This window comes from Schistocerca nitens, chromosome 6 (genome assembly GCF_023898315.1).
Source record: "Schistocerca nitens isolate TAMUIC-IGC-003100 chromosome 6, iqSchNite1.1, whole genome shotgun sequence".
In the NCBI taxonomy this organism is placed as follows: domain Eukaryota; kingdom Metazoa; phylum Arthropoda; class Insecta; order Orthoptera; family Acrididae; genus Schistocerca; species Schistocerca nitens.
Window position 1 is genome coordinate 553,100,812 of NC_064619.1, and position 56,984 is coordinate 553,157,795.

Genomic DNA, 56,984 nt, shown 5'->3' on the forward strand with positions numbered 1-56,984 from the left:
ACAATCAATGGAGTGGCATCATGCAAATTCACGCAAGAAAGAAATTCAAAAGCACATGTTCTGCTGGAAATCTTATGGCTACAGTGTTCTTCGATTCCGAAGGACTCTTGATTGTGGACAGCATGCCAAGTGGAACCACCATAAATTCTGATGCATATGACACTGAAGAAACTACAAGCTCGACTGAGTCGTGTTCGACCAGATCGGCAAAAGCAGGATGTTTTGCTGTTGCACGACAATGCACGGCCACACGTCAGTCAAAAAACCATGGAAGCGATCACAAAACTCGGAGTGAAAACACTGAAACACCTGCCATACAGTCCTCACCTGGCTCCATGTGACCATCATCTCTTTGGCCTACTGAGGACTCTCTTCGTGGAACAAGGTTTGAAGATGATGACTCCCTTGTGCACGCTACCAAACAGTGGCTTCAACAGAATTTTACCGTGCGGGTATTCAGGCGCTGGTTCCAAGATGGCGTAAGGCAGTTGAGAGGGATGGAAATTATGTGGAGAAATTAAAATATTGTTCGTAAAGGATGTATCTACAGACTGTATAACTTTCAAACATGCAGAATAAAAGATGGATTAAAAATAATAGTGTGCATTTCTTTCGGAGTGACCCTCGTAACAATTCCCGGAACACATTTATTATGATAACATTCTAATAATATACATTTTACTAACAATGAAACAGTTCCTCGTTTATTCCATGCTGTGTATTAAATGAAGAAAAACAGCATTTTCTTACACTAGGCACACACTATAAAAGAAAAATTCATGCATTCATGCACTTCACGCTAATTACAACTTGTATTTGGACAGAATTGGAATTGAGTAAGACATGGTCATGGTCGTATGCTGCGTATCAGCAGCAGAAATAATTGAAGTCTAACAACAGTCTTCCGCTGATGAACCTGAATTTACAAAGAGTTATCGGAAATTATAATTGAGAAAAATGCTTTACGCTGTTGAAATTACGTTTTATCGAGATGCTGGATCACGGTATTTCTTCCGCGTGGAATCCGAATTTCTTTTCGTCCTCCTCCTAAAGACAGGGCTGTCATTATGTCTAGGTTGACAGTCCATGAAAAGCAACGAATTAATTGCAGAAGACGTTTTGGATGTAGCATTGAAAATTATTTTTTCCCGTTTTTGCTTGGTCGATTACGAAGTTCTTACAAATAAAAACTGTTGATCTTTTAAATTTTTGGTCCTAATTATGCTTGATGTTCCTGGAAACAGATATAAAGCTGTGGAAAAAGTGATTCAATAATGTCTATCACTGGCATTGTTTTATAAGAATGTGTCAGAGCATTCGATTGAAATGATAAAGTGCGGTTTGCACTCAGTTCTTGCCGGAAACCTGACTGATTGGAGTTATACACAACGTTTGAGGGGATAATATCAGCTACGAATTACTTCATAGTGTTACTTATTAATAGCATCTTGTCTATACATTTACATCAGATAAGCTTCGTAACTTTCTTTTTTGCATAATTTCTAGAATCCCTTTAACCAGGTTGAAGAATAATTTAAATCAGTAATGTAGAAACTACCTCATTAATTATTTTTATTAAACACTGACCTAGAGAATTTTCCCTGACAAAGACAACTCAGACGTAATCTACCCATGTATTATCCACAGTATACAAGCCCAACGCAATCTGACTGCTATACATTGACAACATGACTTCCAATAATTAACAAAAAAGAATGGCCCTCAACTGCAAGAAATCCTAACAATAATACAAATCCAAAATATATAAATTTAAAGAAATATGAAATTACCTCCATCTCTGTTAACTACCTATACTCATTTCAGTCACGAACCCTAACAGTGCAAACCCCATTCTTTTTCATAAGTCACTTACCTCACAGAAAATCTTCAGAGTCTCCACTAAGAATTTCATGTCCCTACACTTCTCTATCCATTCGCTAACTGCTAGTCCGTTCAACCACAAAATCTCTCGCCGAGGGCGCAGAGTGCCGCCAGCGATATTAACACAGTCCATAGCGCTGCCAACATACAAACAGGCTACTTACAATGTTCGTATCACTTTAGTGCGCCAAAAGTCCAGCAGATCTCAACTGGTATTAGTGCACCAACTCTAACAAGCGATTCTAAATCTTTAAAGGAGTGTTTCTTCCACGCTTTTTCGAGGTTCATTTTCGCGCATATTTCGCACTTCATATAAATCTTTCTCTGAATCTTCCAGTTAATGTTTACATTTTACGAAACGAAAGCGGCTATGCACACTGCTTAAGTTTAAGTAGTTTGTCCCCCCTTCGTTTAACCAAAATATTTGCAGCCTTTTCTTCGTTACTGAGAACTATATCTGTACATGTTTCCTTTTAGCTTGGACTGTACTCCAATTTTTCATCTTAACTTCAATTAGCAGATCACCGTTTGAACCACATCTCACAGAATTGTGTGAGAAGCTTCTTGTTACTTTTAATGTTGCCTCAGTCTCTGACGAAATGTTGACATCATTCGAGTGAATGTTGAAAAAATTAACAGAAAAATAACACAAATGTTGGACGTCAGGATAAGCAAGTGATTTGATCCCATACCATAATCTTCATATTTCATCTTTGTAAGGTTGAAAACGTTAATTGGATCCCACATTACGGTGAAACTCTGGAACTTGCACAAAGACAGATGCTCTTACCAAGCATATAAGAAGAAATCACAAAGAAAATTAATTCACTTTTATCTCCATTGTTAACACTTAATGATACTGCAAAGGCATGTGCTAATTATTATGAAATTTAAATGGGTTGCAAAATCGAGGGGGTGGTAAAGTTGAACAATTTATTGTGGCAAAGAAACCGTCAACGGAAACTGAAATATGCGTTCCCAATTATGATTGCGTTTTGCCATCTTATCTCTTTACCGAGGCGCCGATTATCAAGGATACATTCCCTGCGTGTTATGCGTGCTCTGTCTGCTACAACTGAAGCAGTGGTGTAAGACTTCTCCAGCTACCTGGTGAGCTACGAATTCGGCAGTTTTCTACAATTTTAAAACATATTTGAAGTAAAATGGAAATGAGCGTTTGGTGTTATGGGCCGGGAGGCCCCTTGCGGGGCAGGTCCGGCCACCTCGGTTTGGGTCTTATTGCATTCGACGCCACATTGGGCGACCTGCGCGCCGGATGGGGCTGAAATGATGATGAAGACAGCACAACCCCCAGTCCCTGAGTGGAAAAAGATCTCCGAACCAGTCTAGAATCGAATCCGTGCCCATAGGACGGCAACCTCTCACGCTGACCACATAGCTATCGTGGCTGGCAATATTTGAAGTATGTCTTAACATCTAAATTTTGACATTATGTTTCTTTCAGCGTATTTTTCACTTAAGTTTCAGGGCAGATTTCGTCTAGTCGGATGGCACCATTCCATTGTAAGGAACAATATTTAATAGCAGAATGAACAAAAGCAGCAGGTCTCAAAAGGAAAAGTAGTGTTTTAGTTTTATTTAAAAAAATTCTTGTATGAATATGTATTTTCCAACACCTGTGTATGAAACTACAGCTGCTGCTCACATAATTTCGGAAATAATGTCAGTAGTCATAATGCAGTACAAACAGTGCTCCGATTATGATCCTAGTTATTCTCACACTTGAAGTTTTTGTTAGGACCAGTTCTTCACATCAAACATATACTAATAGTAACAAAGAAATCATTTTCCATGCAAAGACTGAATAAAGACATGCCATTCTAAAGTATTTTTAGATGGGTCGGATACAGACATACGTCACAGATATTCTATTGTTCTTCAGAACAGCAGAGAAGTCGAAGATACTGTAGCATGTACATAAGTACGGAAAATATTGAAAAATTGTCAATGAGGAAGTTAGTCGCTTGTTAACACATGGAGAGTTGGTTCAAATCAGCTTCTCACCGTCTCTTGTGTACCACCTAAAATTAAGGTCTCTACGTTAATTGGGTTCACTAACCTCCATCCCATTTTTGAGACAACTAAACCTAAAGTTGTAGCGCGCAATCGACTCATAATTGATGGGATCAATAGTTAAATGAAAACAGAGCACTGATTATATATAGCCTCCGCAAATACAAATTTTCCGAAAAATTAAGATAAAAAGCTTTTTGACTGCCATTTTTCACCCATAAAGTTATCACTTTTTGAGGGAAGCTCCTTTGGCCGAGAGGCCAAAGTCAGTTGGCAGCGGCGACATGTTTTCGATTCCTATTTACGTTGTGTAGTATTTTTTCCCCAAATGTACCTTTCACCTAATCAAAATTGGTGGGAAAAGGTGATTTAATACGCTAAATAGATCATTAAGGAATAACAACAGATTATTGATATTACACTATTACAAGGTATCGTTCTGTAGACAGAAGCTAGTCTGTAGTGTTCAAAATATCCGAGGCTGTATCCGCGTCAGTCACACAGTTTCATGGAATAAAGCATTGCTTTGTTATTCAATGTGCTAAATTTTATAACTTTGGTATTGTTTCATGTATTTCTCCAGATACATAAGGAGAGGTGAAGGAGTCTGTGAATTCACTACTTTTCATTTCACTGTAAACCATCAACACACAGAAACTACTCGCTTTCCCAAGGAAATATAAGTCGTGGAATATAAGGGCGTGTCTTTTCTGGTAACTATCTTGTCAAGAAATGCTGAGTGAATGTTTCGAGAAGTAAAAAGTGACAGATGACGACACGATATCGCAGAAATACTGATGTCAGAAAAAGACAGTGTCCCCAATCTATGTGTCGTTTATGAGCCCTCAGATGTAACCTGATTAAGTTGACATGTTGTGGCGGAATGTCTCGTACTGAACAGCATTAACGATATCGATATAACAATGGTAAAAAAAATGCGATATATGTAGACTCCTCTCCGTTGCAGCTAGTGTTATCAACATTTGTCATTACGGTTCGAATACTAAACGGTAATTGCTACAGGATTATACATCAGACGACGTCCATCAGAGAGGACGAGTAACGTACACCACCGCCGTTGTAAGTGAATCGCACTACGAAATATCAACAGACTACAGGCAACTTTGACCCGTCTGGACAAAACAGGAAGCGAAATTATGGAAATCTGTGTTGTTCGAATGTTGCCATGGAGCTTATCAGTCCGCAGCTTTTTGATGTTCGCCGAAGCTTTTAAGGAGAGAAGTGTGTTTCCTGCTATCTCATAGTAAAGACTTTAATCACTTTCTGCTGTTATCAGTACTCATTGTATAAACCCTACGTCACTGTTATTTCCAGACCTGTTAGCAACAGGGTCAGTCGTTCTACTGCAAGGAAATGTGCATGCGTCACTGGAAAACAGTCAGATGAATTAATATTCCGCTACTTGATCCAGGGTAGGCGGAAATCCATTTGCTATATGGGTATCGCACTTTTTAAGAATGATGTTCAGAATGTGCGCTGCAGGATTTGCGTAGTTATGGTTTTAGCGTCATAACTTGCCGCTAGGCGCCGGTACTGGCACGGCGACGTAAGACTAAAACACAAGTACCAGTATGCACTAAGGTAGCAGACATTCAACATGGCACTGGCCAAGGTGAACAGGACATGACTCGTAAAGTCGCTGCTTTGCGAGAGTATCGACGCATTCCCTGTAACGTCACTCGGCTACTCCGTAACAAATTAGGAGAAAATAGAGTCATTGGTCGATTATTGTAAACTGTGTGTCGAGCAAGGTCACTCGTGCGATTTCTGGCTGTGGGGTTATCTGAAGGACAAGATGTGTCAACGAGGCACTAACACACGTTGGAGGTTGAAGCTGATCATATCGAAGGAGATTGCCAAAATTCTACCTTATACGTTTGAAACAGCATTAGAGCAATCTCTAGCGCGGTTCCAGACTGTCGTGGATGTAGATGGTCACATTGAGCAACGTTTGGAACCTGGAACGGAAGTATGGTGCGTAATTAACAAATGTTATACTCTCCTCTGGAAATTATTATGTGTTTATTTCAGTGATTTATTCGTTATTTCAGTCCACTGCTCGTGGTCAAGCGGTAGCGTTCTCGCTTCCCGCGCCCGGGTTCCCGGGTTCGATTCCCGGCGGGCTCAGGGATTTTCTCTGCCTCGTGATGACTGGGTGTTGTGTGATGTCCTTAGGTTAGTTAGGTTTAAGTAGTTCTAAGTTCTAGGGGACTGATGACCATAGATGTTAAGTCCCATAGTGCTCAGAGTCATTTGAACCATTTTTATTCGTTATTTCTCTTTCATGTGTTCTTACAAAAGTTTCTATCAAGTTTAATTGTCCTATGATCACTTGTTTCTGATTCTGGCCTGTCAGTCACCGAATGTTTAATTATTACCGCCCTGATTAGCTGGCCTGTGCATTAGTGTAGCTTCTAAAGCTATGCTGTCCAAGAAGACCATGTGCTCCAACGTTCGTTCCCATCATGCTCACTGTCAAGGAGCACAGGTCGCACCTCCAACCTTATAAACAATTAACTGAGCATATGTCGAATACAGTAACAGCATAGCGTTTGCGGAGAATGTAATACTGTCAATTTCTGTGTCCCAGACGGATTAGAACTTTATGATATGAACTTTTCTAGAGGACATCTGCAAGGAATGAATTACCCATGTCAGTAGAGATAAAATCTTGGAAACTTATATCGTGGGATTCACAGAAAGTGGCTGTGTACAGGGAACCCTGATAATATAAAGCATCAGGAGTGAACGACTGGAAGTTACAAACCCCACTTGTATTTTTTGATTCCATCCATGTATCATGAAACCTTTTTCATATCTTCAACCTTAGTGTTTACCAAACCTCTATTCAGCTAGATAGCTGCTACCTGCATTCCACATATTTAATTAGATGGTTGAGTGAAGTCTCTGAAAGGTAAGCTGCCAGATCAACAAAAACCATCAGTCACCAAAACCATCCCAAAGCAACACAACAGGTTGGGAAACCGTAACCACCAGGTTTCCCAATGAATTCATCTTTGCTGGACATGCACTCTGCCTGACATCCCTGCAGTAACTACCCGTATTATAACATTCAACAGAGTTGGTTAAATCTAGTTATAACATTTTCAAGGACGAACAGTTTCCTGAGTTCTTAAGCACCAGAAGTATCTACTAATTAAAATATAATTTAACGTTACTAAAATTGTGATTAGCCCATTGGAAACAACCAGGAAATTAATGAAATTACAAATTTTACCTTATAGAGGACGCACAAGTTCTCTGAAGTCCTAAACACAGAACAGGTCTCAGCTAATGAAAAAAAAAATTAAATGATCATATGGCGTCAGGGGTAGGGAGCTCCTAGGTGGGAAGTTCCTCCGCCAAGTGCAAGTCTTATTGAGTGCGACGCCACACTGGGTGACTTGCGCGTTGACAATGGGGATGAAATGATGATGACAGCAAAACACCGAGTCCCTGAGGGGAGAAACCCCAAGCCGGGAATCGAACCCGGGCCCCCGTGCGTGGCATTCCAACGCGCTGACCGTTCAGCTATTGGGGCGGATTCAGTTAATCCAATCCAGAGGCCTCTAATATATTCAGAAGCAAAGGCGACCAGACCTCTAATATAATATCAGAAACCATCGTCACAGCAGTTGATGAACATTGTCAGCCCAAAAAAGGAATTGGCCAGCATGAGTGTCAACAGGTTCTTATTGCGGCTAGCAGTAGTTACGGAAGCTAGTGTTCAGAATCATACGTAGCAAATTTGATTCCCTGTTGCTGGTGACGGCAGCGGACAAATGAGATGCAGGCAGTAGTAGCGACCTCCTCAGTCCGTCCACACTGCATCTCACTAGCTGGTGCTAGGGGAGTAACATTTATTTTCGCAGAATAGAGCCCTGCCAGCACACGAGCTTCCCCTTAAGGGTCTGCAGAGTCCCGCTGGGTGCCCCTCAGCAGGCGCTGTCTTGCCCATCCGCTCAGGTCCGAACAACAAAATAGAATCAATCCAAGCCTCCGTGCAAGTCTTGTAAAGCTCTCGCAGGCCGACAGATCACTCCATCTCATGGAGCATAGCAAACTCAATGCTTGATAACTGCTACAGTGGACAACCGTTATCGATACGAACCAGCAAAACTCAGGCTTTAAATCACTGCTCAAAAAGAAACATTTAACTAAAACTAACATATTGCTTTTCATCAACGGAAAACACAGGGCGAAACGTGCTAGGTTTGTGTTTACAAAATCTTTGCAACGGGAAGCTCAATCGCATCTCATTACAATTCATGAGCAAGATTAAGAACTAATTGTGGAAGAATGGCTGAAAACTTTTGTCCGATCATGGTAGTGCCATATGTCTAATTAGGTAAAATTATTTTTCCTGATTCGCAGATCGTGTTTATAGATCATTCTAAAATTATGTGTTCAATAAGCAAGTTGTAAGCAAAATTTGTTACATGTTAAAACCCCTACTTGATCCGTGTGCCGATCGATCTTTAGTGACTAAACAACAGGATCATCAGGCGCTCAAGAGCTCTTTCTGCTGATGGTAATAGCATCCACCAGGAATGTAGCTGTTTAAGCACTTGAAAATAAGGTGCAGCTTAAAAGGAGGCAAACTGCCTGAATGCAGTTAAAACACAGGAAAGGGGGGCGGAGATAACAGAGGCAGCAGACAAAGGTGGCAGGTCCGAAGGTCCATCTGACCTAGCAAGTTGCAGAACACGGCCCTTAACCCCAAGCAGCCTACAGGCACTTCGAAGATGGTGTAAAACGCTACGTGAGAGAATAAGGACCACTGCCATGGTTAAAACGAAGAAACAGTTCAGTTGTCTGTGAGTTGTCCACCAACATGGGACTTAAATCATTTGAAAAATTATGCTGAACAGGGAGAGTGAAGGGGCAATCCTCCAGGACAAGTGAAACTATCAGGCTCCAAATCTACAATGGCGGGGGTGGTGGGAGGGAGTGGCTCGTTACGTAAGAATTTATCGGTCAATCTGGTATGACTGATGTGGAGGCGACATACAATGGTGATTGCTACCGTGAAGAACGGAAGGAAGAGCGTCATGCAGCAGTAGTCTCCTTGATAGCGCAGAAGTTTTAGAGGAGGAATAGCCCACCACATGTTGTTGTGTTTCTGAGTGAGCAGAGGCATTAGTTGCACCTGCAAATGTGCACCTGGGATAGTCAAAGCAAACGGTGGGCCAGTTATCGTGACTCCAGCCATTCGGTCAGCCACATTGGTCCCTGTGATGCGGACATGGGTCAATGTCTTGGAGACTGCTTATTAAGTCACTACATATTAAACCGCGGTCAATGAAACTGAGATCTCTGGTAGTGACCATCAACTCCGCCATAAAAGCACTACGTTTCCCTGACATTGAAAGGTATACCTGACCGTGATGTCCAATTCATGGTTTTGGAGCTGTCAGTGTGAAAAACTGTAGTGCCCTCATTGAGTGAAGAATAAAAAAGAATCTCATGTGGGCGACTGAGATTTTATTTCCTTAAAGGAGATCGGTCCTAATTCATGGCCCACGTACAGAACAGGTGGCATGTGTAATAGGACGCAGAATGTGGATCCTAAGGAGGATAGGTAGAGATCCTGGCAGATGACTGCGAGTGTTTCTCAAAGTGGTAATCCCACCTGAAGGCAAGTGTCAGGTGATCGATGCCCTGATATCAAAAAATGTTTGGATATTCAAAATGGTGACGAAATTGCCGAATGGCGATAGCAAAGGGGAGCAAGATTTGATACCATCGGATCTGAAGTGGGAAGATCCCCAGTTCGGCAAGGGGATGGCCTATAGGGCTAGTCTGGAAGTCACTGGTGGCTATCGAACTACACAATGGTGAGCTCGGTTTTACAGTACCAAAGCTGAAGGTGCCACCTAGCCATAAATCAGGCTCTCACAGTCCAAGCGGTCTGGGCCTGAGCCTCGTAGATGTGGGGAGCAGCGCGATCTGCACACCAAGAGATTCTGCAAAGACGAACAGAGCGTTATGATTTCACATGCAGTTAGTCTTTTAGCCAAGTCAGCTTCTCGTCAGTGACCAGTCCAATAATCGGGACTGTGCAACGACTTCCAAATGGTGTGTATCCAAATTGACTTCTGGGTCAGGACGCTCCACATGATATGACGTGAAAAATGCACGACTTGTTTTGTTCCTGGAGAGAACGGGGATCCATGGGAAAGGATCCATATGGAGGCCTGTCGGATGGTGCCTTGGAACTGGCGTAGAGCCAAGGCTACTGTCTGGGACTGTGCCAAATGTAAAACACATTGACATACATTGCAGCATTGAGATGTGGCCTGATAGAGAACCCTGGCCCATTGGTGACAATGAAGAAAAGTGCTCAGCACTGAGCGCTGCAAGGTGCCATTCTTTTTGGAGCGCTATATGAAGCACAAACTGTAAGCCGGCACAACCAGTGGGTTAAAAATTGGTGAGTAAAGACTGGTAGATAGTGTCGAAAGCTCCAGTCATGGAAGGTAATTAAAATATGATGTCACCAGGCAGTGCCGTTTGCCTTATGAGGGTCAAACAAGGCTACTGTTAAATGCTGCAATTTAGGAAAAAACCCCTCGAATTGCCGATTCCAATCAATTCAGGTGGTTGTTAGTGTTGTGGCCTGTCAAGACATCCAAACCACTATGAGGAAGCCGAAAGGCACGCGTTTAAGCTCACGCAGGCTGGCGTGAGGTCTAGAACAGGACAAGGACTTTATAGTAGCAAAGAACGTACGTAGCTGCTGGAATACTTAACTTTAATCCACAATTGGTGAACATCGCTCTTGACGGTACATGTTTTACAGCATCAATAGTAACTGGTAATGGCGCCTTGCTAGGTCGTAGCAAATGACGTAGCTGAAGGCTATGCTAACTATCGTCTAGGCAAATGAGAGCGTAATTTGTCAGTGAACCATCGCTAGCAAAGTCGGCTGTACAACTGGGGCGAGTGCTAGGAAGTCTCTCTAGACCTACCATGTGGCGGCGCTCGGTCTGCAATCACTGATTGTGGCGACACGAGAGTCCGGCGTATGCTAACGGACCGCGGCCGATTTAAAGGCTACCACCTAGCAAGTGTGGTGTCTGGCGGTGACACCACATTTAGTCAATCATTCCTTCCGGAAACCACACTCATTGTGGGACAAAATGCCCCCAGATACGAGGATGCAACCAACCTTTCAAGTAGTTTGCAGAATCTGTTGGTGAAGCAAACTTTTGGCCGGATGCTAGGATTTTACCAGGCATGAAGACTGTAATGATGATGCTGTCTCGTCGTTGCGAGGGGAAGACACCATCGAGCCAAGTGCAGTCGAAGATGCAGAGGAGATGGAGCTGTTGATTGACGGTCAAATGTTGCTTCATCTGATTGAGAGTGCTATCAGGGCCTGGGGACATAGCATGAGGTGAAACAAAGGCCTCAAGCAATTTCAGGTGAGTAAGGGTTCATTATATAATTCGGTTTGCTGAGGGCATTCAGTTTCTGATAAGAGTCCGCAGCTCGTGGTCGTGCGGTAGCGTTCTTGCTTCCCACGCGCGGGTTCGATTCCCGGCGGGGTAAGGAATTTTGTCTGCCTCGTGATGACTGGGTGTTGTGTGATGTCCTTAGGTTAGTTAGGTTTAAGTAGTTCTAAGTTCTAGAGGACTGATGACCATAGATGTTAAGTCCCATAGTGCTCAGAGCCATTTGAACCATTTTTTTCTCATAAGTCGATACTGTATTTACAATACCGAGTTGTCATCGCCTGTCACAAATTATGAATGTGTACTTGTACACAGACCTCTTAAAGTACCAAGTGCAGATTTTTTTTTTACTAAAGAGCTCATACATCCAAAGAAAGTGCTCAGAGACAATGCATATTCTATCCAGCAAGTTAACAGGGAAAACCAAAGAACCAAATGTGGATAAAGAAGAGAACACACCGGCAATACCTCTAGCTTTCCTTCCTGTGTTGGCAATATTTCGTATGATATGACTAGAATAATCCATTTGTTTCAGATCTGCTGGGGTCTGTGAAGGACAATATATTATTGTGGAAGGCTGGAATATACATAATCATAATACCAGACCAAGCACACCTAGAACGCTACACCGAACGACAACGTTGCATTTCCCTTTTGCAACCTAGCATATCCGCACTTGCTGAACTATTGCATCCCCGTTACCCTTTCAGTGGACTTTAAGAAAACACTAATTCCGAAAATAGCAATGTCTTTTTGGGACTCCAGCAATCTTTGGAAATGTGATGGCAGAAAACCTGACGAACCGTGACAATGGCTAGTAGCCTTATAGTGGTTGGAGTTCTGTCATCTCTACGATTTGTTCAAATTTAGGACGATGGAGTGCGCAGACGACTGTGACGAGTGGCAACACCGACAATAGCTGAATTTTCTAGTTTACGATCAGGGGTACTGCCACTGGGTGTGGTCCACCTGTCAACTTCAGCAGAATACTCACAACGCTTTATATATTGGAGAACAGAGGAAGTCCTCGGTAGTCTTCGAGGGCTGACCTGAACATGACTAGCAAGTGCCCAGTCGACATATCGTGCGGTGTAATTCGTAAAGTCCAATCGAAGACATCAGGTAGCAAGACAGACATTTCTTCAGACACTATTCACAGTAACATTTTTGAAATTCACAACAGGTCTCTCTGTTTCAGCTCAGTCATAGCGCATGGTTTCTGTCAAAGTTAGTGACTTATTTCACGATTCTCCGTACTCTCATTGCTATCATCTCCAGTCCTACATAGCACCTCATCTTGGTCAAACCTCATTCAGCTCAAAATAGTACACAAGTAGTTCATAAACTGAACACAATAGGTAGACATTTCCTTTTAATCCTCCCATTGCACTTTACATCATGTTGTGCAACACTGCGAGAGACGACAAGTCACTGTGTTACTTATCTTCATATTCAAGGCTATTCTATGTTGTTATTTCACCCGAGAAATCATTTTCTGTGAGACAATAAGGAGGTTATCAACATTAGCAGGCCTTGCTGGTAGCATGTACATTGTAAATACATGCGGGAACTTTACGGCAGCTCTACTTCAAAACGTATTCTCTGGAGTTGAGAACAAGAAGGCGGTTTGGTTATTTAACAGCAAACCTTGAAGTGGACATTTGAGGCTCGGAAGCTACGTACAGCTGTTAGGGAGAGGAACATCCCAAAGCCCTTATTGTGGACAGAATGCTACTTCTAAGAATTTCTGGCACCTGTGTGTAGGCAATGCTTTTGGCTGTAGAATCGAAAAACTGCACACTTGGATCTACATATAACGCATTACTGGCCACTGATTGGGCAGGGGCGCAGGAGAGAAAGAAGCTGCCCAGTCATAACGTTTCGACAGTGTTATAATCGCCTTTTGTGTTCAGAGGTGGCATCAATTAAAGTAAGCAAGTTTCCATGTTCGCCTTGGACTGGATGCTACAGGCAGAACCATCAGGTCGTGTCGTCCCTCATCCTTTCGAGTTCTTTGAGAAGCCTCAGGCCTTAAGAAGCGTATTAGAATGGAACACAACATTTAAGGTGACTCTGAAATGATCGATGTTAGGACATAAAAGCACTTCTCTTAGTTCAGCTGAGGTCTCTGGTCGGACATTCTGTAATGTTAGGCTTATCAAGATAATCATCTATTTTATAAATGTGTTGTTCACCCTAGACCTAAATGAAAATTCTCAAAACATGCTACCTAAATAGGCCACGGGAAACACAATTCGTGAGCATAGCGTCTTCTCTTCCCTACACGGAAATGTATAATTCTGAGATTTGCTGCTTCTCCACCAGAAAGAAGGTTATTGGTAATTTTGGTTAGGAATGACTGGGAAGAGTGGGGGGGGGGGGGAGGCAAACGAGTTAGAGAGGAGGTATGGGAATTGTGCAGTCTTGTGATTGGCACAAAATCCATGTATGGGCAGTTGCAATGGCCCAGTTTTCTAGTTTCTGGAATTTTGATGCAGGTGGCAAGCAGGAAAATTTCAGCTTCTGATTCAGACTCCAGTCTTGAGAGGAGTTTCCAGTCTTGGCTCTGATTATGAGTGGGTTGTACTTGTGGCACTCTTCCCGAGCATGACTTCAGGCAGACTTTTGACGGGAAAGCCTACGGTGAAGTGTTAACTGTGGCGACAGTCTGGACCTCAATTATCACAGACATATAGTTTTACCAAGGACAGATCACCTGTCCATGACTTTGTATATTTCGTGCCCACGGCACAATATTACAGGCGCTACTAATAGCTGCTCCGCAGAGTTTTGCAGCATGACTGTTACCTTATACAGTGCTAGACATCGAGAAAGGGGTAAGTACTGCTGTCCTGTCATGTTAGGGGAATCACAATCTCGCCGCTTGTTATCAACTGCACCAATGTAGCGTAAGTTCTGAGCAGAATAAGTCTATCAAAGCGTATTCAGTATTAGATAGTTTCAGATTGTGTTATCCACTTTTTAGATTAAATAGATTAAACAGAGAAAGCTTAGTCTTTGCCAACCAAACGCCACCCAATGGAATGCCAATTATTTGTTGCTTCAATTTGTGTTGCGAATCGTTCATGATTTATTTTTCATCCCTCTTAGTTTGTGTTTTGTCCTATTTTATCAATAAACTGTTGCCATTATTTTAAATAAAGGATCAGTCCTGTTTTGATGTATTTATCATACATCACTAATTGGCCTCAGCAATCAAATTTTAGTTAAGATTTTTCAAAGGTTATAACCTCCAATACACGCTCTCAAAAACAATCACTGTCAGAGTGCAAAATTAATCTAACAGTCGCATTAACAGACATACAAATGCAAGTCTTACTAGTTAAAGCGATTGCTTTCAGGGTGTAAACTTACAGTCACCTGTTGTCTCTCAAATCAACCGCAAGACCAGAGTACCCTTGCAATTTATATCATATTTTCACTAAATGTACATATTATGCCAGTAAGGATTCATAAAGGAATCACGCTCAAAGATTGTTGAATTCAATTCAGGAATTCATAACGTAAGAACATCACTGGATACAACGATTAAGATTACTCAGGTGTCTAAATAGAATTTATACGCATGTCAGTGCCAATTTTTTTCTTAATTATTAGGAATACGCATCGAAAAATCATATAAGGATACTCAGTCATCTCACATTCATATCAGTTTAGTGTAATCAACTATCTTATTTGCTGCATCCAACAAACTGAAATTATCGTCACTACGTACTACAAGCAAGAAACTACAATTATCCCCTAATCCTGTTAAGTTACAGTGTCCTCAGTTACAGGTGACGTAAAACTCTGTACAAGACAGTTGACTCAGACATAAACTGATTGTCTTATGCAACTTGGCACACAACATGTATCACAATAATTCAAATAAGAGATGAAAAAATATATTTTATAGTAATATTTACCGTAAGAAGTTAACACTTTATATCAGCAATAGATTATTTTGAACGATGTTGTTGCCTCATAATACGTTTCTTTCATAAGCCACACTACAGACCGATGTACAATCTTTCAATCTTCTCCACTGATAATCACATTTCTCTTATGACTGCTCTCATAACTTCACTGGTAGACAAATTGATTTTCTTCACATGTAGGACCAACTGTAAACAGCGGACGATGGCCTGAAACTTGATTATATTTTATTCTCTAACATACAAAATCATTCAAGATAATCCAAACGTTTAGACTATACAAAATATCTTCACTACATTGCCCTATATAGTTACACATGCAAGAGCCTGACACTGGAAATATAAGACACTCCCTTTGACCTTCACTTTCTGTGTCTCCAATTAAATAGCATTTGGATTTACCACACTAGATACCAGATATGGATCAACATAGATTAGAGAGACGATTTTTGTCAATTGATGTCGTGAGAGGGACAGTCTGTGCTATTTTGGTAAGACATTCGGCCTTATCATGAATGAGTATGTTGATCTTCTCTGTATTTCATATTGTTGACCCTTCTCTGCACCCATTTTAATGTTTTGAAATACCGGTTGATTAAAAAAGAATACCACAACTTTAGGAATTTAAAACTCTGCAACGACAAAAGGCAGAGCTAAGCACTATCTGTCGGCGAATTAAGGGAGCTATAAAGTTTCATTTAGTTGTACATTTGTTCGCTTGAGGCGCTGTTGACTAGGCGTCAGCGTCAGTTGATGCTAAGATGGCGATCGCTCAACAGAAAGCTTTTTGTGTTATTGAGTACGGCAGAACTGAATCGACGACAGTTGTTCAGCGTGCATTTCGAACGAAGTATGGTGTTAAACCTCCTGATAGGTGGTGTATTAAACGTTGGTATAAACAGTTTACAGGGAATGGGTGTTTGTGCAAAGGGAAAAGTTCTGGACGGCCGAGAACGAGTGATGAAAATGTAGCACGCATCCAGCAAGCATTTGTTCGCAGCCCAGGAAAATCGACTCTCAGAGCTAGCAGAGAGCTGCAAATTCCACAATCAACTGTATGGAGAGTCCTACGAAAAAGGTTAGTTATGAAACCTGAACGTCAACTACCCGAGGCGATGGATCGGCCGCCAGGCAGCCCGTGACAGCACTTCTTCACTGGCCTCCAAGAAGCCCTGACCTTACCCCTGCGATTTTTTCTTATGGGGGTATGTTAAGGATATGGTGTTTCGGCCACCTCTCCCAGCCCCATTGATGATTTGAAACGAGAAATAACAGCAGCTATCCAAACTGTTACGCCTGATATGCTACAGAGAGTGTGGAACGAGTTGGAGTATCGGGTTGATATTGCTCGTGTGTCTGGAGGGGGCCATATTGAACATCTCTGAACTTGTTTTTGAGTGAAAAACACCTTTTTAAATACTCTTTGTAATGATGTATAACAGAAGGTTATATTATGTTTCTTTCATTAAATACACATTTTTAAAGTTGTGGTATTCTTTTTGAATCACCCTGTACTAGTTTCATCACATAGCTGTAACTCAATTTAGTGGTCGCGCCAAATGGTACATTTTCATTTACCTTTTCTGATGGAAACTGGTTGCACAGCCCTGAGCCTGAGGGCCAGGGTGTCAAATCATTTGTCAGCTCAGTGACCACGTCCTCAAATGTGTGCAAATATGGACCACTATTTCTGTGATTACACTGATAGTAAAGCCTACACAATCTCCCAAGCTTCTTCATAACACAATAATAGGGACTGAGTGATATGTGGTAAGAAGAGATATTAATTGTCTGTATCTACCTATTGTGCGAAGTACATTTACAAACCACCTAAATTGCGAACCATAACCACATATCATTTTGTCTACGTAACGGACTGTAATAGAATAAGATGATGCAATGCTTGTGCAACTGATCAGCTTGTCTCACTCCGTGATGGTGTGAGCGTAGTGAATTTTGAAGGTAAGTCAATGACATAAAAAAATGAGACTATCCTTGAACATTTTTTTAAAGACTACTGAATAGATCAACAGTCACCAGTTCTCTTAATCTTGACGAAATATTTAGAAATAAAAGAGCAAGTTTGGAGACTGTGAGTAGCGCCACCCTTTAACGGTTTACACGTAGTCAAAACTTTGCGAATGTGCTTCTCCCCACTGAGATAAGTAACATATTTAACAAAGTTTGCGAAAAAATGTTCGTGCATCAAAGTTCACATAAATCTGTGTGTCAGATTAATTTGTTGACTATCTCCTCAAGAGTAGAAATAGCCTATTGTGAACCCTTGTCACTACCCTTCATAAACAAAATATCGTCTTTCACCAATTAGAACTGTCTGATAGCAATGCTGCCCTGTCTCTCCACTTTTCCTCAACCTTCTTCCATACTGAATCTCTGTCTTTTTCCTTACCAATAATTACTAATTCAACAGCAACTTAAATATTGAAAGCAACATACCTTAAGTAAGTGTCATCGAAATTGTTCTCCTTCAGATAATCTTCAGTCCCATTATTCAACTCTTGAAAGAGCACCACCGCTAATGTCGTCCTTTCCCACAATGTAGAAATTCATCTGTTGGAGATACAAATCCAACTTGGATAGAAGACCGTGAGTAAACTTGGTGCTCATCAAATATTCCAATGCACTATTATATGTAAAAATTAATGTCTGCCGGCCAAATACCACTGAATTTTATGAAAAAACTTAGTGCCTCAAACTCTGTAAATGGATAATTGTGTTAACACTTAATGAGCACCCAGCTTACAAAACCGAAAGCATCACATTTCTTTATTCCAGTCGCTTCAAATTCTGCCACCAAAACCCATTTTAGAACTATCGATACCAACACAATATACCTTCAGTTAGGTCCTGGTGAGACAAAAGAGGTGCTCTCGAAAGAGCCAGCTTTACACACTCAAACTGTCTGGAATAACTCAACGCCTGTACGCATCTTAGAATCATCCATGCTTACACAAATATTTTCTGTTAGATACACATGACACAAAGATGGGCGATCAGAAGAGCCTGCTTGACACACTCAAACTCTGCCTGTATTTAGGTGCCCCTTCCTAAAAGTTGCCTTCCCCATCATTGTACATAACTATCACGTATCCAATATATTTGTATCTACACTCCTGGAAATTGAAATAAGAACACCGTGAATTCATTGTCCCAGGAAGGGGAAACTTTATTGACACATTCCTGGGGTCAGATACATCACATGATCACACTGACAGAACCACAGGCACATAGACACAGGCAACAGAGCATGCACAATGTCGGCACTAGTACAGTGTATATCCACATTTCGCAGCAATGCAGGCTGCTATTCTCCCATGGAGACGATCGTAGAGATGCTGGATGTAGTCCTGTGGAACGGCTTGCCATGCCATTTCCACCTGGCGCCTCAGTTGGACCAGCGTTCGTGCTGGACGTGCAGACCGCGTGAGACGACGCTTCATCCAGTCCCAAACATGCTCAATGGGGGACAGATCCGGAGATCTTGCTGGCCAGGGTAGTTGACTTACACCTTCTAGAGCACGTTGGGTGGCACGGGATACATGCGGACGTGCATTGTCCTGTTGGAACAGCAAGTTCCCTTGCCGGTCTAGGAATGGTAGAACGATGGGTTCGATGACGGTTTGGATGTACCGTGCACTATTCAGTGTCCCCTCGACGATCACCAGTGGTGTACGGCCAGTGTAGGAGATCGCTCCCCACACCATGATGCCGGGTGTTGGCCCTGTGTGCCTCGGTCGTATGCAGTCCTGATTGTGGCGCTCACCTGCACGGCGCCAAACACACATACGACCATCATTGGCACCAAGGCAGAAGCGACTCTCATCGCTGAAGACGACACGTCTCCATTCGTCCCTCCATTCACGCCTGTCGCGACACCACTGGAGGCGGGCTGCACGATGTTGGGGCGTGAGCGGAAGACGGCCTAACGGTGTGCGGGACCGTAGCCCAGCTTCATGGAGACGGTTGCGAATGGTCCTCGCCGATACCCCAGGAGCAACAGTGTCCCTAATTTGCTGGGAAGTGGCGGTGCGGTCCCCTACGGCACTGCGTAGGATCCTACGGTCTTGGCGTGCATCCGTGCGTCGCTGCGGTCCGGTCCCAGGTCGACGGGCACGTGCACCTTCCGCCGACCACTGGCGACAACATCGATGTACTGTGGAGACCTCACGCCCCACGTGTTGAGCAATTCGGCGGTACGTCCACCCGGCCTCCCGCATGCCCACTATACGCCCTCGCTCAAAGTCCGTCAACTGCACATACGGTTCACGTCCACGCTGTCGCGGCATGCTACCAGTGTTAAAGGTTGCGATGGAGCTCCGTATGCCACGGCAAACTGGCTGACACTGACGGCGGCGGTGCACAAATGCTGCGCAGCTAGCGCCATTCGACGGCCAACACCGCGGTGCCTGGTGTGTCCGCTGTGCCGTGCGTGTGATCATTGCTTGTACAGCCCTCTCGCAGTGTCCGGAGCAAGTATGGTGGGTCTGACACACCGGTGTCAATGTCTTCTTTTTTCCATTTCCAGGAGTGTATAATCCCTTTGTAAACATTAACTAAACCAAGATACGCTTTCCCCCGTTTTTTCAACTTAGAAACAGGAAGTTCTCTAATCACTTCAGTCTTTTCAGGATCAGGTACAGTTTTCAAAGGCACTTTTTTAGCTGCAATTTAAACTTTATAATTTTATAGAAAGTCACTGCGTACTGCAGGGCGCATACTCGCGCATACTAGTAGTTATATAAGGAAATTTCCACTGCGCACGGACGCGATACCGACGTGCCGATAATCAACATATCACTAGGGATTAATATTGTATTCCCAATGTAAGTAGCATAGTGCACTTCAGTAATTATAGTTGTGATTTCATTATTTCTTTAATCCATGATCCTAAAATTACAACATTACATATAAACTGTATTTTCAGTATTTATTTCATTTTAGCTCAGAAATAACGTGGCCCACAAACCTCCTTCTTACGGCGACGAAATTCTCAATGTCCAATGCCGACTTATCATGGTTTAAATACATTCACTGATTTTTAAATATTTCCATCCATCTCAATTCAGTTCAACAAAAATTATAAAAAAAACAAATAATATAAATAATCATACTTACATATAATTTTTTATTTAATTATTTACATTGGTGACCGTAACATGACAGATTGTCTAGTGATCTTTTGCCTTGCAACTTTGGGGGCGGTTTAAAGGCACATTTTTAGCCATAGCATGGAAATCTATTTTTTCTTAATCAGAGAACCCTGTTTAATAAAGCATGAAAGCCAATGCAAATTATCTTGTGTGCTGTCGCATGTGACCGCTGGTGAGACACAGAAAGGATGTCTAGTCTTTTGTTAATTACTTCTTTTGTTATCTGTTCTGGAATGGAGTCAAGGGAGAGCCTCGCGCGTTAGACTGGCCCCTCCAATTTAAACTCTCTAATTTTATAAAACGTCACTGCATATTGCAGGGCGCATACTCGCGCAGACTAGAAATTATATAAGGAAATTTCCACTGCGCACGGACGCGATACCGACGTGCCAATAATCAACATATCACTAGTGATCAATATTTATTCCCAATGTAAGTAGCATAGTGCACTTCAGTAATTATAATTATGATTAACGCTATTGTAATTTCATTATTTGTTTAATCCATGATCCTAAAATTTCAACATTAAATGTAAACTGTATTTTCAGTATTTATCTCATTTTAGCTCAGAAATAACGTGGCCCACGAACCTCCATCTTACGGCGACGAAATTCTCAAAGTATATGTCCAATGCCTCCTTATCATGGTTTAAATATATTCACTGATTTTTAAATATTTCCATCCATCTCAATTCAGTTCAACAAAAATTATAAGAAAACAAAGTAATATTAATAATCATATTTACATACAGATATATATATATATATATATATATATATATATATATATATATATATATATACACATAATTAGTTACTAGTTCCTGATGCTGTCACAATATGTCAAAGAAATTTCTCCTCGCATCTTGATATTTCTACATTAACACAGACGCCATAACAAAGGAAAATGATCAACATTGATCCAAGACTTCACTATGTGGCTCTCAACACACCTTTGGTATCAACATATCATCAATACGTATACATAATTTTTTATCAATTAACCATCAAGAATGCTGTTAAACCTCTGATAAATGCACCTGATCTGACATTCATGCCACAGGATCACCTGCGAAATTGATAACAGAAGCAATAACATTGGATGCTGTGAATTTATGATGTAAAGGAAGCATCTCAATCTGTTGATGACATACTCATAAATAAGTAAAAGGCAGGACTATAATACTATGAAATTTTTTCAACAACTCATCTAGTGTCCATGGTCTGAGAGTTTGAATAATCGTTCTGTATTTTCTGAAATGCAACAACAATCGAATGCTATTGTAATTATACTGCTAGATTTCCAGCATAGCGTTTGTAGCTAGGAAGAAGTTTGGAATCAGCCTGACTGTGATTAGGTGGCAGATGAGATAGCGAGAGAGAATTTGTTTGGTATACTGTAAAGACATTATTTGGGATTGCCCCCTTCTGGGGCACCACTAACAACCTGTTATTATGATAACACACATCAGTTTCATTCACCACATATTTTCGTATTCGGCCTCAAAACTTCTTTTATAAATCGCTGGGATAGGATGTGGCCTGTAAAGAAAAATTTCTGTTCCTTAACATTAAACAAATAAGAAAATCTATCATTGTATCAGGATCTTCAGAAAATAGCAAATAATGTTATTGCAGTACACCAAATAAATTCCCTCTCACTATCCTATCCGCCTCCTCATCACAGTCAACGTGATTCCATTTCTCTTGGAAGTTGCAAAGACTGTGCTGTCAAAATAGTAATAGAACTATGTTGACATTACTATCACGCACGATGGATTTTGACTCAAAGAGCGATGTAGATCTGGTAACAAACTTACAACAATGATCTTAACTTTTCACCCTTAATTTACGCTCATCAAATATGATGTCATCATAGACTAATTACTTTTCAGTGACATTCACAACACCCAAATGCTTAGTACTTTAAGAAAAAACCAGTCATTAAAACAGCGTCAGTCACCAACCTTGGCGCTACCGCCAGATTCGTAGACAACCTCCCACACCCACTTGTCGTTTTATTTCTACACTTTTTGCAACAATTGTTCCCTTCACCATAGTGTACTGGAAAGAACGATTAGGTCATTAAACTGCTTCAAATGGTTGAAATGCTACCACACTAAACATAGACACTTGTGTAAAAACTACAAGACGAAATGACTGCACTAACATCTATTTAAAACACATGACTCACTAACAAAATTACATTTTACTGTGTCTCATTCAGCTTATTTAATTGTTCATAGTATTCGTCATCAGCAAGTGATTCTGCTAGAAACTGCAGTTGTCAATCAGATGGTGGTGATCTCTCTGCACACATGTTACTCCAAGGATGAGCTGATCATCCATCCAGCATGTGCAGACCAAATTCTGTATTTTTCCAGTGCCTGTCTCTAACGTTCCCTGCGATGCAATGATAATTACGAAATCATCTAACATTCCAGCCATATTTAGCTGTCGTATAATCAGCATTTTCATTGTGATTAAGTCCCTCATCCCGATGCCTCAATTTACCATTACCAGATCTGTTACATCATGTGTCATACTACTCATAGTCATAAATTCTGTAGTTTCTACCACATCAAGTATCATCATTATTGTCAAATTCTAATTGCTGTAGTAGGCACTAGGAACCTTCCAAGTCAACCTACACTCCGACTGGGAAGAATAACTTAACATATATTTGCTACAAGATTCATAAAACAAATGCATATCAACGCAGCAGGACTGTGAAGTATATGTAAGAATTGATTTTTCAATAATGTGTATGTCAAGAATCATGTAGAATTGATAAAAACGTAATTGTTAAAATATTTGTTATCAAATAACCTTCCTTAACTCTGTCTCATACAGTTTCAGACCAATGAGCAGACAAGAAGAAATGCACAAAAATAGTCATAACAATCACTTTCTGATCAAAGCTTGGATACATCAAGTTTTTCTTATGACGTACATGCCCAGTAGGTGGAAGCCAAAAATGAAGTAGCTCTTGAAGCTGCGTCCGACTTGCACCCATTCCTCTTTCTAGTTTTTGACAATTATGCTCTGCATGTGTAGCTTTAACATTCTAATTAATTTCTGACTATGGCACATTACTAGAATTTTGCTAACTTTGTAGCCACTATGTGGCATTTGCTTATGACTTACGACAAAAACTATATCATTCAGTTAGTTTTATTCTTCACATTCTTAACAATTGTACTTATTAACTACTAATTACGGCATGTTACTGGAATCCTGCTAAATATGAAGCCACTAAACACTTATGGCCAAAACTTTATGGTTTTATTCTGCACAGATTTATTCCAGCTACTTGTTTTTTATTCAGTAGTTTTTATCACCTATTAGTTTAGTTTCCTAATTTAAGATATTCATTAATGCTTTGAAATACGTCTTATTATATTTTTCTACGCTCCTTTGACGTCGTTTACATCACTTTATAATATTTTGTCTCCTTTGGTATGTTGAAAATGGTCAGTTTGGATGTTAATCGCCAGGCTAGTAGATTTCACGCCTTTCACTTGCATTATAAATAATTGAAAATATGACAGTTAGCCCTGCCAGTTGACATGTTGTCTACCGTGACTAGAAAATCAGTTGCGAAAATGTTCTTCCTGTTACACTCCAGTAGTGTCTGTGATCCAAGAGCGGAGTTCTCCAACGTTGGTGAATACGGCGCCATGGTCCTCGCATGTGGGTCCTCCCCTGGAGACGATGCCCACCTGTGTGGAACCACTGACGAGTGGACCTCCGGAGTCTCCGTTGCAGACAGACTCGCCCTTATCGCCAGCGCACACCATACGCTTCGTTACTGTGTTGATACCAATGAAGTTATCCTGGCAAGTAGAGCGGTCGACGATATTAATGTCCGCCTTGATCAGCACTGTTGGGAAGATGCCACCGGAGGCTGTCTGACCCCAACCCGTCACAGTAACGGCGAGGCCTCTCGGAGAGTCATAGCCAGCTTCTGGAAGGCCCACGGGCTGCACTTCATAGCCCAGTGGGAATGACTCACTAGGCTGTGAAAGTAGACACCACACATTAGTCGACTTAAGTCGTTTCACATCAAGAATACGGGTGAAGTCACTTTTAACACAACTTCACGATAATTCACTACTGGTTTCAAGCTCCATACTCATAATCATTAGTTGGCGAGACTAGCACGTGAACCACTTGGAAACTTGTGACTTTAAAATCTCTGCTGTGCTGCATGTGTATGAAACGATATCGCACACACAGCAGAGATGAGCTCGAAGGTTCGGAGGCAACGTAGACATTCTAGGATAGAGTAATGAAAACTTGGAAAGCCTGGTGAATTAAATGTAGGGTATAAGTGGATCACAATTTGGGTTAAGGCAAATAAGCCCAAGCCGCAAGGGATGAAACGTAGCAGAATTTTGAAAGGTAGGTTACTTAACATCAGTTTGGGGAAACAATTTATTAAAATAAAGAATCCTCCTCTACAGGAAGGACAACGGAAAAAGTACACCAATAGTACGTAAGTAAATTGGAGGAACTTTCTCTTCAGTAGTAGAGCTATAGTGCCCAGACATTGACATTGAATGAAACACTAAACAATCAAGCTCAAAGCACAACGTTGTTATGAAAAGAGGTTAATCATAACATAATCAGAGAAAACAAAACTAACATAATCTGAAACACAGAACTCTTGTAGAAGACTGTGTGATAATAAATTAAAATGTAAATTACGAAATGACGAGATACTAGAAGATCGGGTTATGCAAATTATGTACGGACTTCTTATCACAAGAAAGGGCAGATTGCTGATGCAAAATTTAAATTTTCTTCTGGAAGGAGCACTGGGAGTGAGAAACCTAATGAACAGAAGTATGTTAACGAGTGATATGTGTGGATTTCGTATAATAGTAATGGGTGTTTCAAAAAGAACACCGGTTTTGGAGAGACCGTTATTTTCATTTCTTGGTCTTGGCAACGTTGTTTTTGCGTGTTTTTTTGGAAAGTTATTGTACGGAATAGCCAATGTTGATTGTGAAAAGACACTACAGGAATGCCGAAAGTTTCATGGAAACTGCGTGGAAACACTGTATCATTCTTGGATACAACAGTGCTCCAAATTAATCCCCTGTTCGTGGATCGGTCAAGGAATTCGAATTAACCACTTAAACAGAAGACGTCAAAAGCCCTGGACGCCTTCGAAGTGCCCGGAAAGAGGCCAATGTCGCTGTACTTGATTCTGTACCTGTGAGTCAGGGAAAATCGCGTCGCCATCTGGCTCAAGAAAATGTGCATATATCCAGCAACAATTCATAGAATCTTAACAAAAGATTTGCATTTAACACCCGTACAGAGTTCGGTTAACGCAGAAACATAAACAGCGGATCATGGAAATGATAGGCAGATTGTGCAATGGGTCCTGGGAGAGGAACGGGAGAGCCATGGTTACACAAACCGCATCATCTTCTTAGATGAAGCTCATTTCCATTTAAACAACTTAGTGAAGAGCCTAACTGTCGAATATGCGGATCAGAGAACCCAAGAGTCATTAAGAGAGAGGCATACACCCCCAGCAAGTTGGTTTGATGTGGAATTTCGAGTGGGAGCTCAATCTGTCCTTAGTTTCTTGAAGATGAACAAGGAAGTGGTGTCATGTTCGCTACGGTGTGTTTTATTTGCTTCTTTCGATTTATAACATCTTCAAATATGGCATTCTTTTTGCGACACCCTTTATGTGAAGGTAGAGGGATTGGCACATATTAAGAAGGGTCGGTGGATGGCATCAAATGATTCGAAATGACTGATGGACTTCCATTTTTTCTACACGTTCATGCAGAAGGAGACGAATATTTAATTTAGACATTCGTCGGTTCTAAAATGATTTCAGGCAGACAGATGCGGGCGTAGACTACATCGGCCATTACAGAATGTATAGACGGCGAGAGCGTAAGATCTGAAACATGAAATAGGCTGCCCAAGGTACTACCAAAGATATCTCAGAAATCGATACGGAAATAACCAACAAACATGAAAATAAAATGATGTGCAGTAGACCAGTCACCTGCGTCAAAAAGCAATTTAAGTTTGAAGCATATTAAAGCACGTTTTCCGCGTATGTTAATAGATTATTCGGGTGATACTTGGGAATGACGGAATTCTGAAGCTATAAAGGGCATTAAAAATAAAATCAGAATAATCATATCAACAATTTGCGCAAAAAATCAGAATAAACATATGAACAGTTTGCGACTGTCTCGAGACCAAATCATCTTTTACGAACTTCAAAAATGCTTCTTCAGTTGAGAATAGAGCGTACAATGAAAATACCAAAACAAAATAAAACGTTCGTGTTTTCCCGGATGAGTTCATGCGGTTACAAAGAATACGTGTGTCGATAATCAGTCGACAGGAACAGTTTCACAGTGACACAATCTCAGATGCGAAGTATCCTTGAAAAAATGGAAGACAAACGGAGAAATACAGATTTGGAGGAACGCCTCATGCGTAGTCTAAATCCTCAAATTATTAATATGGAGTGAAGTAAAGCAAGAATTCGTGGAGAACAGATGATAACAGATTAAGTAAATGATGAACGAGAATGTGAGGGGACCACGTACCAAGTTAATCAATGATTGAAGTTGGGACAAGCAACGTAGAACAACAGAAAAAGATTTCTCTTCTATTCTTCTGTTCGTGTACAGTTGCTCATTTCTGGCTGTAATTGCCTTAGGCGTCAGACCTAAGATTTTACTACAATAATATACTTGACAACCTGTGTACTGTGAGACGAACGTCAAGTAGAACATCGAGAACAACTTGTAATAGTCACTGTCATTAATACAGGGATTCATTATATGCCACTGAGATTGGGGTTTACACAGGAATACGGGATAAGCTAATAATCATTTTTAGTGCTACTCATGGTGTTAGCAATTATCCTTCAAAAAGTTTCGCAAGTATAGCGACCAAAATATTTCCTTTGTGGCTGTGAGGTAACTACGTGATACGAACTGTTCCAGTACCTAGCGTAATTTGTCTACGACATGAACGGCAACGGCGAATCTTCTTTAGAACTCGATATTTATAAACAAAAGCATTACATAATTACTCGTAGTTAGCGTATGTCAAGATACGTTCATCATTAAGTGTTATTTAGTTATAAAAGAGGTTGTTTCTCGGGCGTGTAGATCACGAATGGGTTGTCATTATGATCTGTTCCAGTGCAACTGCCATCAAATTTTGTGACGTGTACTAGTAGTAAAGCAACCTTCTTCACATCATCAAAATTAGGGGTATAGGTTCTTTCTACTTTTCTGTTATTAGTTCATTTTTAGGTTTATATAGACTAGCGTCGATCATTTCTTGCTTAATGGAATACAAAAGACCGACCTCACCTGCACCACTGCAATGTCATAGTCGGCAGCTGGGCTATAGTACAGTCTGTTCTTGATAGCCTGTGCAACATCGAGCACAGTCCCGCCACTGTTTCTGTACGAGGAGCCAGCACGCACGGTCAGCAGTGATGCCGAGACGCCGTCGATGCAGTGGGCAGCCGTCAGCGCCCAGATGGAGCTAATAATGAAAGCTCCGCACCTGTGGGACACTCCAAATAGGAGAGACAGCTGCCAGGGATACTCCTTTATGGCGGTTTCGCTACCCCCGATTATACGGCCCTGTCTCCTGGACCACAGCCTGGGAGAATTCGGAGCCGCACAACCTGCAGCCAGCAGGCAAAACAAAACGGCTGCAAATCGCATCATGTCAGAAGCACTGTATCACAACCGCTGTGTGCCAGCATCTATTTATACAGTTTCCGCTGTGAGGTAATTACGTCATACGAAGTGTTCCAGTAATCTCTCGAGTTACTTCAATAAATGGTTCAAATGGCTCTGAGCACTATGGGACTTAACATCTGAGGTCATCAGTCCCCTAGAACTTAGAACTACTTAAACCTAATCATCCTAAGGACATCACACACACCCATGCCCGAGGCAGGATTCGAACCTGCAACCGTAGCGGTCGCGCGGTTCCAGACTGTTGCGCCTAGAATCGCTCGGTCACCCCGGCCGGCGAGTTACTTCACATTTGGTGTATGTACTACGTCAGTAACCTCTGGGTTATTCCTCAAGGACACATCTGACGCAAGCAACGGCTTCAAATGATTGAGATGATGAAGCAAGGCGAGCGGGGGTCATGGAATGGGGGTAATTTTCCATATAAAGTAGTGTATTACTTTTATCTATATGACAAGTTATATCGTTTCGGAGATCCATTTTCTTTAAATAGTGTATTTGACGACATATCCCTAATGGATCATTTTTTAATCGTTATAAAGCGTCAAAAAGATTTTCCAGCCTACAAATTTTAAGGACGTCAGAGACATTATCAAGTAATCACGAGAGACTACATCAGATAATGTCATTTTCTGCAATCAAGACAAAGATAAGCAACCTTCTGTTATTGTTTACTTTCAAGAAAGCCTTTGGCAGCCGACGTATTCGAGCAATAAATCTTTAATTGTATAAAGAGAGGCTACTGAAGTTGTAAGGCTGTATCGGATACATGGGGACGACAAAAATAATTACTTATTCAACGGTAATCCGTAACACCCAAATAATCTCTCGGACAACTTCATTCCTAGAAGACAGTTTCTATAATTTGAATGAAATCATTTTAGTTGTTACGTCGCATAGTTCTTTTTGTTTTGCAGAAATTTCAGTCTTTCTTTGGTTTGATTCGGTCCGCGAAAAATTCCTCTCCTGTGGCGACCTCTCCATCTCAGAGGAGCACTTGCAATCTAGACCCTCAATTATTTGCTGGATGTATTCTAGTGTCTTCCTCCATGTACAATATTTACTCTCTACAGCTCCCTCTATTACCACAGAAGTTGTTTCCTTACGTCGTAACTGATGTATTAATATCCTGTCCCTTCTTCTTGTTAGTGTTTACCACAAATTCCTTTTTCCCTCTTATTCTGTGCAGGACCTCCTTATTCCTTACGTACGTTCGTCTGTAGTGCCACATCTCAAATGCTTCGATTCTCGCCGCTTCCGGTTTTTTTCACAGTCCCTATTTCACAATCATACAATTCTGTGCACCAAACGTACTTTCTTAGAAATTTATTCCTCAAACTAAGGCCTATTTGGACAGAAATGCCTTCTTTGCCAGTGCTAGTCAGTTTTTGATGTCCTCCTTGCTCCGCCCGTCATTGGTTATTTTGCTTCCTAAGTTGTTAACTTCATCCAACCGACGTTAAGATTCTCACTGTTCTCATTTATGCCAGTTCTAATTACTTTCGTCTTTCTTCCCTTTACTCTCAGTCCATATTCTGCACTCATTAGACTGTTCACTCCATTCAGCAGATCACGTAATTCTTCTTCACTTTCATTGAGAATAGCGATGTCATCAGAGAATCATATCATTCATATCGTTTTATCTTGAATTTTCATTCCACTCCTGACCTTTTCTTTTAGTTCTCTCATTGCTTCTTCGATGTGTAGACCAAACAGTAGGGGCGAAAGTTACATCTCTGTCTTACACCGTTTTTAATGTGAGCACATATTTCTTGGTCTTTCACTTTTATTACTCCCTCTTGGTTCTTGTACATGATGCAATTACCCGCTGCTTCCTATAGTTTAGCCTATTTTCCGCAGAATTTCGAACGTCTTGCACCATCTGATATCTTCGAACGCTTTTTTCAGGTCGACAAATCCTATGATCACGATACACTAAACGCTAGACTATACCACCGAAGTTTCGACAGTTGTTACAGACTTTCCATTCAATTGGAGTCGCGAACGACGGTGGTTGAGTTTAGACGGTCTGCGCACCTACGTCACCTAGTCTCCGACAGCCAACGAGCGCTCAGCAGTGACCTCAGCGCTGTGCTCAGCCAGTACGAGCGAGTTATTCAGTAAATATTTACTCCAATGGTCGCTCGTTGCCATCGCTGGTGGTTGGGGTAAGCGACAATTTCCGCAAGAGCAAGCAAGAGACATGATTGGGGTATACACGCTTCCTTGAAGTGCAAAGCACGTCTGTGCTTGTAACACAATTTTCCCATGGAACCGGCAACAAGTCAATTTCCATCCGTGCCTCAACATGAGTAAACCGCCATCATTAGTGAATCGGGCTATAGCTGCTAAATTCTGAGAATTGTCTTACCAATATACCGTCTTATTTCTGTAGTCACGTCACTACCGACGTCACATTCTGGGACGCCAATTGTCAGTTCGATGCAAAAATACCTATGGATGAAAGGGTTGTAGGAATGAGTTTTGTCTGTGCTAATCTGACAAGTGACTAGCACGCAGTTCGTATCCAGCGGTACTGTTTTACTGCGGCTAGGTATTCATGGCGCACGACAATTTTCTTGTGGCCACTTGTTGATACTGCTGAATCGGGGTCATGTGTGGAGCTGCTGGCTGAGGAAAGCACGTGGCCCATTGGACTTTGATCGCTGGAAAACAGGCCTTCAGTAGCGTGCATGCATGTACAAGCAACTTTCAATTAAAATGTTTCCCTGTACGGGAATGTACACAATGGATGTACGAGTGCAAGTTGCGGACACATGGTTGGCGATATAAGGAAGTTTAGGTCTGGCTGTGAACAGTGGCGCATGCAATTGGACGCGGGGTGTGTCCCCCCCCCCCCTTGCGGGGACAAACGGATTGACACACACCTCCCTCCAGCCAGTCAGCTGCACGCTATTCATTCGATTCTTTCATCATTCGACTCGACTGAATCGAGTTATCGAGTAGTTGTACTTTCTTACGTAGCGCACGCGCCCGCGTCATCATATTTTATACGTTTCTGTCTGGGACATAGATAGCTAACACGTACTTATTGGAAAAGCCGTGGCCATTCTAATGATCTCGATACGTTATTCTGTCTGGCACTTGTACGTGAAAAGTCGCGAATGTTCTACTCTTTTCTTGTACAGAAAACCTTCGAAACGTAGCGTTATAAATATGGACTATTCGCCGAATAGCAAGCTAGTTTACATTCAAAGCAGAAATATTAAGACTGAAGAATAAGTAAGTAAAAGGTCCTGGTTGCAGCATGTGCAAGTGCGAAGATCAGTCGAGAGTGAGAGTGACATCTGATTGTGAAGTATTAGTAATTCATAGTAATTTCTCAGTAAAAATATTACTGCGAACCTCGTACCAACATTTTTACTAAAAACGTAACAATAATTTTTCGTAGCTAGCTCGTAATACGAGTTAGGTATTGGAATTTATCGATGCGTAAGTCTCCGGTAATAGTGACTTCCGAGAAGATTTCTAAAAACGCGTTGTTACTATATAGGCCCTGTAACGAATGCACGAGAAAGGAAGAGAAACGACAATAAATGTTCCAAACACATAAACACATAAATTGCCAGATGACGTCACCATTATATATATATATATATATATATATATATATATATATATATATATATATATATATATATATATCGTAAGGTACATATTGGCTTGTCGCTTTGACAGCAGGTATTTGTTCACACTCCATAAAGTCTGGAAGCGAACGTTCTGGCAACGACTGTTCTCGAAACAACCGAGCCGCATATACACTGAATAGTGCACGGTACATCCAAACCGTCATCGAACCCATCGTTCTAGCTTTCCTGGACCGGCAAGGGAACTTGCTGTTCCAACAGGACAATGCACGTCCGCATGTATCCCGTGCCACCCAACGTGCTCTAGAAGGTGTAAGTCAACTACCCTGGCCAGCAAGATCTCCGGATCTGTCCCCCATTGAGCATGTTTGGGACTGGATGAAGCGTCGTCTCACGCGGTCTGCATGTCCAGCACGAACGCTCGTCCAACTGAGGGGCCAGGTGGAAATGGCATGGCAAGCCGTTCCACAGGACTACATCCAGCATCTCTACGATCGTCTCCATGGGAGAATAGCAGCCTGCATTGCTGCGAAAGGTGGATATACACTGTACTAGTGCCGACATTGTGCATGCTCTGTTGCCTGTGTCTATGTGCCTGTGGTTCCTGTTAGTGTGATCATGTGATGTATCTGACCCCAGGAATGTGTCAATAAAGTTTCCCCTTCCTGGGACAATGAATTCACGGTGTTCTTATTTCAATTTCCAGGAGTGTATAAGGGAAACAGAGTCATTGCCGATAGTCAGTTTGTAAGCTACACTCGTCGGGACAATTTGGAAGCGATACAAAGCGAACAACGGCGATTATTCGCTATTACCACGGATGTAAGTGAGTATTGTGCTTAGTTGTATTAGAAATACGCCGATTGTGACCGTGTGTGTTTTAGTGCTAAGCGTGCTAGTTTTGCATTTTTCAGTGCGAATAAAGTGTTTATTCGAGAATAATTGGCATCTAATTTACCTACGTCGTAACAGTGTAATAAAATGGATCGTTATGTATTCAGAAAAAGAAATTTAGAAACATCTGAAGATTTGGGTCACCATTCAGCAGCAAAACACCACCAGATGTACACGCAGAGCCCAGGATTTCGTCAAACTTCCACAACTAAGTTCATCGACTGATTCCTATAATCCCACGGGTATTAGCAATTGTTAGGATATATCAGAGTCTGCAAATATTAGTGATGATATAAAACACAAGCGTCTCACAGCTCCAAGGAATCCTCGAAAAGGTCATATCTTTCCTACATCCGAGTACAACAAGAGGGGACGGGTTGAATGCTGACAAGTGCACGATGTCATTTTGAAAAGTATCCATGGCTGATGTTCTCGCAAGTTAAAAAGGGACTTTTCTGCATTAACTGTAAATGTTTGTGAATAATAAAATGGTTGGAGGAAAGAAATCCATTATCGCCAAGAAACATATGACTGAACCACTAACAACGTCTGCCAAACTTACTGGTAAAAATGGTTCAGAAGGCTCTAAGCATTATGGGACTTAACATCTGAGGTCATCAGTCCCCTATAACTTTGAAGTACTTAAACCTAACTAACCTACAGTCTGATTTAAAGTAGTTGTCGACCTTTGCGCTGCGAAGTTGCGGCGTTGTCACGTGAAGCACTGGCTGGAGGCAGCCGCCTCAGCGCATCGCTACCCCCGGCGATAGAAAACCGTTTGAAAGCCTGCATCTTCTACAAAAAGTAAGTAAAAAATTTCAAACCCACGTATGATGTATATCTCTACAATGTCTCTCAATCTGTCAAATATGTATTCTTAATTTTAATTACGACAAGAATTACGTTAATTTGTTTGAAACCATTTAAATTCTCAATTTCGCAAACAGCTTCTAACTTATCACGTCATTACTGAAAAACTATTGATGCCACAGCCAAATATTTTTTGCCATTCATTACCAAAATAATGCACTCGGCAAAGAATCCTTAAAAGTTTTCGTAGTGCATTACGTTTCCTGTATTTAACTATCTTAAAACAGTGTTTTTAAGCGACCCTATCAGTATTGAACTCGAAACAAGTTTGACGTTTAATATCTCTATCTTCTATAAATATTTTGTAAATATTTTGAAATTTAGGTACAGTATCGGTCTCAGTGGTATCTATAAGCATATCAAATATCTTTTCTTAATTTTAATTAGGGCCGTTGTTACATTAACTAATGAAGTGTGAGAAATTTTTGCGTCTGGAAAAGTTTTCTTCTTTAGATTGCAAATCTCGGAAACTATTACACACATTGAATAACATCTTGGTGTATATACAAAATGAAATAGAATTAAAATTCAGTCTAACTTACAGTAAGGAGATGACCAGTGCTGGCCAAACAGTATTTCTTAGTCTCACAACAAGAATAAGAATTGATCGAAATAAATGCACAAACACAATATTTAATGGCAGTAAGTACTCTACACACCAGTCAGACAATGCGAAAACACCGCTTAATTCAGAGTCAGCGTCAGTGGAACTATTCGTGTCGCTGCTCGTATTGAAAGATATAATCAAGTCTTCGACACTTTGTTGTAAGATACCTTCGTTGTTCCATGCGTCCTGTATCACTCCTTTCGCGTGATGCACTACCTCCTGCCAGTCTTTCGATGTCGCAATTTCCACTGCCTCTTTCCAAACTCGTTCCACGTCGGTTAATGTGAATTTCTTATTTTATGTAGGAATATGCCGTTTAACCTGAGCCCAAATCAGCTCTATTGCGTTGAAATGGCAATGGTAAGGAGGCAATCTGAGCACTTCATGCCCGTATTTTTTTGCTACTTCATCCACAATGTAAATCGGGTTCTTTGGCTTTTGTTGCGATACAAGTTCTTATAATTCTGCCCTTGTCAAATTACTGTCGGACTCTACCTTATGTTTCTGTAACCAGCTAACAATATCGTTTTTCCTCGTTGCCTTTGTGGGTGCTTTGTCTCGTATTACTGAGTGATAAGGAGCGTTATCCATAACAATGATAGAGTTTTTGTTAAGTTCTGGAGCACACAGTCTTCAAACCATTTCACAAAAGTATTGCGGTTCATCTCTTCGTGGTAGTCGGAGGTCTTATTTGAACTGAATAGCAGCAGACAATTTGGAATGAAACCTTTTGAATTTCCGGCATGTGCTACAATTATCCTTTTTCCTCTGCCGATCGGAGCTGACATACTTCCGCTGATGGTACAGTCTGTCCAGCCTTTCTTTAAACTGTGTCCTGCATTCACCCACGTTTCATCAAACCAAACGATATCACCAAAATTTGTCCCCACTAACTCTCTAAAAAAGCTGCTTCGCCAGGCTGCAATATATTGGCGTTCCATTGGTAACTTTCTGCCAGAGATCGATTTATAGTGGAATCCTAATGTTTTCACGACTCGTAACAAAGACGATTTATTACCCTGAAACACGTCAGCCGCTGTGAGGGTAGCATGTAGTTTTTTGAGTGTTGGATACTCCTTCCTCGAATAAAATGAGTATATTTGACGACAAATGGCATCTTCCTGAAAAGAGTCAAGTTTTGTGACCCTCTTTTCTAGTCGCCTGTTTTTCCCAGGTGTCTCCAGTTTAGATGATTCACTTGAGCCTTCTTTCGTGAATTTCTCCTTGCACAGTCTTATTACTGATCGTTCGCTAACTTGCAGAGCAGCTGAAGTCCGCTCCACCACCTTATCCAAAGAAACGAGAGGCCCTGCTGCATCCCCCTCTCTCTCAAAAGACTCCCTTACGGAACACACGTATTCACGCGCCTGACTGCGTATAACCAAGCCATGTCCGCCACTTTTTGGAGGCTTCCGAGGAGTGTGCAGCCTCGGCCTCCCTCTCTTGCGACTGCTTTCATCAGACATCCTAAACACGCGAATCTGCAAGTCACTCAAATCTCTCTCACCCGCACGTCTACAACGGCTCGCTAAGGACTGGCTGGCACAATAGTCAGCTGAGCAGAGCGAAGTGGCATCGCAGTGGCAGCCGACAGCGCCGGCTGCCATTGGTTTATTGGTGGCGGGAGCCCTGCAGCCCGCTGCCTGTCAAGTGACAACTAGTTTAAATAATAGTATAAAGACATCACACACATCTATGCCCGAGGCAGTATTCGAACCTGCGACCGTAGCAGTTGGGCGGTGCCGGACTAAAGCGCCTAGAACAGCTCGGCCACAGCGGCCGGCTTACTGGTAAGGATGGTGACCTTGAGAGCCCCTCTCAGCTCGAGTACCACGTACAAGCGTCAACAGATACAAAGTTGTTTTTGACGACACGAGACAAGCGCAAACTTGAAGTCGTAAATCAATTGTCAAGACAGAGAATGGAAAGCACTAGCGGAAACAGAGACTGTCTTGCACCTATAATAAAAAAAAGTAAAATTTCAGGGAAAGCAAAATATTCCTCTGCGGGGGATAGAGATGTTGGGAGTGTATCAGAGAGCGAAAATTATCGTGAAAGTATAGTGAGTAACGAGGGAAACTTTAGAGCTCTCCTAGGATTTAGAATTGATGCTGGAGACTTGCAACTAAAACATCCCCTTGAGACCACTAAAGCGAACGTCACTTACAGAAGTGTAACGTACTTCTTTCATGCCGTGAAACAGTGATGTTATAGAGAATGCAGGAGGAAGCCCGACCGGCTAGCCGCGCGGTCTAAGGCGCTGCTTCGCGAGCGAGTAGGTGTGCTGATCGCCGGTCACCGGCACGAATCCGCCTGGTGGATTAGTGTCGAGATCCGATGTGCCTGCCAGCCTGTGGGTAGTTAGTAAGGCGGTTTCCCATCTACATCGGCGAATGCGTGCTGGTTCGCCTATTCTGATTCAGTTACACTACGTCGGCGATTGCTGCGCAAACATTGTCATTGTCTGCGCGCACGCGTACACCATTACTCTGTCACGGCAACATTTGGGGTTACATTCGTCTGGTATGAGACGTTCCTGGGTGGGGGGGGGGGGGTTTCACTGGGGGCCGAACCGTACAATAACCTTTTGTTCGGTGTGGTGTGGCGATGAGGTGGGTGGACTGCTGTGGCCTGTTGTGAGGTTGTGAACCACTGAAGGCTAAGACGAGACGAAGCCTGTCCGTCGTTTCCAGGTCCCTGGTTTAATACACAGTTCATAATAATAGAGGAAATCAAAGATTTTCGTTATTACAGCATAATCTTCGGTGAGACTATGGACATAGCGCACAACGCCCGAGTTTAACTGCAAGATATGTTGATGGTGACTGAAAGTGACAAGACAGATTTTTGAGTTTCGTTGGCATCCATAAAGACAATGATTGTAGTGGAAACATGGACGATGAAACTCAAGAGAGTCAAGATGAAGAGAGTAGCTTTACTGGTGAAGTATTATGTACTACGATCCTAAGGAGAATGGTAAGCCTTTCTCTGTCACTGGAGAACTGTGTGGGTATAGACTGTGATGGCTGCTCAGTTAATATGTCACAATTGTAAGGAGCTGTGCCTACAATAAAGAAGAAAGCTATCAACGCGCAAGTAATACCGTGTCGAAGTCATAAGCTCAACCTCTCTGCCTCTCGCAGTTGCAAAGTTACAAGTGTGCAAACTCACTTGGTACTACTCAAGAAGTGTATCGTTCTTCACAGCGCTTAGCAAGCGGTTCGCAACACTGAAGTCACCTAAAACACTGGCTGCAGTCACATTGTCAAACGCGATGGTTTGAGCGAAATGATGCTGTTATTCGATTCGCAGCTGATCTCGGAACAGTTTGCAGAGTTCTTAAAGAAATACAGTGTTGGACGGAACGAACAACGGCTGCCAATGCCAATATTCTCATTCGAGCTCTCTCTCTAAATGTGAGTTTATTATCACTCTGTTTACACTGAGTGACATTCTGAGCATAATACCGGGTGATCAAAAAGTCAGTATAAATTTGAAAACTTAATAAACCACGGAATAATGTAGATAGAGAGGTAAAAATTGACACACATGCTTGGAATGACATGGGGTTTTATTATAACCCAAAAAACACCTCATATTGATAGACGCGTGAAAGATCTCTTGCGCGCGTCGTTTGTGATGATCGTGTGCTCAGCCGCCACTTTCGTCATGCTTGGCCTCCCAGGTCCCCAGACCTCAGTCCGTGCGATTGTCGGCTTTGGGGTTACCTGAAGTTGCAAGTGTATCGTGATCGACGGACATCACTAGGGATGCTGAAAGATAACATCCGACGCCAATGCCTCACCATAACTCCGGACATGCTTTACAGTGCTGTTCACAACATTATTCCTCGACTACAGCTATTGTTGAGGAATGATGGTGGACATATTGAGCTTTCCCTGTAAAGAACATTATCTTTGCTTTGTCTTACTTTATTATGCTAATTATTGCTATTCTGATCAGATGAAGCGTCATCTATTGGACATTTTTTGAACGTTTGTATTTTTTTTGGTTCTAATAAAACCCCATGTCATTCCAAGCATGTGTGTCAATTTGTACCTCTCTATCTACATTATTCCGTGATTTAATCAGTTTTCAAATTTATACTAACTTTTTGATCACCCGGTATATCCAGTCAACAAAATCTTACAAGACCGTAGCTTGCCGCGATGGCAAAAGCAAAATTAAATTCGACGCTCAAGGTGTACGACGCCATGAGAGCTAATGTTGATAGCCACTTTGCTCATGTTGTTAAAGAGGCGAAGGTAGTTATGGAAGAGTTAGACGTGGAGACGAGTGTTCCTCGTCTTACAGGCAGACAGACACAAGGAATACTGCGATCATAATAATGATTCCGGTACTGGACCATGTTACGACTTACATGAGTGAAGGTTTTGCGGAAGACAATATTTATCATTTAAAATTCGACATACTGTTGATCTCACGATTACTGAAACGTGACGGTAATGGTCTGGCACATAAATTGAAGCAGTGTTTAACTGAACTACCGTTCCTTGAAGAAGAATCACTCTTTGTGATTAAAAAGAGAGTGATTCTTCAACATCAGCAAACGAGCATAAGCACCATTACTGATCGTGATTCTGTTATGCAGGCATTGTATGTTTGTCCTAGCTCTGACTATCCTACTTTGCACATACTGTACAAAGTATTTGCTTGTCTACCTGCATCTAATGCTACAGAAGAAAGAAGTTTTTCAACACTGCGGCGTACAAGGACATGGTTGAGGTCGACGATGAAGGAGAATCGACTTAATGGCCTAGCTCTGTTGAACACTCACCCTGACATTGATTGTCCTACTGACGATATAATTAACCAATTTGCCAGGAAGAATAGGCACATAGATTTCACCATTTAAGGAAGAAATCCAGAAAATGGCATTGTCTTGTATCAGCGTATAATCATTTTAAATAAAACTTTCTTAAGCTTTGCATGTGATTTGATTATTTTTTATTACAGTTAAAGGTAGCTCAAGATATCTTTAGAGCCCCCTCCATCAGGTTTTTCTGTATCCGCCACTGGCTGTGAAGCGTGTTCGTATAGCCTAGTCCAATGGCGACCGCTTGCGATAAGTGGAAAATCGGGCTTTGATTTCCTGTCACATTTTCACTGTCGTTCCATTATACAGCCGATTCGCAACTGAGAATAGATTTCATGTAGCAGATTTAATTTACCTCGCCTTGAAATCAAAGTTCAATTATTATGAGTGAATAATATGTAGTTACTTGAGTGGAAAATGTTTTGCGAGAGAATTAGCTTCCCATATATCTGCACAACTATCTCCCAGAGTTGCAGGTATAAAATTAATTATTAGTTGAATTCTCAAATGTATAAAACCAAATGGTTAGAAGTTACATATTATAATCATACTCTGTTTGCCTCCCGATCTCAGAGTCAGCACCTGGAATAAAATTCCTGTGGCTCTGCAGAATTCCGGCGATCGTCGACTCTGACAATATTTAAAATAGTCAGAGGAGCAATGGTACGTCTTGGGGAAGCCGTCTTCCTTGCTATGACGTACTCTCTCTTTACCATGGGAATCTGTGTCCAAGTTGTGTATCAATTTCGATAAAGTCCCGGCCTTAATCTCTTAAAACAGAGCATAAACGACTGTGGTGCAGGCTCTGCTGGTTCCCAGGCCCCTACGAGTTACTACACACCAAATAATGTTTCGAACCACATACAAGGGAGAAGTTAAATAACCGAAGATATGAACATACCTTTTCCATTCATGAAATTATATTTTCCCATAAATGGTCTTCACAGTTACATTTCAGTATATATCACCCTCTTGTACGAGATGAAATGTTACCATAATTAATCCAATAACATTCAGTATTAAAATGACAGCTGACAACAATGACATAATTACAGTTCCGCTGCGATTCTACTGTCAGTAATTTTAAATCGGAAGTAAGTAACTCGGTTTTACACGTAATGCTCCACATTATATCTACAGACTCTTTATATCATGAGTTAGAGGTAATCTGTCTGTCGAATCCGTAAGGAGTCCTTGAGCCACATAAATTTTCTCGATTATGGGCAAACAGTTGGGGTACTCGAGACTAGGTAACATGGAGAAGGTGATACCACGTAGACACTGCTCAAACGTCGCTGGCATAGCCATTCATATCGTGCAAAATGATCCTAATCGAACGGCATTTGCGATGCCAGCCAACGAGCTTACAAGAGCAGCCTGACTGTAATTTCCCGAATCCCTGCGTCATAATGACACGTGATATCGCGCAAAATGGCCTTAATCGAAAGGCGCCTGCTATGCCAGCCTACGACCTTACAAAAGCCTGACTGTAATTTCCCAAATCCTTATTGCACTCGAGCGAGGTGGCGCAGTGGCTAGCACACTGGACTCGTATTCGGGAAGACGACGGCTCAATCCCGCGTCCTGCCATCCTGATTCAGGCATTCCGGAACTTCCCTAAATCGCTTCAAGCAAATGCCGGGATGGTTCCTTTGAAAGGGCACGGCCGACTTGCTTCTCCGCCCCCCGCCCCCCCCCTCCCCCCGCATAAGCCGATGAAGCGGATGACCTCGCTGTCTGGTCCCCTCCCCCAAACAACCCAACCCTTAATGCAAGCAACCTATGACTTTATACTAGTACATAATGGCGCGCTATTATCGTAAATTTCTTCGGAATTGTGAGACCGAGTCTTCAATACATTTTCGACGCCTTAATTTACCTTCGTAGATAAATTTGGTTGCTGGGGTTACTTTATTGGTGCTATTTGACTGTCGAAATAATTTAAATGAGTTTCTAAAGAGCTCATATCTATTTGATAAGAGACGAATTGAGACTGGTTGGTTGGTTGTTTTGGGAGGGCCGGGGATTGCGGGGAGAGGACCTAACAGGGAGATCATCGGTCCCATAGGATTAGGGAAGGATGGGGAAGGAAGTTGGCCGTGCACTTTCAAAGAAACCAGCCCGCATTTGCCTGGAGCGATGTAGGGAAAACGCGGGAAACCTAAATCAGGATGGCCGGACGTGGGTTTGTAGCGTCGTCCTCCCGAATTTGAGTCCAGTGTGCAAACCACTACACCACCCAGCTCGGTGTGAATTTAAAATAAGTTCCTATCAAACTACTTTCTCTCATTGTTGTTGGGAATATAACTTTAGGAACAAATCAATATTGGACATCAGTAACTAAATGTGTCCTCCGTCAGTCCAGTCTTGGATGAAATGAGTATTAAAATCTACATATGCAACGCCCGCACAGTTATTTCCGCTAAATCATTTTAGTTGTGCATCTAGTGGCCGAAATGAGTTTACAACAATTACTTTTGAAAGAGAGAGGAGGAGCGTGCTGAACCGTACGAGAACTGCTATACCACGTCTTTTTGAAATTCAGGTGCCGAATCCAATACTCATTTAAATTTATGGACTTGGTCATTAGTCGAATTTTTGTTTGTATAGGCACTCGCACGTTAGGTCTGCAGTAACTTTATACTAAGTTGTATCGATATAAATGCAGATATTCAGTTTCTGAAACTCCAAATGATATTCTGTTAATTCTTATCAGATGTGTAGAAAAAATTTCTGAAACAACCCGGCAAGGCTGAACGCCTTAGACCCACTTTCCAGCGAGTGCTGCAAGGTAGTCGTTTCCTGCTGTTTTGGGGTGGCATTATGTGGGGTCGACGCACGCCGCTGGCGGTCATGCAAGGCGCTGTAACGGCTGTGCGATACGTGAATGCCATCCACCGACCGATAGTGCAACCATATCGGCAGCACATTGACGAGGGATTCGTCTTCATGGACGACAATTCGCGCCCCCATCGTGCACATCTAGTGAATGACTTACTTCAGGATAATGACATCGCTCGGCTAGAGTGGCCAGCATGTTCTGCAGACATGAAGCCTATCGAACATGCCTGGGATAGATAGAAAAGGGCTGCTTATGGACGGCGTGACCCACGAACCACTCTGAGGTCTCTAGCCGAATCGCCGTTGAGGAGTGGGACAATTTGGACCAACAGTGATTTGATGAAGTTCTGAATAGTATGCGACGACGGAAACCGGCATGCATCAATGCAAGAGGACGAGCTACTGGTCATTAGAGGTGCCGACGTGTACAGCAATCTGACCTACCACCTGTGAAGGTCTCGCTGTATGGTGATACAACATGCAGTGTGTGGTTTTCATGAGCAATAAAAAGGGCGGAAATGATGTTTATGTTGATGTCTATTCCAATTTTCTGTACAAGTTCCGGAACTCTCGGAACCGAGATGATGTAACCTTTTTTGATGTGTGTAGTTTTATCCAATCAAGGAAAAAATGTTGCCAGACAGATTTCTTTGGGTGATACGGCTGATCGATTGGTTTGTAATTATCTTTCTAACTCCTATGTATCCGACACAGCCATACAATTTAAGCGAGCTTTCTTTATACATATATGTCTTATTATGCAAGTAAATCGACTATCGTATGTTTTCGTAAAAGTAAACAAGAACACATGGTTGCTTATTTTCTCTTGATTGCAGAAAATGGCCTTATCTGATCTGCAAGTTATTTTGTAGTGTCTCGTGAATAGCTTATACTGTCTTTGGTCACCGTAATATTCATAAGCCCACAAATCTTTTTGACGCTCTTTGGCGAATAAAGAAATTTCCTTAGTGATACGCAGACGCAAACAGTCTAAAGAAGAAGGCTCTCCGAAGCAGATGTTATTTATCATCGAGATAAAACTAATATACCACTTCCTGTGGACAACAGCGCATTCGCATCATCATATCACTCATTTGAAGCACTTGTTTGCGTCAGATGTGTCCTTGAGGATAACCCAGTAGTTACTGGCGTAGTACATACACCAAAGGCGAAGTAACTGGAGAGATGAAAGACATAGGAAACAGTGTAAATAGTGCCAGGCACGCATCAGTTGTGGTACAGTGCTTCTTAACACGACGCGGCCGTTTCTTTCGCCTACTGACTGCAGCTTTTCCGGCGCGAATTCTCCCAGGCTGTAGTCTAGGAGACAGGACCGTATAACCGCGGCATGGAGACCGGCGAAACGGATTACTCTTGTCAGCTGTCTATCATCGTCGATGGTTCCCTCAGTTGCGACACTCGTATCATCAGCTCCAGCTCTGCGCTGACGGCTGCCAATTCTATGGACGGAGTACCGCCATTACTGCCATCCGTTTGTGCTGTAGTACAGAGACATATCCATACGCATTCTAAGGAATGAGCACCTCTGAATGACATAAGCATAGGAACAGATAAGTAAAATATGATTGTAAATAGGAAGCTGTGAATGGAGAGGGTAACCCAAGATATTCTTCAATTGATCAATGACAGACAGAAATAAAAAAAAAAGGCTCTGACAGGGATTAGAATCCGGGAACGTAATCCACTTGGGTATTAAGTACTATGAATCTAAAACGAAAGGACTATAGAACATTGTGACAGAACTGGAAAGGAAATGACCTCTAGAAGGACAGATTCAGCACATAGGAGAGCTGCAGTGAAATTCGGATATCAGTGAGAGAATCACTACACAAATTATTTCTCTTGCATCCAAGTAGCTCTAGTGAACAACACACGGAGAAATAGAAAAGTAAACAGATGATCTGTTTAAAAGAGATCTGTTACGAGGTGGGTAGGAATTAAGGATACTGGAAGGTTGAGGTAAAATGAAAGTGGTCTGTTATGGGGGGAAGTAAGTGAGCTGTTATTTGATTCTGCAATTGATTAAATACAAAAATATCCAGATGCCTGAGCATCAATGATTAATACAAAATAAAAGAAAATATCCTATGACCTACAGGCTGAGCAGAAGTTATGTGTTACGTATGGCTGAAGCCCTTCGTCTATCTGTATTCAAATGACATGGGGTTATCTAACTATCCGAAATTATATCAACAGGAATTCGATTACCGCACATTTATTTCATTTACATCCACGCACATATGAAAAACTAAATATGACGAACATCTTCATTCAAAATGAGAAGAAACACATGAAGTGCTTAACAGTCTCAGTTACAAGTAATACATGTGTTGTGGGTCCGGAGAGTACTGGGAAACACCGTTTAAAAGAGGTTTTACTTCTGGAGATCATGACTGAATCGACTTAAAGTGATGTGGCAGAAATAACTGCTCTCACCAAGGTGCTAAAGAGAGGCTAGACAATCATCGGAATTAGTGCGTACATTTGACAAGTTAACGAAAAGGTCGTGGTAATCCACAATTCACTGTCATAAACGTCGTGCCCCGAATCGAGAGAGAACTGAAATCATAAAGTTAAGAGTCGTGACTACAGCTTCAAAACCAGTCTATTTCATCGCCACCGTCCCAAATTTCACACAAACCCAATCTCGCCAAATTAATACTGTCGCGAGAAACTGAGCATTCTACTTCCGTCTAGAATATCCGACAAACACCCACTGCTCTCCATCGATCTCAGAACCAAGAATCTGTTGTCTTCAACCGCTCTCCGAAACCAAATGCCCCGTCTTCTTATAGTTCCTCCAACTCTAGCGTGTAACCACAAATAATTCCCCCACCCCCCCCTCAAAAAAAAATCGCATCAGCCAACCAGGACTACCGCTTATTTCTTGACCTACTGGAAGAAAGTAAGTTTGTAACTGGACTCCCCTCATCTTATAATCTTCAGGAAGATCAACTGCACATATTAGAGACCAGGGAGAGGTCGAGTTTACCTTATGGGACATGAGCAAATGCTCGCATCTTCCCTACCATCTTAACGAAATCACCAAATTTCTCGCGGGTCTTGCTAATACCACTGGCTTAGTTACGTCTGCCGGAGGTGTAACATCACCGTCAACCAGCAAATTGACAAGATCTGGTTACGCCGGCAGGTCTGTCGCTGGCGTCACCCAACGTCAGTTACAAAACTGTCTCCATTTGACTGTCGCCAGAAAGCCGCGTGGATCCGTCACTCCATCGTTACCCAGGAAGCCGTGCTCCAGAATACATTCCACCAAAATCCTGGCGTGACGATCACTGTCTTGTCTGAAAAGAACTCGTAAGCGATCACCCAAGGCAGAGTGTTCTGTATACATTATGTGAAGGTGAACTCTGGGCTACTCTCACCCTACTGGCACAAGAGTGAAGTGAGAACTCATTCCGTGGGCTTGACTTCAGCAGAAGTAAAGGCATCAGAGAGGCAGTTCTGTCGTTAGCTTCATCATCGGACGAAGACTCAAGAAAAGAAAAAAAATATCTTAATAGGATTTGTGAACCTACAAAACGCATTTCACGAAAAAAAAATGAGACCAGATGCATCAAATCCTCAGATATACAAGCCCACACTATCTAGAAAATGGGTAATGTAGATTATATGTAAGAAACTACATGGAATAATAAAAACAGAAGACGAAGTTTTGGGATTACAAATGGCATAAATCAGGAATTCAGCATTTTTCTTCTATTATTTAAACGGTGTACCGATGAAGCGATAAAGGAAGTTAAAGACAGTTCCAAAAGAAGAATTATAATTCAGAGTGAAAAGATATCAAGCACAAGACTTGCTAATGAGAGTAGAACCCAATGGATTGGGTGAAAAATCCACTGAATACGGAATAGATATTAAGAATAAATCAAATTAAGACGAAAGTGTTAACAACCAGAAAAATTTACATCAAAATTGGAGACCGTGTAAAAGATAAAATAACGAATTTTACTACCTTCGAAGCAAAATGACACATGACAGAGGGAACAAGTTCAGCAAGTGGAACATACTATCACAGGACAAGAGAGAATTCTCACCTAAAAAGGCTCCTTATATCTTATATTAACAATGAGATTTCTGATAACATTCATCTGGAGTACAGTGCTCTATAGAAAACAATAGACTATTGGGAAATTGTAAAAACAGTGAGTTATAACCACTCTTTCATTTCTATGGATGATGTGGTGCTAAGGTTCTTAGCAATCAGAAAATATAAAGAAATAACAATTTAAAAATGTATCTTTAAATGAAACCAAGATCTAAAAGGTCAAAAGATGTGAGAATAAACTAGTATAAGTAAACGAAGCTACGTGTTGTGTATTGGTTCTCAATACATATGTAGATGTAAAGAATTGTTTCACTCTCTGCTATTCAACTCTTCAAATCCTAGCTTCCACGTTCGTGTATTGTGATAATTGTTTTGAAACAGAAAAGTTAATTTTTACTGCTATCTATCAAAAACAATAGTGTAGGGATAATAGTTACAGAAGAATTAGTTTGGTTTATGAACGAAATTAATGGCTTCTGTAGGCAATAATTAATTTCTCTAGTTGGATTTACGAGGTAATCGGCAATTATCATTTTAGATACAGGGTTTTGCAGAAACCTCGTTTAACTTGTGGGAGACTTATGTTTTCACAATTGGGAAAGCGAATTTTAATTAGAAAGACTCGAAAACGTTAACAAAATACGAGTGGTTTGAAAAATAATATTGACTCCGTTACAGCTCCTTCCGCAGAATTGTTTTGTGTGTTTCATATCAAATATACGCATGCTATGTAACTTTACCATACAGTGGAAAATTGGTTTAGAGACTTAGCCATTCTTGTGCTGTTCTCCACATCGGATATCAGAGATACGCTCGCCTGAGGAATAACTGGTGTGATTAATCCACATGCACATACAGCAACGAAGGAGACGACACAAAATGTAAGCTTTTGTGATGATATACTGCAAAATGAAATATAGTAAAATGTTAAAAACACCACAGTGAAAGATATTAGGTGTGACATACAATTATTTGTTTTAATACACGTTGCGATGAAAATCTGATAATCGCAGTTTATGTGAGTATAGCTGTAAAAGAATTTTAGTTATCTGGGCAAAGAGTAAACAGTGTACCGTAATGTCTGTGAACAGTAGATTGTGTAATGAACTCTTAGCTCTTCTTTCTGATTTGATGAACAAGATAGGATATTAAAGAACTTCTCCTGATACAGCCGAAAGAAGACGCTTATTAGTAACGGAAAGTAAACTTCCCTATCCCAAGCTTTTACTCTGACCCTAGGGATCTCGTTGTCGATGGGATGCTAAACACTAATTTCCTCCTCCCCCTAGTCCTTTGCTGTCTCTTACAGAATAACAATGTCTTCCGCTAACTGCAAGGTTTCCCTCACAGCTCACTCAATGTGCAAATTGATTAACATTGAGGACGCGACACAAACCCGTCTCATTGCCTTCTCAACTACTGCTTCCCGTTCATGCACTTCGACTCTGATAACAGCCATTTGTTTTCTGTAGCAGTTGTTAAAAAACTTTCGCTCTCTGTGTTGTACCGCTTCTTCCTTCAGAAATAATAATGTACTGTAGACAACATTGCCAAAATACAAGAAATATACATGCAGTTGCTGACATGATCAGCTCCAGCTGCACAGTGTATTGGTGGCAATAAATTTCAGTGTCACACAGGGAATGAAACTCGGATTCCCCATCTTACGCAAATGGTCTCCTTAACCACTTCACCCATCGGAGGACACCTCAAGGGCCGAAAGAAATATCCGTATGATGTCGTGTATCTATGTCACATAGTAGGAAAGTTGCGGTGATACATGCGTAAGAAGAGACTTGTGACTATTGTTGCGACCTTGTCTTGCCATGAAATACTATATCGAAGTGACTGTGTGTTTACAATGTACGTCTGCGTTGTTCTTCGGAAATGCATGCATGTCTGAGGGTTACTGCAGAAGTACGTCGACTAACACAGACACTACAAGCTAGTAACCATTGCCAAAGCCTACCGCAGACTCCAAACTCTACATATGTAGCTTCTAAAGTTGTATGGTGAGTATTTCCTCTCGCGTCCCAGCAGTTGTTTGGAACGCAAACTGATTTTCCCAGTAGTCCACTTCTACGTTTCTCTGTTCAAAATAATGATAATAATAATAACAATAATAATAGTTATAACGCAGTTGTAAAACGTATCTATATGATTAATATGTATGCAAAAGTTATGCTTATTTATTTTATGATAAAGCTATTGCTGAGGAAGAGAAATAAAGGGAGCCTGCACGAATAAAAATTAATTAAGATCAGGTTGGAAAGAGGGATGTCATTGATAATCACCGTGTAGAGGGCCAGAGGTAGACATTACTGTTGGTTCAGTATATGTGCCGTTAACTGTCTTTTGAAGCTGAAAAATTTATTCATTTCTGTGACATAATGAGGGATGTCATTCCACAGACGAGCAGCTACTAATGGAAAGGAATTCGAGAAAGCTGCCAAATAATGGCGTGGGGCAGGATGGATTTTGATCTGATGAGAACGAGTGTTATTGCTGTGTTGATCAGACAAGAGCATTGATGACGACGAGAGGTATGATGGACAGTATACATTGATAAAACAGTAGGTGGACACTGTATGCAAATCTCCACGTTCTATCTACGTAGCTAGGATAGCTATGCACAAGAAACTGCGATATGATAAGTGCGTTGCAATCTTTTAAAAAGTTAGCCTCGACCTACATCTTTTCTATTTACTACTAGATTTTTTCAATTTCTGACTAATTTACTTTATTATAAAAATCATAAAAAATATTAATGTTATTATAAAATACGTGGAAATTTAAGAGAAAAGAGATAAGTTCTTTCTTATGTTCTCTTTTTCAGAAAAGAAAACGAACTTGAAATAAAAAGCAAAGAGAGGTAAACAAAAGAGCCCAGTAATGTTACTCACGTTTTAATGAAAATGTTCCTTTAATAAGATTTCAAAGGAGCGCAAAAGAAACGCCCACATCGACCTCCACTTAACGTTTCTGTGTTTTAGACTCCCCTGAGCCCATGTACACAGTGCTACGTGCAGATTAACTTCTGAATTAACAGAACTGCGCCATTCATTTGGGCCACTGTTAAGTACATAGGCGAGGATGTTCATTATTTTCGCCAAATGGCAGGACACTCTACCAGTTATATTATAGTGACCGCTGTTAATGCACATTCCCTTCAGCCAACGTATGCAGTAGAGTTTGGATGAAGTAAAGAGTCTAGAACATTACATATATAGCTGGTATTTAAATGACTACCTTGATTCAGATTACTTTTTTTTTTGGCTGAAATACACTATTTTCTTCACGTTACTGTATTTTCTTTTAAATGAAGAGTTTTTTATCACAATATTCAAATTAACATTAAAGGAAGAAAAATTTGTGTTTAAAATAAGGCAAGTTCCCCCATTAATGTAAATGAAAGCTACCTCAATGCCATCTGTTGACGATGCTTCTAAGTAAAAACGTGTGCTGGACACCATTTAATCTCTACTCGCATATAATTAAACTTTGTGATTGGTCTCAGATTTTCTGGAATTTGTTTTTTACGTTTGGAGATAATTGCATTTTAATCGGTAAGACAATGATATTAAATCACTTAAATAGTAATAACTCAATGTTTAAACCATCAATATAGGCAAAGGAATAGACAAAATATGCTCAAAAAGTGTGCGTTAAAATTCGCTATGGTGGCAACATCTAGTAATCAGCATTTGAAACACTTCCTTGTGTGTCAGTCATGTGAATGTAAATACATGACCGAGGGAATTACTATGCCAGCTAAATGGCTATAAGGAGGTTCAGCAAAGCAGAAAGTGTGGTCAGATAATCTTATCAGCCATACCCACCTCACACATCTGAGTTCTCGTTAAAGACAGATCTATATGAAGAAGCTGTTAAATAGATCGTTTTTCGTTGATTTCTCAGCCAGATATTACAGGTTTCAAAAATTCAAAATGCTCACATAATCCATACGAAAAGAGCCATTCAGAAAAATAATAACGAATAAAATTGCAAATCGTTAAATATTCTGTTTTTCAGTTAAAAAATTCTCTGTTGTGCATCACATGTCAGTTTCTTCTTTCCATACTTAATTACGTGGGCGATTGTGTCCTTCAATATTCTATCATACAACGTAGCACGTAATTTCATGGTAGTCCTCTGAGTGGTAACAACATTTTTCTTGCAAGTTATGAAAATCACATAGAATTCGCTATGAAATTAAGTGGACTAACATCTACAGTGCCGTTCAACTGTCTAACTCATTTACAATCAGGAAATGCAACATATGCTTTCAGATAAGTATTTGGTGAATCCAAATTCCACATTTCTTGAGGAAATTTTTCATTCTCTCCATTTTAATATAGATACTCTGAAGCTTAAAGGGATAATATAATGATGTATCAATCAACATTATATTTTCGATTACTTTGAAACATACCAAAATATAAAACAAAGCACATCAAACTACTGAATTATAAGTATTCCGGATATCTAGCTCGAAGTTTTTCTAGTCACTTCACCCTGCTACCTCAGTGGTTCGTAGTTCACAGAGGCGTATTGAAATTTTATTATTTTTCTGTATATTTTCTCGTTCTTCATGCTTGGTTCATATTTAACAACATGTTCATTAATTTCCATAGATTCTACTACAATTTTACCTTCTCTTAGAAGTGTATCTTGTTCTTCAACTCTAGCATTATTGTAATCAGGCCATCTAATAAGAGTATCTCTGACGTTGGAATTCCAAGTAAAACTTACAGTAAGATGCCCATTCCATAAAACATTTTACAGTCCCTAAAGAAACAGTCAAGCATATTTGGTGGGTAAAACACTTCACTTTTCTTACTATGTACTTACAATTATTAAGCATACATCGTTCCACAGTTATTTTATAAATAAGAGATGAAGCGAAATAATACAAAACTGATGATGAAATAAAAAGGTGCTCTGTTCTAGACACAATATTATTTCCTTATTTTATGGTTATAAAATCAAATAGTTTTGCCACATAGTTTTCAATTAAATTTTTGTTACATTTTTCACCATAAATGGGATAATCTGTACCACCAGCTCCAATAATACTGAAGCTCATGTGAACATGATAAGCATGAAACCACCTATCTCCCAGGTTTACCTGTACCCTTGTTAGGAGTATTTGAAAATGATCAATATGCTTCATAAACATTCCACCAGATACATTAAAATGTATATTGATTAATTTCTGCAGCATAAATTTAGTAACATCAATATCAAAAGTTTTTTATGAACTGCAAAATTTTGGTTACTAAACACACACACGCTTCCACTACTATATTTTATGTCTACACACAATTTAATTACATGTGAATATTTAGCCCTTTTGAAAGAAGAAATTTTTTCGAACTTTTATAACTATCTTGGCCAACAGCAATTTCTGTTACTACTCCTTCATAACATAATTAATTATTTTCTTGCTTCATATTTAGAGTCATAAATGTATAATAATCCATTAACGTAACATTATTAAAACTTTCTTGTAGAGGTGTAGTCAGTCTTCTATTTTCTTAGAACAAATGAGTTACTACTCAACTGAAATAGCCAACTCATATAATATTAATAACATTTTATTTAACTAAATGAAAACATACTGTGAACTAAACATAAGAATTCCGAGAAGAAATTTAAAAATTAATATGGTATGCTTTTACCTAACTCTATCCCATGTACTATGATGGGTGAAGTAGTTGCAGAAAACAATATTAACGACTGACTGCTATATTTTAGCTCTAGGATTCTTGAACTAGAATAAAATAAATCACTTGAGTGTTTATTCAAAATGTTTAGATCAATCGAAATATCAAAAATTTATAAAAATGTGTAAAGAAGATGAACACGGAAGTATTGAGAAGATTATTATGTTTTTTTTTAAAAAACAGTGATGAAATTATACCACAAACAAGTGTCGGTTATAATGTTCAAAGTATCAAGATGTGTTTAGGAAATATTTTACTTGTGGAAGATATGAAGGAATAGAGTGTTTTTGTTTAGCTTTGACATATTCAAAAAACAGAAACTATTAGTACGGGATAAACTGAACATTTTAAACAGTTTTAGACAAGACGATAGAAATTTAAATCATAATTACAATGAGTTTATTGTCAGCAATTTGAAATTTGATGATTTTAGAGAAATGTGTAGTAAATGTAGGACTCATTAGTTTGGAATATTTTCAGTAGACATGACTAGGAAGCCTAATGAAGGCAAATACAGATATTGTATGAAACATTTTCCTATTAATTCAGTTCTTGAAACCGATCGTACTGCAGACCATGATGATGGTATTTTATATTAACATATAAATGAATTTAAAAACTCTCTTGACTGTATAACAGAATGTGAAACATTATAATTATTCTAATTTTTCCATGTGCCACCAAAGAAGCCAATGTGGGTGAGATAGGTGTGGTTACTTCTTTTTTGATAAGTGTAAAACCAGGATGCATTATTTTATTAATTTTTATAAATCCGTACATAAAAATAGATATCTTTAAGACGAAATAATTCTCAAGTGAACAGCCTAGTGTGAGTGTTCATAGGACACAATATTTCGGCAATCGACCACGTTGCCATCATCAGGTGCGCTGATGTATTGACCGGCGGTGGGCCGGCGCCATGTATATATAGGACAATCCCCCTCCCCTCTCTCAGGCCCTTCCTATGAGTGAGTGTGGTCCGCACCCCACCGCCGGTCCAGGTGCAGCATCCGTACTCTCGCCGCCTGGGCGCTGCATCCTAGGTCTTCTCGTTCAGGAGGGTCTGCCAGCAACAAATGTTAAGAAGTAATTTTTCTTAATTTGATTATTAACAATCCAAAAGAAATTACATAATTGATTAGGCATTTGAGTAACTAAGAATTTTTTGGAAGTATGAACAATTTTGAAAAGGATCATCAATACTTGAATTAAAAAATTGCTATTTGAAGCACATCTCCTTGGTTATAATTATTGTGGTCAAGGAACAAAATTAGAAGAAAGATTAGTTAGAGGCGATCAAGGAATAATTTCACCAGACAAAGCTTGCAGAAAACATGGCATTGAGTATAGAGATAATAAACATTTAGAAAAAGCACACAAAGCACGTAAAGAATTACAATTAGCTGCAAAACAAAAGTAAAAAGGTAAGGAAAGAGAAAATGAGGTTAGGGTTTAGAGGCTGATGATAACGGCTGGGGACTATAAAAACGTTAATCATAATAAAATAATTTATCTACATAAATAAATAACATTAGCTTTGATAATCCTTTACTAAGACCACCTGGTTAGCCATCTAGTCTAACGCACTGCATCTTGGGCAGCGATCACTGTGCAAACACTGTCTCAACATGAGTGTACACCATAATTGCTCTACCACACAAACATTTTGGGCTATACTCATCTGGTGTGAAAAGTCCCCAGGGAGGGGGGCTGTCCACTGGGAGCTGAAGTGCACAATAACCCTGGATTCAGTTTGGTGTGGTGGTGGGTGGGTGGAGTACTGAAGCCTGTTGTAGTGTTGTGAACGACTAAAGGCTACTGTGGGATGTAGCCTCTCCATCGTTTCTAGGTGCCCAGATTCAATACACAATACACAGTAATCAAATAAAGCCTTGTGTGTGTGTAAGATATAGTTGCATATATTGTAATAAAAATCACCTACAACCAAACCTGAGTGAAGAACATTTGAAGATATTGTTTTCACTGAAAACTGATGAACAGCAGCATGAGATTAATAACACCCAAAAATTGTATTGATTGTCAAGAGATTAAATATATCGAATGTTTTTGCTCAGATGCATATTGTAAGGCATAGTTTCCCAGTAGTATTCGGGAGAATTTAATTACAGTACCGAGTCATGACAGGATATTTTTATCACTTATGGATGCAACAGATTTCCTTCAGGAAGATGCTAAGAATAGTTCGGCAACGGTTGGCCACCACCTGTAAATTCGAGCCGGCCGGAGTGGCCGTGCGGTTCTAGTCGCTACAGTCTGGAACCGAGCGACCGCTACGGTCACAGGTTCGAATCCTGCCTCGGGCATGGATGTGCGTGATGTCCTTAGGTTAGTTAGGTTTAATTAGTCCTCACAAGGGAACCTCCCCATAGCACCCCCCTCAGATTTAGTTATAAGTTGACACAGTGGTTAGGCCTTGAAAAACCGAACACAGATAAATCGAGAAAACAGGAAGAAGTTGTGTGGAACTATAAAAAAATAAGCAAAATATACAAACTGAGTAGTCCATGGGCATAATAGGCTACATCAAGGATAGTGTGAGCACTGCAGCGTTGTGGTCCCGTGGTTAGCGTGAGCAGCTGCGGAACGAGAAGTCCTTGGTTCGAATCTTCTCTCGAGTGGAAAGTTTAATTTTTTATATAATCAACTTAGCTCTCCAAAATTCCAGGACATGTTCAGATTTGCGTGGACATATGCAGGATTCGACGGTCTACACACGGAAAAATTTGAAAACGTTAAAAACATATGTTTTGACAGAGCACAGGGAAAACTGTGCGACTGTGAAACTGTTGCATTCATTTGTTGCAGTTTATGTAACAAACTCTTATGTTTTCATCACTTTCTTGGGAGTGATTATCACATCCACAAGAACCTAAATCGGGCAAGGTAGAAGAATCTTTTTACCCATTCGCCAAGTGTACAAGTTAGGTGGGTCGACAACATATGCCTGTCATGTGACGTACATGCCGTCACCAGTGTCGTATAGAATATATCAGATGTGTTTTCCTGTGGAGGAATCGGTTGACCTATGACCTTGCGATCAAATGTTTTCGGTTCCCATTGAGAGGTGCCTCCTTTCGTCTACTAATGCACGGTTTTGCGGTGCGGTCGCAAAACACAGACACTAAACTTATTACAGTGAACAGAGACGTCAATGAACGAACAGACAGATCATAACTTTGCGAAAATAAAGAAAGTAAAGTTTTCAGTCGAGGGAAGCCTTGAACCAAGGACCTCTCATTCCGCAGCTGCTCACGCTAACCACGGGACCATGGCGTTCCTGAGCTCACCCTGTCCTTGATGTTGCGTACCTTGCGCATGGACTTCTCAGTTTGTACATTTTGCTTATTTTTTTCATAGTTCGACACAACTTCTTCCTGTTTTCTCGACTGATCTGTGTTCAGTCTTTCAAGGCCTATCCACTGTGTCAACTTATAACTAAATCTGAGGGGGGTGCGATGGGGCGGTTCCCTTGTCAGTTCTAGGCGACTGATGACCTCAGTCACATAGTGCTCAGAGCCATTTGTAAATTCGAAAGGCTGCAGCAGCAATAGCGCTCGTAGCGGCGGATATCGTGGCAACAGCGGGACTCCGCATACCGGTCAAGCACTCTTATCTGGGCTCACGAAATAATAATAATAATAATGGATATCATCCGCGATAGTTTTCCAACAAGGATGGTAACCTTCATAGAAATCATGTAGGTTCGAGGCTGCCTGCCAGTTGCAAAATATCTGCCACGGCCTATAAAGCCGCATCATGGAAGTCAACAGAGGCATGGTGGCTGAAGTCCCACTGGACAACACAAAACAGTCATGACTTTCCCGTAGTGGCATAGGCGCCGTTGAGCTACCTGGTGACACACACAAACACATAAATATGCGAGGGCCGGCGCGGGAGCGTTATCCCGTACGCGTGCTATAGTCGTACCAGCAGCACGCGTACCCGCCGACATCCGGCCCTGGCGGGTTGCATCATGCAGCCTTGCAGGCGCTCAGCGGCCAACGCGGCACTATGTTTTCGATTTTTTTCAAATTTTTGCATCCTTGAGTCCCCGTTCACCAGATGTACGTCTAGCGATTGGTGGCTGACGCTACAGATCACACTTTATTAATAATTATAGTACAGGGTTACATCACCAGGTACAGTTACAATCTCAGCAAGTACACCAAGTCCTTTGATCCATACATGTATTTTTTCATAATTACTAACATTACGACAGGAGCGGGTATACAATGTGAAAGGCATATTACTATATACATAGCTAGGTCTAGATTGGGTCTTAGCATCTGTTCCACAATGCCAGGTCTAGTAAGCGATTACATCTCGGTCGGCGAATGATTCCAATCCAGGTAGAGACGCAGTCTCACATCGAACAATAGCGAGAGTAAACGCGTGCCGCTAGTACGACTACAGCACGTGTACGGGAAAATGCTCCCGTGCCGGCCCTCGCAGCGGCTAAGTCCGTTATCAGCGCTGTTATGTAATGAATGTCATGCGCTCAGTATAAAAGCGGTCAACGCAGACCAGCGGAATCATTCCGCTGTGAGCTATATCTGCAACAGCATTGAAGCACTATGCCTCGTCGACGTGTGTATCGTCAACGCCGTCATCGCATGCTAGTTTACAAACACATTATAAGCCTGGAGAATAAACTTGGGACAAATGGAACTGCAAAAAGTGTCATATTGAATGGACCGATTTTTTTCCGTGGATGTCGAGTTTATTTCAGTCTTGACGTTGCCTCAGGGAGTACTGGAAGTGGATGGTTTACTCTCGCTATCGTTCGATGTGAGAATGCATCTCTACCTGGATTGGAATCATTCGCTGACTGAGATGTCATCGCTTACAAGACCTGGCACTGTGTTTATGTGTCAGCTATGTAATACACGTCATTAGCATCATGAAAAGATATGACGATCCGCTCTTTTACACTCTAAGATGTATCTTCATGTTCCTGAGTTTCTGTACGCTGTGTAAGCTAGATTCTCTATCCTTTTCATGTACATTACATCGGTTTGGTGTTTAGGACTTTATTTGAGGCTAAAAGTAGGAAGGGTTGGTGACAAACTGTTAGGCGGCAAACGACCGAAAGCCAGTGACGTTCTCTCTTGGCATATTTCTTTAAAAGAAATTAATGCGTCCCTGACTATCCAGCGCTAATCAATAGCATACATAGTAATGTATTTCCCGTAATAACTGTAAGAAGCCGATAGGTCACCA

The 56,984-nt window shown here is 41.0% G+C and overlaps 1 protein-coding gene across 1 annotated transcript; it reads right to left on the reverse strand.

The window, feature by feature from the left end:
• Positions 1-24,115: 24,115 nt before the first annotated feature.
• On the reverse strand, positions 24,116-28,234 carry LOC126263450 (trypsin alpha-4-like). The gene is made up of 2 exons (XM_049960544.1): positions 27,869-28,234; positions 24,116-24,517 (listed from the first exon to the last, which is right to left on the reverse strand). Exons 1-2 carry the CDS (start codon positions 28,232-28,234, stop codon positions 24,116-24,118), a joined length of 768 nt encoding a protein of 255 aa, XP_049816501.1.
• Positions 28,235-56,984: the final 28,750 nt, after the last annotated feature.

Excerpts from the sequence above, each read along its gene's own strand:
- LOC126263450 (XM_049960544.1), bottom strand. The coding sequence starts at position 28,234 with ATGATGCGATTTGCAGCCGTTTTGTTTTGCCTGCTGGCTGCAGGTTGT. Across the intron at positions 24,518-27,868 it reads ATGACATTGCAGTGGTGCAG|CCTAGTGAGTCATTCCCACT; the intron begins GTGAGGTCGGTC and ends CTACTTTCACAG.